A 72,089-nucleotide genomic window follows, 5' to 3' on the forward strand; every position below is an offset into this window, starting at 1 on the left:
GTTCAGCCAAGATCAGCAAACTGACCACAGCTAACTGACGATCCATATGAGAGACCAGCTGAAACCAGAAGAACCACATTGCTGATCATCAATTGCTAATGCACAGAATTGTGACCAAAAATTGTGGGTAGTTTGTTATGCAGCAATAGCTAACTGATACAGATGACTAGTGAGACAGCCTGTGGAATGGCTGAGAGACATTAGAAGGGTAATACCTAACACTCAGCTTTAGGTTGTTGTCTGGTCTGTGCTGTAAACCCTCTTGAACCACCCCCAACTAGACCCAGATCTTCAGTAAACACAACCACCATGGTAATGATGCTTTTCCTAGTAAATAAAAGGAACAGGGGTCAGGGAGTCACAGGAGGGCAGTTACAGCAGGAAAGATGCAGAAGGGGCCTGAAAATTCTTTGGAGGCAGGAAATCAGAGTGAGAAACCATCAGGAGGAAAACAAAATCACCCCAAGAATTCTGAGAGCCCTGAAGGAGGGGAGATGGGACAAGCCACAGTGTGTGGAGTAGGCCTCAGGTAAGACTTTCAGGGTATCAAGGAAAAGGTGAGTCTCTCAGGCTAGAGGGCTCAGGACACCCCAGCAGCTGACCCATGGGTATGCTGGTATTATTCCATTTGACCCTCACATCAACCCTAACAGGGAGATATTTATTACTCTCATGTTATAAAGGTAAGGATTAGAAAGTTAAATAACCTCCCGAAGATGACTCAACAGGGAGGAGGTGGAACTGAGTCTGACTCAAGCTTTCTGAGCAAATCTGATGAGGAGGTAGGAGTTCTGAACACTTCTTCCTGAAACTCAAAACTTCCGGGCTTCCCAGAATGTGGCATTCCACTGTACCCCAGCCTTATGTAAAGGTTGAAGAAAGTGACCCTAAATCCCAAGATCCAAATCCTCCCATCCCATTCAAGTGCCATCCCAACCAGCCGCCTCGGACTTTTCTCTCTGGTGAACAATTCCATTGGCTTCCCCCATCCCATCCACCTGGCTTTCAACCAGAGTCAGTGCTTCCGGGTTCCTGTGACCACCCAGTCCTCCCCCCTGTGGTAGGACTGGGTCCTCAGATCAGGAGACCAGCCCGGGGGTCACATTAGCATTCCCTGCTCAACCCAGTGGTCCAATTCTGCCCCAAGATGCGGCACTTCTCGCCAGAGCCTGTGCTGGCTGTGCAGCCCGGAGAAAGCCTCACCCACTCCAGCGTGTGCACCGACCCTCTGCGTGGCGCAGGGGAGGGGAAAATCAAGACATGGGCAAGTTAAAGCTGGGGCATCACAGAAAACATCAGGAACCCATGGCTTGTGTTCCTGCCCCTCTCCCTCTGCCAGTGCAGGGTCAACATCATCTCTGGATACTAGAAGTTTTCCCCTAAAAATATGCGTTCTTGTTTGTTTTGTTGTTGTTTGTTTGTTTTTCTCACACACACACTGTATTTTATTTTTACAAGAGATAAATAAACTGACACCAAGCATTGTAAATGGATGACCACAACAAAAGCAACAATGATTGCAATTACCAAACATGAAACGCACTCATACTATGTCATAATATTGACATTCAGTCCAGTAATCCTCCACTGTAACAGCTCCTTTACTTTGCAGTGAAAATTGATTTGTATATTTTTTGCCTCTGAGTCCTTGTGGAATTTTTTTTTTATTCAAACAGAAAGTCACAAAAATTATAATCATCCTCATCAGTTCACTCAGTCCCATGTAATTAATTTTTTTATCTTGATCTTTTGTTAGCACTTTTATGAATTCATCAGTTTTCCATTAGAGTTCTGAAAATGCTTATTCATTCAGTTCAGCAGTATAGTCAGTTACCAGAAACCTGTACTTGTCAGAGTCTTTTCCATGAATTCCTTGAAGATGAAACACTTTTATAGGAACATTTTTGCAAAAGCATCAGAGTACACCCAGAACTGTCTGTAAATGACAAAAGACTTAAAAATGACCATGGTTAAAGATTTGATGAAAGTTCATAATAATGCAATTGACAAGGAAATTTAGTTATTTCTGAGATATACATTTTAAAGTAATAACTAGAATTATGACTTATAACATTATACCAGAACATATAAGACTTTTAGAAATTTCATGTAATCTCCGAAACATTTATATTAACATATTTCCATACAAATAACCCAAAGAAAGTTTAGTATTAGTTGTTTTGTTTGTTTGTTTGTTTTTTTATACTGCAGGTTCTTATTAGTCATCAATTTTATACACATCAGTGTATACATGTCAATCCCAATCACCCAATTCATCACACCACCATACCCACCCTACCGCGGTTTCCACCGTTGGTGGGGTCCCTACATTTGTTCTCTACATCTGTGTCTCAACTTCTGCCCTGCAAACTGGTTCATCTGTACCATTATTCTAGGTTCCACATACATGTGTTAATATACGATATTTGTTTTTCTCTTTCTGACTTTCTTCACTCTGTATGACAGTCTCTAGGTCCATCCTCATCTCAACAAATGACTCAGTTTCGTTCCTTTTAGGGCTGAGTAATATTCTATTGTATACATGTACCACATCTTCTTTATCCATTCATTGTCAATGGGCGTTTAGGTTGCTTCCATGACCTTGCTATTGTAAATAGTGCTGCAATGAACATTGGGGTGCATGTGTCTTTTTGAACTATGGTTTTCTCAGGGTATATGCCCAGTAGTGGGATTGCTGGATCATATGGTAATTCTATTTTTAGTTTTTTAAGGAACCTCCATGATGCTCTCCATAGTGGCTGTATCAATTTACATTCCCACCAACAGTGCAAGAGGGTTTCCTTTTCTCCACACCCTCTCCAGCATTTGTTGTTTGTAGATTTTCTGATGATGCCCATTCTAACTGGTGTGAGATGATACCTCATTGTAATTTTGATTTGCATTTCTCTAATAATTAGTTATGTTGAGCAACTTTTCATGTGCTTCTTGGCCATCTATATGTCTTCTTTGAAGAAATGTCTATTTAGGTCTTCTGCCCATTTTTGGACTGGGGTGTTTGTTTCCTTACTATTGAACTGCACGAGCTGTTTATATAATTTAGAGATTAATCCTTTGTCTATTGATTCTTTTGCAAATATTTTCTCCCATCCTGAGGGCTGTCTTTTCATCTTGTTTATGGTTTCCGTTGCTGTGCAAAAGCTTTGAAGTTCATTAGGTTCCATTTGTTTATTTTTGTTTTTATTTCCATTACTCTAGGAGGTGGATCAAAAAGATCTTGCTGTGATTTATGTCAAACAGTGTTCTTCCTATGTTTTCCTCTAAGAGTTTTATAGTGTCTGGTCTTACATTTAGGTCTCTAATCTATTTTGAGTTTATTTTTGTGTATGGTGTTAGGGAGTTTTTCTAATTTCATTCTTTTACATGTAGCTGTCCAGTTTTCCCAGCACCACTTATTGAAGAGACTGTCTTTTCTCCATTGTATATCTTTGCCTCCTTTGTCATAGATTAGTTGACCATAGGTGTGTGGGTTTATCTCTGGGTTTTCTATCCTGTTGCATTGATCTATGTTTCTGTTTTTGTGCCAGTACCATATTGTCTTGATTACTGTAGCTTTGTAGTATAGTCTGGAGTCAGGGAGTCTGATTCCTCCAGCTCCGTTTTTTTCCCTCAAGACTGCTTTGGCTATACAGGGTCTTTTGTGTTTCCGTACAAATTTTAAGATGATTTGTTCTAGTTCCATAAAAAATGCCATTGATAACTTGATAGGGATTGCATTGAATCTGTAGATTGCTTTGGGTAGTATAGCCATTTTCACAGTATTGATTCTTCTACTCCAAGAACATGGTATATCTCTCCATCTGTTGGTATCATCTTTAATTTCTTTCATCAGTGTCTTATAGTTTTCTGCATACAGGTCTTTTGTCTCCCTAGGTAGGTTTATTCCTAGGTAGTTTATTCTTTGTGTTGCAATGGTAAATGGGAGTGTTTCCATAATTTCTCTTTCAGATTTTTCATCATTAGTGTATAGGAATGCAAGAGATTTCTGTGCATTAATTTTGTATCCTGCAACTTTACCAAATTCATTGATTAGCTCTAATAGTTTTCTGGTGGGATTTTTAGGATTCTCTATGTATAGTATTATGTCATCTGCAAACAGTGACAGTTTTACTTCTTCTTTTCCAATTTGTATTCCTTTTATTTCTTTTTCTTCTCTGATTGCTGTGGCTAGGAATTCCAAAACTATGTTGAATAATAGTTGTGAGAGTGGACATCCTTGTCTCGTTCCTGATCTTAGAGGAAATGCTTTCAGTTTTTCACCATTGAGAATGATGTTTGTTGTGGGTTTGTTGTATATGGCCTTTATTATGTTGAGGTAGGTTCCCTGTATGCCCACTTTCTGGAGAGTTTTTATCATAAATGGGTGTTGAATTTTGTCAAAAGCTTTTTCTGCATCTATTGAAAAAATATGCTTTCTTGAAAAAACTGTGCCACCTGATTTCTCTTTCAAATTCCAAAAGAACAGGCTCGATTTTACTTCCCCAGGTTTCCAGGGGGTGGGGGGATGGAGGGGAGAGGACAGTGAATCTCATTATTCTCCCATCTGATCGGTTTGCACACCTCACAAATACACTCTCCACTCTGGAAGGACCCCCACCTGCAGCTCCCCCTGGCCCTGGCAGAGAATATAATCCTTACAGCAGCAGCCAAGCTTTGCTGCAGGAGATCAGGCAGGTCAGATAAAAATTAATTGAACGTGAAGCACCGTCTCTTCATGCTAATTGCAAACCCAGCTTGGAGCCTTACATTTTTAAGAAGCTTTTATCATAATTAATCATGTATTTTATAGGAGGGCGGCTCTGGTGACAGCTTGGTTCGGGTCCCTGGGTTTCTGGGCAAGCCTGTGAGTGACTCACAGAGCATACCTCATGCCCATCTCTATGGAGGCCATGACCTTTGTCCAGTAGCATCTGTCATGCAATGATGACTTCACCGGCTGTCAGAGCCCCCTCTCCTAGGGCCCTGCAGCTTGCAGACTCATCTCTAGGCTGTTCTGCTTACTCCACTTGAGCTGTTGGTTACCTTAAAGGTCCCTCTGAAGCCTCTGCACATCCCACACACTTCCTTTTGCTGATGAATGAGTCTAAGCTTATCATGGCTGCTTACTTGATAATTAAAATCCAGGGCCTGGAGGGTCAGCTATCAATTGGCAATTAGTTCTCCAGTTACCAGCCACCCACCATAAGGATCCATCCAGTCTTCACTCACATCCAGTTTACTCCTCCTTACTTTGAATCCTTAAGTCAGGAAAATCACAGGGTGGCAGTAAGGGGAGAGGGGACAATGGGACACACTGGAAAATCAGGATTCAAATCCAGTTCTGCTGCTTCATAGCTGTGTCTTGACCCCCATGCAGTGGGAAGGATGACACATCTCACAGTAGAGTCATGATAATGCATGTGAAAACACAGTGTTCAAGGGCTGCCATGAGCAGGCATCATTTATAGACTCACAGAATGCAGGAGCGTCAGGAGACCTTGGAAAGCATCATCACAAGACCATGCATCAGGCTTTATTTAATGTCACATCCCTTTAGCACACAGCCTGGTGCATCATCAAAGCTCAGTAAACATTTACTTTTGAATTAATAGATTTAGCCCAACCCTCCTTACTTTCTAGAGGAAAATATCCTGAAGCATAGAGGTGATGAGACATTGGTGGAAGAGCTGAAGCTTGTCCCAGGCCTCCAGTGTCCTGCCTCCTGGTTCACATTCTAGAAAACACCATCCTCATTACCAGGAATATTCCCACTGCCCATTCTCATTGATCCCAGCTTACTGCACGTGGCATGCGGGTCATTCATCCTCAAACCTGACCCTCTGAGAAGCAAGGCTGATCCAAGCCTTGAGAGGCTCCCAGCAAAGCCCTGATTGCTGCCTTCTGAAACCCAGCTTCAGAGGGCCCTGAATCACCTACCACCTGGCTTTAAGTTTTGGAATTAACAAACATCATTCCTGGTCATGTAAAAGGAATGAAATTACATGTAAAAGAATGAAATTAGAACATTCCCTAACACCATACACAAAAATAAACTCAAAATGGATTAAAGATATAATGTAAGACCAGACACTATGTACCTCTTAGAGGAAAACATAGGAAGAACACTCTTTGACATAAATCACAGCAAGATCTTTTTTGATCCACCTCCTAGAGTAATGGAAATAAAAACGAAAATAAACAAATGGGACCTCATGAAACTTAAAACCTTTTGCACAGCAAAGGAAACTATAAACAAGACGAAAAGACAACCCTCAGAATGTGAGAAAAATTTGCAAAAGAATCAACAAAGGATTAATCTCCAAAATATATAAACAGCTCATGTAGCTCAATATTAAGAAAACAAACAACCCAATCCAAAAATGGGCAGAAGACCTAAATAGACATCTCTCCAAAGAAGACATACAGATGGCCAAGACGCACATGAAAAGATCGCTAATTATTAAAGAAATATAAATCAAAACTACAATGAGGTATCACCTCACACCAGTTAGAATGGGCATCATCAGAAAATCTACAAACAGCAAATGCTGGAGTGGGTGTGGAGAAAAGGGAACCCTTTTGCACTGTTGGTGGGAATGTAAATTGATACAGCCACTATGGAGAACAGTATAGAGGTTCCTTAAAAAACTAAAAATAGGGTTTCCCTGGTGGTGCAGCGGTTGAGAGTCCGCCTGCTGATGTAGAGGACACGGGTTCGTGCCCCAGTCCGGGAGGATCCCACATGCCGCAGAGCGGCTGGGCCTGTGAGCCATGGCCGCTAAGCCTGCACGTCTGGAGTTTGTGCTCCGCGATGGAAGAAGCCACAACAGAGAGGCCTGCGTACTTCAAAAAAAAAAAAAAAAAAAAAAACTAGAAATAGAATTACTATATGACCCAGCAATCCCACTACTGGGCATATACCCTGAGAAAACCATAGTTCAAAAAGACACATGCACCCCATTGTTCATTGCAGCACTATTTACAATAGCACGGTCATGGAAGCAACCTAAATGCCCATCGACAGTAGAATGGATAAAGAAGATGTGGTACATATATACAATGGAATATTACTCAGCCATAAAAAGGAATGAAGATGGGTCATTTGCAGAGACGTGGATGGACCTAGAGACTGTCATACAGAGTGAAGTAAGTCAGAAAGAGAAAAACAAATATCATATATTAACACATATATGTGGAATCTACAAAGATGGTACAGACGAACTGATTTGCAAGGCAGAAATAGAGACACAGATGTAGAGAACAAATGTATGGACTCCAAGGGAAGAAAGTGGGGGGTGGTGGTGGGATGAATTGGGATATTGGGATTGACATGTATACTCTAATATGTATAAAATAGATAACTAATTTTTATAAAAAGAAAACAAATACAAAACTACTAATGCAAAAAACAAACAACACCAAAAGAAAACATCATTCCCTCCTTCCCTGAGCTGAGGGGGTTACTGCAGTCCTGCTGGACAGCCATTCATTTCTCAAACACCAGGATTTGTGAAACAATAGAAATACGGATGTCTGCATGGAATTTGGAGAAGCAGGAAGAAGAGGCGCTGGCAACAAAATAAAAAGGCACCCATTCTGACCATTCTGAAAGTCACAAAGGATCCCCAGATTAATGGCGGATTCACAACTGTGCCCTGGGGAAGACAAGCCATGCCCGTGAACACAGGCCCCTGTCCAACCCCCATGTTGATCTGCTTCCTATCACTTCAAGCCCACAGCCTGTCAGACATCAAGACTTAGCAAACCAGGCACCTGGCCAAGGTCCTGCCAGGCCACAATAGCAAGACTCTCTTCTCTCTGTTCACAGGGATTTCAAATACAGCTCTACAGAGGTGAGTCATGGCAGATTCAATGAGGATATGGAAATTGAACCATATTGGTTGTACGTTGCTACTTTAGAAGCATGCTGTCCATTTTTGGAAACTAGGAGACCAATTATGGCATCTCAAAAGACTGAGCTTTTTCCACCGCCAGGAGTCTTGTCAGGCTTTTGTCTCCAGATCTAGGCCAGTGCCCATAAAGTATGGTCAGAAGACCTGCTGAATCAGACTCTCCTGGGAGTTTATTCTGGGTCCCACCGCTCTGGAACTGAATCAGAACCTCTGGGGACAGAGCCCTGGGATCTTCAAAAGTCCCAGGAGACTGAAATTTGATTACTGGGCTGCACTCCCCTTACCCCAAGTGCTGGATCACTAAATGCCAGAGGAGGAGGAGACGGAGGTGTTCATGCTCTGAAGTAAGAAAGAGAAATGACTCAGTGTCAAATGGGATTGGAATCCCAGATCCTGGGGAGGGGAGGGGGCTTCTGCAGGTCTACCCCAGCATTCCACTGTGCCACTCCACACACAAGAGGACTTGAGTTTGGGTTTGGCTTCATGGGTGCCTGCAAAAGCCAATGCTGAGAGATTTGGGAAGCCACACTGAGAGCCCCATGCCGAGTATGAGGTCGGGGTGAAGAGCACGGTGGTGGGGGCATCTCAGGAGCCCACCTAGAGCGTCAGTGCCCAATACATGGGGGATCAACACGTAGTGGAGGTACTGTGTATCAGAAAGCAGAACAGTGATGAAGATAACCATTCCCTAGAGACCAGGTGTTTGGGCCTTGAATAAGTCCCATAGTATCATGAATAAGCCACAGGAGTGGTGGTCTCCCAAAAAAGACCAGCCCTGCTGAGAAAGTACTGAACTAAGATTTAATTTTATTTTAAAAAATAAAGAAACGTATCATTTCTCACATCTCAGTGTCACAGAGAAACGTATTTCCATCCCATAGATGATACGTACACCAAAAAAAAATTGTGAACTGTTTTTCTGCTTGCCTTATGTGAAGTCATCATTAAATCTGTGAGTTTATGAAAGAGGATTACTTGAAGCTGACCCCTAGCTTCCCAGCACGAACTTGGGAAGTCCAGACCCACTTCAGCTCAGTGCTTGGATGTATGTGACATGAATGTGTCCTTGCTCTTTATGTAAGCTGTGTCTAATTTACCCACTGAAGAAAAGAGTCAACCTGGATTGAACTGGCTATTGTACAAGTACAGAGCTATTTTTACTAGCATATGAGAGCATTTCCCAAAACACGTTCTATGGAACATCAATCCTGTAAGATGCACTTAAGAGTATCTTAGACAAATAGATATGGGAAACATTCCATATTCTATTCCTGCCTACTTGAGATTCACAATGTATTCATTATCAGTCAACTTCTGAGAAAGTTTTCAGTGAGGTAAAGTAGCAAGTATTTATTGTTTGGCCTAGCCAGTACCCCTTCCCGCTTCCTTTTGTAACCGCATTCTGGTTTTCCTTTAGGGAATCACTCCCTCTCTCCCTTCCACCCACCCAAACCCTGCATTTCATCTGGGCTTGTTTGTTGAGATAATTCAGTAACAATGCTGCCTCATCCTCAACACACACACACACACACACACACACACACACACACACACACACACTTCCACTTACAGGCCTCCCAGCCAAATATGACACACACAAGATTTTTGGAGCTAAGTCTCTCATATCACAGCATCATTAGAAACAGTCCATGAGTTCCTGTTACTAAGATTCCTAAATCATTGCCATATTCTGTACTTCCAGAGATTTTACCATTCAGAGCTTCCCTTAATTCCTATGAACTATCTAGAATTATACCAATAATCAGCCTATCTCAGTTTCAGTTGCTTGCAACCAATGAATTCTAGATGATGCAAGAAGCCTATTTCCCACATGCAAAAATATATATATATATATATATGAAGTTGTACCCTTACCTTATACCACATACAAAACTTAACTCAAAATAGATCCAAGACCCAAACATAAGAGTTAAAACTATAAAACTCTTAGAAGAAAACATAGAAGAAAAGTTTCATAACATTGGATTCCGCAAGGATTTTGAAACCAAAGGCAGTCGTCAGAACTCTTAAACCATAACTTGCTTAATAAATAATATGCTGTAACCTGCCTTCACTGATCAAGCTCACCTTAACTGTTCTTGCAAATTGCATACCCTCCAAGCTTCATGGAGCTTAGACAATATATCACAAGACTCCTTTAACTGTCCCCTATAGATAAGGCCTCTGATGTATGGTTCTCAACAGTAACAGCTGTTGAAGTTGTTTTTCAGGAACATGGAGCTAGTCTTGCCCAGATCAAACCGATTTTGATGACCAGCCATCCAGCTGGGACTGCGTGAGTGTTTGATGGATAACTTTTGATGTTAGAGGGCCCCAAACTCCACCCTTAGATCATGCTAATGCTGCCATTTCCTGAACGTGCATCCCATGAAGAAGCATGTAACTCAGATACGCCACAGAACACCAGTTACTTTACCTTTTTCTTGCCTCCAATCATCTTTCCCCATTCCTCAGACCACCTCACTTCCTTACACCATAAATATCCCAAGGCCCTCACCTTTGGGGATGTGGATTTGAGACTTGTTCTCCCATCTCCTCACTTGGCTGCCTTGTGAATAAACCCTTTCTCTGCTGCAAACCTCTCTATTTGAGCATTTGGCTGGCTGCATGTCAGGCAAATGAAACTGGCTTGGTAACGATTTCTTGGATATGACACCAAAAGCACAGGCAACAAAAGAAAAAATAGGTAAATTGGACTTCATCAAAATTTAAAATGTTTGTGCATCAAAGGACACTATAAGCAAAGTAAAAAGACAACTCATGGAATGGGAGAAAATATTTGCAAATCATATGTCTAACGAGGGATTAATACCCAGAATATATAAAGAACTCCCACAGCTCAACAACAACAAAAAAACCCAATAAAAAATCAGCAAAGGGGCTTCCCTGGTGGCGCAGTGGTTGAGAGTCCGCCTGCCGATGCAGGGGACACAGGTTCGTGCCCCGGTCCGGGAAGATCCCACATGCCGCGGAGCGGCTGGGCCCGTGAGCCATGGCCGCTGAACCTGCGCGTCCGGAGCCTGTGCTCCGCAACGGGAGAGGCCACAGTGGTGAGAGGTCCGCGTACCGCAAAAAAAAAAAAAAAAAAAAAAAAAAAAATCAGCAAAGGACTTGAATATACATTCCTCCAAAGACAGTATATAAGTGGCCAATAAGCATATGAAAAGACACTCAACATCACTAATCATTAGGGAAATGCAAATCAAAACCACATTGATATATTGCTTCATATCCAGTAGGATGACTGTTATCAAAAAAAAAAAAAAAACAGAATAGAGGAAGTGTTGGGAAGAATGTGGAGAAATCAGAACACTTGTACATTCATTGCTGGTGGGAATGTAAAATGGTGCAGCCGCTGTGGAAAATGGTATAGAGATTTCTCAAAAAATTAAAAATAGAAATCCTGAAAGATTGAGCAATTCCATTTCTGGGTATATTCTCAAAAGAATTGAAAACAGAGACTCTAACAGATATTTGTACACCCATGTTCATGATGGTATTTTTCATTATAATCAAAAGGTACAAGCAATCCAAGTGTCTTGATAGATGAATGGATAAAAAAATGTGGAATACATTTGTGGATACATTCAATGGAATATTATTCAGCCTTAAAAAGGAATGTGAGTCTGACACATGCTACAGTGTGAATGAATCCTGAAAACCTTATGCTAAGTGAAACAAGCCAGTCACAAAAGGACGAATACTATGTGATTCCACTTATCCGAGGCACCTGGAATAATCAAATTCATAGAGACAGAAAGCAGAATGGTGGTTGCCAGGAGCTTGGGGGAAGGGGAATGGATGTTAGTGTTTAATGGATAATTGGGAAAGATAAAAAAGTTCTAGAGATGAATAGCAGTGATAGTTACACAACAATATGAATGTGCTTAATGCCACTGAAATCTACACTTAAAAATGGATAGAATGGTAAATGTATGGTCTGTATATTTTACTACAATTTTTTAAAAAGAAGCCTATTTTACTTTCTATAGCTTAATTTTCCCTGAATACATTTGACCGTGGAATTCTCCCTTTTCACCGTAACTCACTTGAATACCACAGAGTGCAAGGGACCAGAGATCACACTATGGGAAACGCTGGCATGTGGCGTGGAGGCTGGACCTTCAAGGATAAAACCCCGCATTGCAGTAGGGCAAGAATCTCACCTAACATGAGGAAGAGACACATCGGGCCAGGCATCTAGGGAGGGAAGATGCCTGTATCTCACTCAGTAAACTAGGATTAAGACAGAAAACACTAAACAGCAGGGAGCAGAGGAGGTATCTGCTTCTCCGGAGCTTGATGTCAAGATATCTAGGCGGTAGTTCCTGAGTCTGGGAACTTAGGGAATCCTCTTTTGGAGGATCGGAAGCTTGGAAACAAGAAATCCAGGCAAGAGGGCTGAGACAATATGCCCCCCACATACATCCTCAGGGACTGCGAGCTAATTCCCTCCGCCTCTGTTTACATGCAGAACACAGGCTACTTAGCAACGTCAGAACTTACTAAAGGCTTTTTGAAATTTTTAGCCTGTTCTCAGCTGCTAAGGGGAACTCTTTTGGCATCTTTTGGGCAGGGCATTCAGGCTAGATTACCCATCAGAATTGTATTGAATGCCCAATGGGAAAATGAGAATTTACAATAACAGAGTAGGACAGTCTCTTGTTAGACAGCCCCTCCCTACTTCCAGGCTTCCCTCCTAAGACTAGTCTCTGAAGGCTCTTGGTTTTTGTTTGAATAAAGAAAATAATTAAACATCACTAAAAGCTTTCATCATGTGTCAGGAGCTGCACTTTTTATGCACTTTCCCACTATTCCCTGCAAAAACCTGAGAAGTAGATAATCTTAATTCATTTACTCAATTTCTTGCTTCAGATGACAAAACTGAACCTGAGAAAGATTGTTACTTGCCCAAGTTACCGAGCTGGGAACGGGTGGAGCCAGGATTCAAACCCAGGCAGATGGACTCAGAACCCAGCTTCCTCTCGGTTCATCTCATCTTTTCAGCCACCCTCTCACACGGTTGCACAGTCTGCATCTTCCTTCTCATAAAGGGGGTGGATTCCATGTGTCCACTTCTGTCTTCTTCCCTATACTCACAGTTAGAACCCGAAGCACCTATGAAACCCTAGGGTTTCGATTATCTGTTGGGTGGAACACTGTTCCACCTAAAAGTGGGTAAATGGACAAGGTCACTATCAATCTGATTGTTTTTACGAGTCAATCGTCCTCATCTTCCACACCTAAAATAGCATTTCTCATTTCCCAGTCTGTACAGAGACTCTCAAAGACACAATAAAGAAAATCAAATTACAAGTTCTCTCCTTTTGCTGCCAGAAGAGATAGCATTGGCATTTCCCCAACTGCTAATGTTTTTTAACTGGCTTTAGACATTCCAAGGGACAGTGATCAAGGCCAGTCCAATATGTCAGCAAAGTAGGTGAGTGTCTACACCGGGGGTGGGCAATCCGCTGTGGGTGGGCACCGAGAGACCCACCTATTCTGGAAGATCTTCTCCACGTGCCAGTCAGACTGACACCAGTGATTTTCCCTCAAACACTGTTGAAGCCATAGATGGGCAAACAAGCCCTAAGGCCACCTCATACGTGCAAAGCACTTTAATAACCCTGTAGAGATTTGAAGACCTTTTAGAGATTGCAAAGCACTTTTACTTATCTCATTCCGTCATCTTAAAAACACTGAGGTTGGTATCATTTTTCTTATTTTATGTAAGGATTTTGAGGCTCCCTAATAATTAGCAAAGCCAGGACCTGTATCTATGTCTTTCAACTAAGGTGGCAGGGCAGTTACTCTTGCGGAAAGAGCATTGAACTGGGATCAGGAACCCTGAGTGCTGGCCCAACTGGGTCACTGAGAAAATCGCACTTATCGGGGTCTCATTTTCTCTCTGTGCAAAAAGGAGGCCCTCTGCCATCCTAGGCCGTCTCAAGCTCTAACCTGGAGACATCCTTTGGAGGCAAAAGGTCTGCGTGTACTGCCGTGGGACCAAGAGAGCTCAGTAAACATTCGTGTCCAGAGTTTGGCTAAGCTACTCTACTCCAGGGTATTGCTGCCTCTGCACCCATTTTATTTGGCCAAGTGACCTGTGGGAGGCCTTAAACTGGCACGGCCCCCCTCATGCAAGTGCATGCCCTAGATAGCCCACAGAGTCATAAGCAAATGTAAGTCCCTGATGTGGCTTTCCCAGTAGCCCCGTGAGCACAGTCTCCCCGCAGCCATTAGATAAGACCGCCGTGGAGCTTACCAAAACTCCCGCTCTTTTGTTTGAATTGACCCATCCAGCCTTGCCCCAAGAACCCCAGAGCCCTCCATCCTGGAATCTTAATAAAGGCCTGTGTGCAGGTCCAGCCACTCTGTCTGCACCCTGCCTGGACCTCCCTGTGTGGCCCCTCAAGGCACGCTGTGCTTCCTCCAGGACCTGTGAGTAATAAACTTCTCTACTTCACTTCGTCTTGTGGTCCGTTGTTGACTGGGGTTCACCATCCAGCACTCTGTGCTGCATTAACAAATGTTAAGTTAGCAAAGTCATAACAATTTGCTACCACCATCCTTATGGACAGCATCGTCTTGGCCACGTCTCCGGTAATGCATGCAGGACAGTTAAAATGTGCCCTCCTGCAATGCTGGGTGAAGGTGCACGTGGGATGACCACCCAGCTGCCGGCCTGCTTCCCCAGGTGGCACATTCACAGTGTGGCAGGTCTTGTCTGAAAGACCTCTGGAGGTCCTGTTTTCACTTATTTTTTCCACCTCAGCTCAGAATTCCTTTTGCCCAGTCATTCCCCAAATAATCCAAGTTCCTCACAGTGCTGTTCCAAATACTGTAACACATTATGGCCAGCCACCAGCTCCATCTTACAATCAAACAGATGAATCACAGGCAATTTCCTTTGGATTTTTTTTTAATAGGATTTTCACTTCTACCTCATTGCCTTGTCCAACCTGATGCTTACAAAAAAAAGAAAGTACTGCTTTCAAGTATATCTGTGTTTTTGTTTGGTTTTTGTTTTTTAATTAATTATTTATTTATTTTTGGCTGTGTTGGGTCTTCATTTCTGTGCGAGGGCTTTCTCTATTTGTGGCAAGAGGGGGCCACTCTTCATCGCGGTGTGCGGAGCTCTCACTGTCGCGGCCTCTCTTGTGGCGGAGCACAGAGCTCCGGACGCGCAGGCTCAGTAGTTGTGGCTCACGGGCCCAGTTGCTCCGCGGCATGTGGGATCCTCCCAGACCAGGGCCCGAACCCGTGTTCCCTGCATTGGCAGGCAGATTCTCAACCACTGCGCCACCAGGGAAGACCCTGACTGTGTTTTTTAATCAAATAAAAGCTAAACGACTATCGAATTGCAGGCCTCACAGCTCTTTGCCTTGCCCGTTTTCTGATATTCACAACATGCTTTGTGTCTTTGTGTCTGTGGTAGTCCTGATAAGGTACCTTTTGCCAATATTCACGTGAGGGGTATAGTTCCCTCATCAGATATTTATTTTAAAACAACTGCCATCGGTATTACAATTATGGTTTCTCTTCAAACGAGGCTGCTGTAAATGTGTGCGTGTGTGTACATACACACGCATATATAGGTAGGAAGGTATGTGTATGTGTATGTGTGTGTGTAGCTAAAATTACAAATACCCTACAAGAAAGTGCCCTTCAAAACTGTTTCAAATTACCCACAAGGCAGCCAGATTTCTGCAAGTCAAACAACGACCGTGAAGCCTCTGGGTGATGCTAGATCGAGTACATCTCAGGCCGCCTGAATTTCCATGTTTCCGAAAGCCTGACAGGAAGAGGTCGCTTCTCTACTTCGGAGCAAGTGGTTAAAAACACCAGCCCCACAAAAGATGCAGGTTCACTTTTGTCTCCACTTATTTGACCACGATCTCAGCAAACTTAAGTTACAAATCATCTTGAGTTTCTGAAAGGGCACACACCTCATAAATACTCAGTTTCCTTGATAGATGCTGAAGTAAGTAAGACCACTGACAGCAGCAGCATTTTGGGGAATATACTGGAAAGTGGAGCAAGATGAGAGTCTAGTTGACTTTTTTTGTTTGTTTTTTTCGGTACGCGGGCCTCTCACTGTTGTGGCCTCTCCCGTTGCGGAGCACGGGCTCCGGACGCTCAGGCTCAGCGGCCATGGCTCACAGGCCCAGCCGCTCCGCGGCATGTGGGATCTTCCCGGACCAGGGCACGCACCCGCGTCCCCTGCATCGGCAGGCGGACTCTCAACCACTGCGCCACCAGGGAAGCCCTCTAGTTGACTTTTGAAATTATTCTACTTGCATACTCTACTCTCTTAGCTGTGAGCCCTCTCCTTCCCACCTCTGCCCCTCAACACACACACATACACTTACGCACCGGCACACATACACGCACACACACGCACACTCATGCAGAGTCACGTGCGTGTGCAACGGCACTCCTCAAGCCCTTGGTTTCCATCCTTCTCCCTAGTCACATGACAGGGCAAGCAGGTGTATAATATTTACTTCCTCAGAGCTTCAGGAGTTAAACTGGACCATTACTGATGGTCTCGGGTCTCTTGTACTGTGGCTGTTTCCTAGGCAGTCACAAAGTCAGAATCCTCCCCCTTACTCCCGTATAATCTTGTAACCCAGGGCCTCAGCTGACACCAGGGCCCACCCCGTTCTTCTATCTTTCTCTCTCTCTCATTTGCATTGCTGTCTGGCTATTTAGGTATCAGGCCTGATCACGTTGGGAGCACTCCTTGTACAAAACTTTGAACCCTGCCAGATATGTGTACTCATAAATCCAAGGGACACATCGATGCTTCTCCTGCTGGACGGCTTCCTTCCCTCTGCCCAGGGCACAGTACTCGGTACGCTAGGCCAGGTGTTCCTGAGGCTTCCTCACGGTCTCCTTGCGGGGAGGGGATGGTCTTGTGCCTCTTGGTTCCTGCCAGGTCAGCTTTCCTGGGGCATGTACTGAAGCGGCGCCACTCATCTGTCACACCCTATTTGTCAATATTCAAAAACTGCATTGCCTTCTGAACCAAGTCCAAACTTCTCAGCCTGAAAAATTGACGTAGTCTATGACTGCTCCCCTCTTATCTTCCTGGTTAGTCACTCTCGCGCTTTACATTTAATCCTCGTGATAATCCTTTGAGATGGGTATTATCCTTGTTTTTCAGGTGAAGAAATTGAGGCTTATAGAGGCTAAGTTGCCCTAAATAACCCAGTGTATTTCATTTCCTAGGGTTACTGATGTTACCATAAACTTGAAATGTATTCTCTTGCAGTTCTGGAGGCTAAAAATCTAAAATCATGATGTCAGCAGAGCCATAATTCCTCAGAATGCTTTAGGGGACAATCCTTCCTTCCCTCTGCAGCTTCTGGTTGTGCCAGACATTGCTTGGTGTTGCTTGCAATTGCGTCACTCCAATCCCTGCTTTCATCTTCATGTGGCCTTCATCCCTACGTGTCTCTTCTGTGTCCAAATCTGTCTCCCTCTCTTTTCTCTTATAAAGGCATCACTCATTGGATGTAGGGCCCACCACAAATCCAGAATGATTTCATCTCAAGATCCTTAACTAAGTACACCTACGAAGACTCTTCCAAATAAGGTCACATTTTGAGGTAGACATGCATTTTGGGGGAGCACAATTCAACCCACTACACCTAACAAGTAAGAATGTGAAAATTCCAAGCCTCACATATTTAACCATTTACATAACCACCTTCCAGGAAGCTCCTGGTCAAATTGGACTTCTTTTATTTTTCTCAACAGATTTTTCTCTTTCCTGCCTCTCTGCCCTTGCTTATGTTATTTTCTCTACATAGGCCAACTTCTCCGTTTTTCTTTCTTTTAACCAATCTTACCTGTGGAAATCTTGTGTAGTCTTCAAGATGAAGCTCAATGCCACTTCCTCCAAGAAGCATTCCAGGATTGCACCAGCCAAGAAAGGAGTTCTTTTTCCCATCTAAGCTCCAACCACCTTACTTCACATGCCTCCATGGCCCCTTCTTATCTTCTATGTCATATTCTAGTTATTTGTGCAGTTGTCCTCATTCACACCATGCCCCCCTCCCACCAATATGTCATAACTATATCATAAGCTTCTTAAAGGCGAGACTGCCTTCTCCCACCATGTATTCTCCACAGCACCTTTGCACAAGCAGGCACTGCATGGATTTTGCCAAGTGATTTTATTTGCCTTGTTCCCTGTATTGAGTAGTTCATGTACTGAGCGAAAATGTAGGATGCTTAAAATCCAACTTTTCTCCAGTGCTCCTAATTCATTTCCCAAAATGGAATTTTTAAAAATAGCCCAATTTGGGCTTTCCTGGTGGCGCAGTGGTTGAGGGTCCGCCTGCCGATGCAGGGGACGCGGGTTCGTGCCCCAGTCTGAGAAGATCCCACATGCCGCGGAGCGGCTGGGCCCGTGAGCCATGGCCACTGAGCCTGCGCGTCCGGAGCCTGTGCTCCGCAACGGAAGAGGCCACAGCAGTGAGAGGCCTGCATAGGGCAAAAAAAAAAAAAAAAAATAGCCCAATTTACTTTTCCACACTGAATCCAATCATTTTAATAATATTTTTCTTTCATTTGAATTTTATCTAATGGCAGCAAATCTAGCGCCTTCGAGGTATAATCCTCCCACAGTTCATTTTCTTCCTATCTCTAATGCCACCTTCTTTGGCTTTATGGGACAGTCAACTTTACTCTGAGGACCAGGACAATGTCTTAGTCATCACTATATTCCCGGCACCTGATGGTGCCTGGGTGCCCAGTAAAATCTAAAGGAGGTGTGAAGGCGAGGATGCTGCGCTGGAGAAGTCGTGGGAGTTCTCTTGGGGCGAGAACTTTTGTCGGTCTCACGTTATTCTCACCACAACACTGTGAAGTAGGTGATATTGTCATCCCCACATCACAGATGGGAAAACTGAGGCTGAGAGGATAAGCAAGTTCCTCCTGGTCACACATCCACAGTGATGAAACCAGATTGAAAAGCTGTGGGATATATGTGTACTGTGTTTGTTGTATGTGTATGTTATATGTGTGTGCTGTGTAGAGGGGTGTGTGTGTGGTGTGTGTGGGGATGGTCCATGAGGATGAAAAGAGCTGTGTGTATAGGAAATGGTTTTGGATACTAGAAGATGCAAATGAGTTCCATCTGGACCCCAGTCCTAGCCCAGACATTTCACATCTGAACTAGTATCCCCCTGGACTTGTTTGCTATAAAATGTCCTGTCAACCTCGTGGGGCCACTGAGAGGAACCATTCAAGAAGAAACACTATAAGAAGCTTCAATATATGCAAAGCACTGTATTGCAGAGAGTAAAGAAATGAAAAGGAAAAGACATAGTGGCCCCTGATTTTGAGTTTCCAGACATATAAAACTAACTAACTGATGCAGAATGGAAGATATGTGACAATGAAAACTGCCGTCTCTCGAGCTCTTTACGGTATGGCAGACTGAAAGACATCCATCTCACAACCTTCCAAGGTAGGTATTATTAGCAACCCCATTTGCAGATGAGAAACTAATAGTCAAGAAGCTTTAAACTTTAACTACTCCAAAGACACACATGTCAAATGGCCCAGCCAGGATTCATCCCAGGCCCGTATAACCTGAAGCTTTACTCTTATCACCTCCCTGTACTGGTTCCTCGACCAATTCAAAGATGCAAAGTGCAGAGCTGGGAACCTTTGCTCCCAACTTGGAAAAAGGAGGAGAAAGGGCCAACAAAATAGAGCAGAGACACCTTGTAAAACTGCGTCGCTTTGGGCAATATGCAAGATCCCTTGATTGTCACTACTAGTGTATGTCTGATTACAAACTCAGAAAGATAGGGAGTTGAGAGCGCGTGCTGGTGGGGGGGGGGGGCACAGGTGTGAATGGGGAACAGCAGGAAGTCCTACCCTTGAAGCAGAAGGGCTACACAGCACCACTGGAAAGCAGCCACGTGTTAATGTCCAGTTGTAAAAATGTCAGGGAGGAGAATTTGGTTAAAAGCCTTGCCTGGCTAGAGCTCAGGCTGAAAATCACCAGTTTCCTTTTGCTCCTCCCTAATCCTTTATAATTTCCTCTAATGCTTTACTCAAGCTTAGGACCATGAGCCTTTGGGGAGCAAAGCAAAGCCCATCTGTTGAGTCAGGAATTTGCCAGACCAAAGTAAAGGTCAATCTTGCTTTTACTATAACTTGGCATTTACATGACCTCAAATACTTGCTAACTGTATCAGCCGAAAATCACTTTGCATTATTGTGAATCACACGTCAAAGGAGAGATGTCAGGGATACTCTTTAAAACAGATGATGACTGGGCTCTTGCCAATGAAGAGAAGAAATAAAATAATAGGTAAGTTTCTTTATAATGTGCTTGCTCTAGAAGCTACATCAAAATGATCGTAATCATCTTGAGTCGGGAGGAAAAACATTTCGGAATGTCTTTTTTTTCAAAGATTTTATTTATTTTATTATAAGACATATAGGTAAAAACTTGAATATTCTGAAAAAGATAGAAAATGGTAATAAAATGGGCATTTTTCTTATTAAGAAACATGTTCATAAATATGCTTTATCAAATGTTAAAATGGTTGTTATTTTGCAAAATAATAATAAATAGAGCAGAGCTGTGGCATAAAAGGGTCAACCCAAAATGCTGGAAGTATTTATGTTTTGTGTTTTATAAAACTGCAGACCTTCGATTATATTTAAAAATTTGGTATTTTGCACTCCAGGTTCTCAATAATTTAGATTTTAAAAATATCTTTTTATGATGGCCCTATGATTTTAAAAATAATGCAACATAAAATGTGGTTTGACTAAATAGAATTTGATTAAAATAATTTTCCTTTAAATAAAAAATTATAAGACAACAGTAGTAAAGATATAATTTTTGAACCCATTAGTGGTACACGTAGCAGTTCCCAATCCTATACACTTCTGGATCCCTGACTGTGGGCACTGAACAAAAATTGTTTACTAAGCTTTAGTTTCCAGCAAGTCCATCGTTTCTTTTCACAGCTTCATGGAGCAATAACAGTGAAGATCGTGATGAACCCAGTTCCGCAACCCTAGCTCCACAAATATAAGGTACAGAGAAAGAAGTTCTCCCTCCTTTGAAAAATTCCTTCGATGGCTTTCCTATATTTGTCTATGACCCACTGATCGGCCTCAAATTCACATAACAGAACACCAGGCAAAATTTTAATAATGAAAAATTCTTGTCTAGGCATTATTTTGTAGGCTTCAATTCTCTACTAGCCAAAGGAGAGAGGAAACACATGTGAACACCAACCATGTCCCCTAATGAGTCTTGGGTGTTCAAGCAGCAAAGGTCAGGCTTTTCCTGTAAATAAATACTGAGTCTTCACAAAGCTCTTTCATTTCTCATGCATTTTGCTGCCCATCAGCCTAGCACGTTAGTTCCCAGCTAATAACGGGGGAAGCCACATCTAACAATACTTAAGAATCCAATCTAATATAGATTACGGGTCCCAATGGCCTTCAGTGATGTCCGCTGGGGGACATTGGATGACTCCGGGTGCCTAGAGCACAGAGAGGTCATGGCAGGATTTGGACTTGAGCTTGAAGGCCATGTTCTTGTTGTTTTTGGCCACGATCTTGCCCCAGAAGCGCCTGGCTTTCCTGGGGATGCTCTCCCTCCTCTTCTGGTAGGCCAGCCGCCGCTCATTTTTCTCCTTGCTGTCCCGCCGGAGGCGGACCTGCCTCACAATGCCTTCAAACAGCTCCTTGACGTTGTGCTGGACAGCTGCAGAGGTCTCGATGAACTTGCAGTCGAACACCACAGCACACGCTCTCCCTTCTGGTGGGGAAAGGAGGGGAGAAGAAAGTCAGGGGGGCTGCAGAATATGACCCTACACACAGAAAGCCAAGCTGGATGAGTCCTAATTTTAAATGGTCCTCTAGGGAACTCTAAGTCAGTCATATATGCGATGGATACAAGAGGCCACTGGGACACATGTCCTCCCAGGGCTTAAACAGAAGGAAAGACTCTCACACGAAGGTTCCTGGAAACAGGAGAGATGGGCTTTAGATCTGGCCCACCAAATTCACTGTGTGAAACTCCAATTTCGTCAAATATCGGAATATTAATTAGTCAAAGCCATAGCCTAAATTGATTCCCATAAGGAACTGGGTTGAATACTTTATAAACATTTTTTTAATGTTTACAACAATCTTTAAGAATACATTATCCCTTTCAGATAGGTGATGAGACTGGAGGGGAGAGAGGTGGTCCTTTAAAAACTTGAGACAGTTCACATAGCCTGTAAGTGACAGGTGTGAATCCAGGCCTGCTTCACTCTCAAGTTCATGTTCTTTACTCTTTCTCCTGAGTCAGTTTCCTGAATTGAAAATAAGAATCTGACTATTTGACTTTCCTCTCTGAAAAAAAATTTTTTAAGCTTTGATGAGATATTTTGAAAAAAAAATTGGAGAATTTCACACAGTACAATACAATTACGGCAATCTATCCAAACAAGCTTTTCTGAAAGTCTCATTTTCGAATGTTCTATTGTGTTCAATGACCAGGTGTCCAAGTTTTGGTTTGGAAAAAAATGACTACTGTAGACGGTCATTTCCTAAGAGTAAGACATTCCCAAGCTGGTTGGGTCTATTAAGTATTCAACAGGGTTCTTTTCTCCTGGGTGGAGCCTGGCAATGCAGTATTTTATTTTTTTACCATCGTACCAAATCTATATTAGGCCAATAAAATTTTAAGGGCCCCCAAAGGCACTTGGGTGCCAACTCAACAAACAGGAATTATCCCTGAACCAAGTACGACGAAGGATACGTGACACCATCGACTGATGCCTTAACTGAAACTTAGGAACCAAAGGTAAGGGCTGGGAGGGTGTTTCTCGGGTCTACAGGAACCAGAGGCAACCAGAGTGGAATTCTTAATCTCAGTGAGACTCTCACAGTGCCCCTAAATCAAAGTTCCCGTCCTTCTTGCTTGAAGATGCTACTTTCACTTCCCAGGACTCTTGAGATCTCCCTGGAGAGTAGAAAGGACAAGGAGCAAAGGCTGGGGACTGCCAGTAAACCCCTGAGCATGACCTCTTCCCTAAAGGAATTCCAGGGAAAGCCTTGGGGATAGGGAGATTGGAATCCTGCTGGTAGAACAGATGATCTGCTGGGAACAGGGGCACCTTAGAGAGTATACATAAACTCCATGTGGCATTTTAATAAGTCCCTGGTTCCAGCTTCATGAAAGAGGAAGGAAAGAACAACTGTTGGAAGGAAAATGCAGGTGACCCAGAGACAGTTTCTATGGTATTGGCACCACTCCTCTCACCTGATACAGACACTTCCCGGCACCGCACCAGGTCACTTTTATTGCCAACCAGAATAATAGGAATGTCCTCTGTCTGCCGGGCCCTGCGGAGCTGGATTCGAAGCTCAGATGCCTTCTCAAAGCTGGCTCGGTCCGTGATGGAGTAGACAATCAGGTAGGCATCCCCGACCTGCATGCAGTGGTCTTGGAGCCACTCATTCTCCCCCTGATAAAATGAGATCTCCCATGAGCTCAGACTTGCCGGGTAAATGAGGTGTTAGTTTGAAAGAGACAATGTGTTTATCCTAAAGTACCCTTGCTGATATGAGAAAGGAAGAAAACTTATTCCAACTCTCCAAAAGGCATCAGTCTTCCATGCCTACAAGATGTCTGTGGCTGTAAAGACTCCTAGCTCAGACAGCACTGATGCCAAAAAGTTTTACTTTATGATTCCTCCTACAGCTTGAGTTGATAAATTATACAAAGAGTCTGCCAAACAATATTTCCAATTTTATTTAAACTACCAAAAATGAGTCCTTCCTGGCTTCCATAAAACTCTTTTGCCCGTAAGTGACAAAATGAAGAATCCTTTTGTTAGCATAGGAGGGTTCTTAATAAACAGAAGGTCTAGCAAATGGGTTCAGAAACCCCAAACCTTTAAAAAACAAATGTTGAAAACTAGTAGTGGGAGTGTCAGCTTCATATAATATGTTTTTATGTAGTTTAAAATTATCATCCATACTTACTGGCGCTTTCCCTAAAACAAACACACTTTTTTGTATCTTGAATAGAACTAAAGGCAAATCACTGCGACTTGCTTGTTATTCAGAGCTCATTTATGAACGACTTGTTCCTTAGAACAGTTTCATTCTTCAGAAGTAAATGCTTTTAATCAAGAAAATGAGTCCACCTCATCTGCAACATCAAAAAGGGCAATGTCACCCTTGCCCCAAACAGCCTGTTGGAAGGCAGGCCCTGAAATGAATTTACAGAGAGCTACAGGCTCTGCATACCTTATTTTCCCACATGTCCAGGAGTATAATTGTTGCACTTTCCCCATCAACAATCAGTGTTCGCTCATATGTATCTTCTGGAAAAGAAAGAACAGTGATCCTGGAGGCAGGCAAATAGGCAACACTTTTCTGTAAAAGGGTGTAGAAAATTATGCCAGAAAATAAACTTACTAAATATGCAATTAATTATGTAAATATACAGAGTAAACTGTGTAAATATTCACACAGGCAAATTATTTTTTTAATCACCTTCAACAACATTCTACGTATATTCCTCCAGTATTCTGCTTAGTAATAAGGAGAACACCTACATCTTCTGAACGTGTATACCTAAATGCTTGAAATGAAAGGCATTTGTTTTCATCACTTCTATACCTTTTATGTAGTAAAGGCATTCAGGAGAATAAACTCACTTTACTGCTTTTGACTCACAGTCCACGGACGGTGCCGTGAGAAACCCTAACTGCCCAGCAGAACTGTAAACCCAGCTCATAAGCCTTCCATGGAAACCCACCGCACCTTTCAGTGGGGTGATTACTGAACATGCACTGGCCATTTCAGGAGCTTTCAGCTCAGAGACATTTCTCCTCTTTTGAGATGTGCAAGAAAAAAATCTTGAAACTAGCCCTGCTTTGGCGAAGTTTTCTTCGTTAAAAAAAAAAATACAGTTCCCTAGGAATAAACAGCCTTGTTTTTCCATCTTAAGTAGAACAGAAGTGCAGTCTCCAGCTCTGCTTAGTAATGGAAACCTTCCCCCTGCACTTGAGCCCAGATGGAATGCAAGCGAAGGGTGAATGCAGTACAAAGGGCCAGAGCAGCTCCATCCCAGAAAAATCAGGGGGAGTGGGGAGAGGGGGGATTAACTGAGTTAACCGGGATTTTTGCAAGAGAGATTCCCACCAATCCCACACAATTGAACCCATACCCACTCTATTTTCACAATGAGGTTTCCTGTTTTGAATTTTATCCTTTGAGAATTATGATCTTCATAATGATTTTTTGCAATTTTTCTTGCTGTTCCTTTTGCCTGGAATCTGTTCTCTCAAATATCGAAACACTTGTTCCCTCATCTCCTTCTGAGGGATGTGTTCCCTGACCATCTATTTAGAATTTCATCGCCTCTCTGCTACCAATAATCCTTACTCCCTTCCTTGTTTCATTTTTCTTCATTGTGCTGACTGCCACCTAACATGAATCCATTTAACTTATTTTATTATTTTCTGTCCCTCTCGCCTTCCAGAATGTTAAGGCAGAGACTTGCATCTATGCCACTTACTGCTATTTCCCCCAGCACCCAGGACAGCACCTGGTAGGTTGCAGGTGCTCAGTAAATACTTATCAAATGAATGAATAAATGATAAATATAGCATTGTGGCTTGTGAGCACAAGCAAACCTGAATTCAAATCTGGGTGCCATCTCTTATTAACTGTTTGGCTCAGGACTGCTTACTTAAGTTCTCTGAGCCTCAGTTTCTTCATATGTGAAATGGGATTGATAACAGTATCCACACCTCAGGGCTGTGACAGTTACATATATTAAGCCTGGGCACAAAGTAGGAATGCAATAAGTGTTAGCTGTTATCATCACTTCTTCAGATGGAGGAAGTTGGCTCCTGCCATACTTGCCATTCCCTACCATAGGTAAATCCTAGCTTAAGAGCCCTGCATTGTAGGAACCAGGGCACTTCCTGTTTCATAATAGTGAGGGGTTTATAAAAAGCAATGCTCCTGGTTCAATGTTTCTTCCTCTAAGAATTAGAATCAGGAGAGGGAAAGAAAAGAAAATATGGACAAATGAGAATAAAATTAGCCAGGAATGGCTCTTTCTGTCAGTTTTCCCATCTCTTTAGGTGTCATTCTTCTAAATGATGTTAACAGTTTCCCACTGGGGGGTTTTAAATCTATTATTCCCATCATGTCTGCCATCCACAATATGAATCATGAATGGGATCGCAGTGGAATGCCTAATTTGGCTTACTAGAGGTCCTCATGACCTCAGCAGGCAACTTTATACAATCATCAAAGTTTGAGCAGCACAGATGGGGGTAGGGGGCGGGGGAGCTGACTGCCCCTTACCACCTCAAAGTTTTTCTCTTTTCTCTGAAAGACCTCCCTGCACTCAGAAAACTCAAAAAAGCACTTTCTCTGCCCTCAGCTCATCACTCACCACGCAACAGTAGGCACAAGAGATTCATTTCAATCCTTAGTAGTTCAGAAAGAAACATACTGTATTCCAATAGCTAAGGGGAAAAGCAAACTCAAACTTTCTCTTGGTTTACGAGGTACCAGAAGAAATCTAGAGAAAAAGTGGACTAAAGATTCCAGCTGCAAAAATAAGGCCAAACTGCTTTTCTGTTCTGGAAAGTTCCTGACAGGATCATTCTGACTGGACTTACCTCTGCCTGAAAGTCATTGTGCCGGAAACCCAAAAGCCTAAAGCAATACACCTCCGCCCTGCTTTGTGCATATGCCCTGCACCTGGGCTTATGTATCACCTCTGGCCACATGCCCCAAGGATTTCTCACTCAAAGCATCCTGCTTGAGAGCCTTCTGCGACCAGGAGAGGACCTGCTTGCAACCAAAGCTCTATTTTCTCTTCCTCTCTTAGTCCCCACCTTTCAGCCTTTTCAAGGGTTAACTGGGTGAGAAGAGGGGAAATAAAAGAATATAAAATTCTGGAAGAGTCCTTTGAAATTTGCTCTGGGTGAAGGTGTATGGAGAAAGGGTTAAGGCCTATTGGCTTATAAGGCTTTTCAGTAACCTGGTCTGGGGAGTCCTCATTCTTCCAGTCCTCTCCATGAAAGCCAGGGGTGTGTACTCACACCCTGCGTAGCAAGAGAGATCATCCTGAGGTGTGGGATGGAGTTTGTTGTCTGCAGCCATCTTCCCTGGACTAGCGCACCCCGATTTGTCTCTCTGCATCTGACCCCCACTGTGCCTGGAGGACCATCCTGCTCGAGACTGGCTCAAGCGCTGTGTGTGAACCTGCCCAAGAGTTCTCTTACCCGCTAGAACCGGCTAAGGCAGCCCCTCGAAAGTTCTGAGGCTCCGGCATCCCTCTCCCCTCAAAACTCTCAACTGGGGCTTCCCTGGTGGCGCAGTGGTTGAGAGTCCGCCTGCCGATGCAGGGGACGCGGGTTCGTGCCCCGGTCCGGGAGGGTCCCGCATGCCGCTGAGCGGCTGGGCCCGTGAGCCGTCGCCGCTGCGCCTGCGCGTCCGGAGCCTGTGCTCCGCGGCAGGAGGGGCCACAGCGGTGAGAGGCCCGCGTACCGCAAAAAACAAACAAACAAAAAAAAAAACTCTCAACTGCTTTCAGCTTTCAGAGCGCAGAGGATCCCAACGAACCCTAAAGGAACTCCTGCTTAGGAATACTGCCCTATCCTCTAGTGGCTCACGTCTCCTCTGCACATATCACGGGGCCCCAGCCAAGAGGGACCAAAGTGGATGAGGACTTCAAGCAATGAAAGGTCCAGTTGTGGAAGATAAGCCCAAGGAAAGGAACCAACAGATTCAGAATCAGCTCTCACTAATGTTCGTTCACTCGGTACTTACTATGTGCCAGGCACCTGTTATCCTCTTAATACACTTTGAATAGTTATTGTCTCTATTTTACTAATAAGGACGCTTAAGGAGGGTAAGTTTCTTGTCTCCAGGGCACCTAGCTAAGTCAGTGTCAAAACTGGGGTCCAAACTCACATCATCAGGCTACGAGTCCGGTGCTCTCTCCTGTACTCCCTGTGCACACGTGCAATGCCTTCCACTTACCTCAGGGCTTCCAAAACCTAGTGGTCCTTAGGGTCCAGCTCAGAGACCACCACTTCCATGAACCCTTTTCTGATTTTCACAGCCAGAAGTAATATTTATTTTCTCCTCTGAATTCCCACAGCACTGCCCTTGTACCTCTTTGAAGACACTTATCACATCCTATCGATTTATAGCTGATCTCTACTGCATATACTGTAAGCATCTTTAAGGAAGAAGCCCCGTGACTCTTTGTATGTCCTCGGAGTGTCCCATCAAGCTCCACGGTATAGGTTCAGTAACTGTTTAGGGATGAATGGATGGATGGATGAATGAATGAACGGCATTAAGCGTGCACAGAGAGTCATAAGATTATTGCAATATAATCTTAACAACATCCATCTTTATTTGGAGAAATGATGATGAGAGTATTGTGTAGTTTTTTTCTTATGGTTAATGCTGAAAAAAGAACAATGCAGTGAAATGCCGTGGAAAACCCTCTCCTTGGGAAACATAAAAGCCAACTAGTGATTCCAATAGCCACCTATACGTAAGGGCTGTAACCCTAGACAGTATAAATTTAGTTACGCAAATAGGACACATTAGGTAGGATGAGTCAGCTGAGAAGCTTCTTGTTGCCCAAGTTTCCCTCTTTGAGGAGATAAGGAAAGGATTCTACCAACTGCCCCCGCTCCCTATTAAACAAAGAAGCTTCCCAGATACCGAAGCCTGCCTTCTCAAGTTTCAGGGATGGGTCAATCTTCTTAATACTCTATGCCTATGGGGATACTGCCCTCTGGATAGATACCACTGCACTCTAATAGACAAACATTTTTGAAAGTCTGTTATCCACTAACTGTTTCAATTCCTCCCTCCTAAAGAAACAAACAAAAACTCTTGGTTGGTCTCTCCTTTATATCAGTCTCCAAAGCACTTTATTGTTACTTCTTAAGGTATTCATATAATTTTATCCTGCTCTGAATTATAGCCACTGACACTTAGCTCCTTCCTAAGAGGGTATGTATGGTGCACCTCGTTCATCACTGGGTACCCCAGAGCCTAGCATGCAGCCAGGCATGTGGTCGGTACCCAGCCCAACGTGCTACAGTATGTAACAACATTTGGATGCTAAATCCAGGGGCTGCCGAGTACAGCAAAAGAACACAGGATTTAGGTTCAACCACAACTAGTTTTGAATCCTGTCCAGACCATGGACTAGCATTTTCAACCTGGAAAAGTCACTTGACTTCATAAGCTTCCATTTCTTCACCTGTAAAATAGGGGTATTAATACCAAATTGGTTCAATTTTCGTTTAAGTATTATCAAAATACTTGTGGGAAGTACTTAGCACAGTGCCTGGCACATAGCAAGTTCCCTATCAATGACAGAAGGAGAACACCACCAAACTAACATTATAAAATCCTGAGTTCTAATTCCAGCTGTCCCCGTGGGTGATTCTAGGAAAGTCCCTAAGACTCAGTTTACCCATATGAGTACAGGAATAATGTCAGGACCAAAATAAACAGTAGCAAATATAAGGCTCCCAAAACAGTGCATGTCCCACTGCAAATGCGCATTCTAGACGGTAGTTCCTCCTCCCTTTCTCCTATAGTGACGCTCACCCACAGGCTTTTACATCCAAAGAGATACTGACCCTCTTTCTCCCTTGAAATATGGTTTAGCTATCGTCCCTGAGATTTCAGGAGCGAGGAGAGAAATCAATGTTCCATCAGTGAGTCATCATTTAAAGCCAGTTCGGAGCTGCCTCATGAAGCAGTGAACTCCCGGACAATGGAAGAATAAACATTTAGTAGAAATGGGCTGACAGTAGTGAGGAAGGAGTAGGATTTCTATGCATGAAGTAGAGGGCAGAACCGAGTCATCGCTAAGACATCTTCCTGCTCCGGAAGTCTGTGATTCAGCTGTGAGTTGCAACTGAGCGTAGAGACAGACATGGTCTGTCTCTACGCTCAGCCGAGAACTGGAAGGCTCTTCCTTCATTTCTGCAGCTGCAAACAGGGACACACAGCGACCCTGGCATTGTCTAAGACAGGAGCCGTGGCTGAAAGACGCTGTATGAAAACCATCGACTATTAGGATCCTCATCTTACTTCCCAGAATGTAGTGCTATGCTTTACACGTATTTGAGGAATATGTGAATTTTTGAGACTGTGTCACCTCAAATTAGTTTTGGAAGTCAAGACTTAAATAATAAATATTTTAAATGAGATGGTACAGGGAAAGTTGTCTCGAAAAACTGTAAGACTCTATACAAATATAAGTATCATCGTTGTATTTCACTATTTTTTTTAAATGTGCTATTTAAAATACAGATTTTAAATGATTTTATACCCTCAAAAGCCTCTAATATTGCGATAAAAAAACTAGTGAATTCATCCTAACAGTTTTTCAAATCGGTTTGGTTTTAGGTGTCACCATGGAAAAAGGCTGTGTCTACACTCAGTTCTCGAAAGGTCCAGGTCAGAAATGGCAAAAGCCAGAGGTGGGATCCTGACCCTCTGGCTCTGCCCTCTATAATCTGTCTCCCCAGTCCCTTTAGAGCTGGAATCTAAGAAATTCCCTTTCTGGCCCAGGTTCTATCTACGAGCATTTTCATTTTCTTGTCCCAGGGGCTTATGCCAGTGCTTCTGTGGGGACTCAGCTCCCGAGCCAGAGCCAAGAATGCATAACCGCAGTTCCCAGCTCTGCAGATAAATGACCCACCTACTCGCTCTTTCTCCTGGACCACTGCTGACCACAGAAGCCCGCTGGGGCTGGTCCACCTACCTCCCAGCATTTCGCAGTCACTGTCCATGCTGTCATGCACGCCTGCAAAGATGCTGGCCAGAGTGGACTTGCCCACCCCCTGCTCCCCTATGAGAACCACCCGGTAGTAGGTGTTCCCCGACTCGGAGGAGATGACTGAGTCCGTGGAGTCGGAGGACCAGCTCCGGCGGCAGTGGTCCTCGGGGGTAGCAGAGTGACGGTTGCGCTGGCTGTACTGGTGGGGCTCTTTCTGGACCATCAGATGCCTGCCATCGGCTGGGATGCTCCAGCGCTGCTGCTGCGGCTGCATGCCCACAGTGCCCTGGCGCATGGTGACATTATTCAGAGTCATCGTTGGGTCCTAGAGAGCAAAGCAGCCAAGGTGTTAGCATTAGAAAGCATGAGTGAGAGCTCAGGGGGCTTAAACACAGTCATCAGTGATGTTCTATTACATGAGGTGAGACCCAAGTAACCCTAACACAAGGAACACCAATGAAGCCGTCAACAGGCTTTCAACCGAACACACACACACACACACACACACACACACACACACACTCTGTTACCAGCTCCTCAGGCAGATTGTCACTTGCAAAGAGGAAAAAATGCCATTAATATCCCCCACTGCCCTGGGGCTTCCTCCATCGTCAAGGAAGCCTGGGGATTCCCCACTCAGAGCTGGCACAGAGGCAGCCAGAAGGAACCAACAGCCTCCAGACATGGCTTGAAAAGCAACAAGTTAATGCAGCTGGGGACCAGCTGGCCAGATTAGCTGCTCTTGTCTAAACATGGCTCTTAATTGCACCAGCACCCAGTGGGCCTCAGTGGGAAACACGTGACAATGACATCACTCCCCCTGGCTGGACTGGACAAGAGATTATTGGAACTTCCATGTTTAGTAAAGTTGCCCGGATGCTCCCCAGCTGCCTGAATTAGCTATTATTTGGGGGGGCGGGGGGGAAGAATTTGTTTGAGGTTTATGCCTCAGCTCTGCCCTCCTGTCCACGGATATCACATTTAAAACATCCCAGCCCCATGCCTTGTCTTTCTGGCAGGGAAACGACCCGCTCAGGTTCAGACCTGTCAAATTCACAGAGAAAATGCTTCACTCTTATTAAACCATGTCCGCTTCAAGAGTTCTTTAATTCAACTCAGATTTCCACCTTTCTGAAGCACATCAGGTCAAAGACTCTCCCCAAAGACATTCAACAACTTCGCTACAACTTTCCCTTTCCCCAGGGAAAGTTGCACGGAGGTCCCCCTTGCACGGAGGTCTGTACTCCCAGGCTCCTTGAGATAAAGTAGAAGCCTTCTTATTTGAATCAGCAAGATCCACTCGGGAGAGCGAGAAATGCGCAGACACTCCCCTTCCCACGCTCACCCCCACTCTCCACACCCCAACCCGTCGATGACCCTAAGCACGACCCTGACCGCGATGATCAGCCGGGTTTTTTAATCTCACGAGCAGCGCCCCCGTTGGCCGACTTGAATTCAAACAACCAGAGCCTGACGGCTGCCCTCTGACCACAGCCTGTAGGAGGAGGTGGCCCTCTTCCTGAACTGAAGCAAGGAACCTGCTGATGACAGATGGCATCCTTTGCACCTTAAACTTTGCCCCCGACCTGGAAAACCACAGTGCGGACAGCACGTTCCGAAGGCTCTTTTCTCAACTTAGAAAGTTCTGCGGGCTGGGAACGCCCATCCCTTCCCCAACCAGCCCCCCACCCCTCTCCAGAGTCGGGAGGGCCCCCGCGGGCCGCCTGGCTTACTTGGGCGTCCGAGGGTCGGTGAGCGCTGTGATGCTGGGGCCGCCGAGCGCAAGGGTGCTCGCGCGTTGCCGCCGTCTGTGCCTCCGCCGGAGCCCGCCGCCCGCAGCCGCCGCGGCCCCGCGGTTTATACCGGCCCGGCCGACCCGCGCCGGGGCTTTTCCGTGACGTCAGCGCCCCCGCCGGGAGGGGCCGGCTGTGCAGCAAACCCGGACTTGCAGCCACTTCACCGAATCAGTTACTCGCCATCATGTGACCCCACTCTCCCCTTTTAAAAAATAACGACAGTTCAATCCCGGGCTCCTTTATTTTGTTTTGTTTTGTTTTATTTTGACCAGGTGGACACAGGAAGGTGAGAAAATACACTAAGTGCCACATAATCGCGCTTCCCAGGAAAACACTTGCTAGCTGTCCGGATAAAGGATGGAGGAAGGGGCAGGTTTGAATTGGAAACCCAGTTTCGCCAGAAAACAAAACAGGGATCCGCCGGGCGCGCTTGGAGACTTAGCCCTTCGGATGGGGCTGCAGCCACCTTGAGCGGTCACGGCTTGTGTTAGCCGCATCTTCTGCAAGGAAAACAGCCTCTTCTGCTCCTTCTCCTTTCTCCCTGGAAGAGGGATGGAGGGGAACCCCACACTGCTCTGTTTCCCTTCTCTGACAGGGACCCAGAGAGAAGGGGCCAGAGGAAGTTGAGGAAAGGGGACAAGACCTTGAAAAGGTCTTGAAAAACAACCTAATTAAGGATCCAAGCAGATTGTGCTAAATGTTGCCGGCGCTCCCGCTCTGGACCGGGATGCAGAGGCTCCTCAATCAGGGAATTCAATCAGCGTCGCGTTCGGCAGCATCTCTGTACCAGGCTCCCTGGCATGGCTGGGCCTGGTCTTGGAGCCAGTTCTCCACCCATGGGAGGAGCCCTGAGCCAGAAATGGGGCCCAAGTCCCCCGAATGAGTCCTGTGAGTAAAGGGCACAGGGTAGTAATACAATAGCAACTTCTACTACCATTTACTGAGTACCTCTGAGTCCCTATACTCAGTAGGAACTCTGCAGTACCTCGAACTTTACTACAATTTGGCAAGGTGGGTATAGTGCCACTCCCATTCCATGGAGGAGAAAAATGACAACATAGCCAGAGAGCTTGCCCAAGGTCACACAGCTCGGATAAGTGGCAGCGTCAGGATTCAAAGCCTGGCTTGCCCAGCTGAAGGGATTCAGTGACTTCTTTCTGAGCACATGGGCATTTCCCAGACACTGTGTTTGCAGATGACACTGGCCTTTCTAATGCATCCATCCATCCACTTTTCCAGCCAGCTTCTTCTCTGGGTTGGCTGGTGGCTCTGGAAAACAAGCCAGAGGCACCAGCATCTATTCGAGTGGCCGGACTCTGCTGTGAATAGGGCCCATGTTCCATTATCCTGCAGCACTTATCTGCTCTGGGGATTATCCAAGTGACCAGCTGCTGAGACATGCCAGGCCCCAAGCTGGCAAAGGTGAAATCCACAGAGGAATGAAAACTTAGAGATCTCTCAGTCCTACGTGCCCTGGCCTCCCTCAACCTCCTACTTATTTTATATGTGAGGAAGCTGATACCCGGAGGAGTGACTACCACTCAGTTAGTAATTAGCAGAGCTGGAACCAGAACCTGGGTGTCATAATTTCCTGGATGGTTTCCATCATTTCCATCGAGTTTTCCTTCTGGGCTTAACCAGGAGGGGATGGCTACAGATGTGGGGAAAGGAGAAGAGCGGGGGGTCAGAGAGGGACAGAGAGAGAGAGAAGGCGGGAAGGACACGATCCAAAAGTCTTCCGCTGGCTCCATGCTAAAATACATGTAACACGTGAATCATTGGTACTTCAGAATTATCCATGCTTTTTCCATGCTGAGCCTCCGACTCTGTCAACTGGTCTCAACAGAAACATTATATGCGGTAAAAACTAAGAATAAATCAGAGTATATAAGCATATCATCTACCTCTCAATTCTACTTTTGCCCATTGATAAGAACTTAATTCTTCCCGTTAATAAGAACCTAATTCTACGTCTAGGCAATATCCACTCTGAACTATTTTTCATTGGTATATGTGAGGCATGTGGAAAGAAAACCAACTCTAAAGATGGGGGAGGGGGACTTTCAGTCCACTATTGATTCGGTAAGTACAGCAATGTTGTGTTCGAATAATAGAATCTGCCTTCTTAAATTTTCTGTCCCACAAGAAGCCAGATGAGAAAACAACTACTTAGGAAAAGTTTCAACTGAATGGCAGTTAAATTGGAGTGAATATTAGACAAAAGTCAGTTATACCTCGCAAAGCACATTTGACAGCCAAGCGTTATCCGGCAGAGTCCCAGCTACCTCGTCCAAGATTCCAGCTCACTGAGACCATCTGAGGTTATAGAGATGGAGAAAAAAAGGTGGAATCAGGGAATTTGGGCCGATAGCAAGTTCCGAAGGAGAAAAATTGGCAGAATATTGTAGTTTCTTATTCTATGAATTATTCCATCTGTATTCCTTCTGCAGGCATTTGAAGGCTTCCTCAGATTTTATCTAACAGAGAAAAGAGTGGGGCTAGGAGACAGAACTCCAAACAAAAAGAACTAATATTTACTGACCAATGCACACACCTTATCTCAGTTCATCCTCATCACCACTGCATCTACCCATGTTTCATGGATGAAGATGCTGAGGAATGAGGTCAAATAACTTGTTCAAGGTCACAGAGCCAATAGGTAGCAGAGCTGCACACTCTGGGTCCACAGTATTAACCACTATTGTTTAGAGTAAGGGATACACTTCAGCCCTATTCTCATGCTAGCCCCACCTCAGCCCAGCTCCTTCCTAACCCCCCTCAAAAGAGAAGGAGTTTTTATTTGATTGGCCAAAGCCCATGACCTTCATTGCGCCCCATATTAATGGGGAAGGTCTCTCTCTCCTTAAAGGCATGAACCACGCTGTTCTCTGTCTTTTCTCTGGGTCCTATGCCTGGGTGAGAAGGTAAACTTGGGGTTCTTTTGGGAGCCTGACTATCTCTCTTGTCTTTGTCACTGTCACTCTTTGTCTCAGCATAGAGACCTGTGCAACTACCCCATGACTTCAAAAAGGGGATGAGAGAGAGAGGAAGAGGTGGGGAAGGAGGGGAAGAACTTTTGACCAGGGCTGGGACTGAGGCATAAGGGATTTGCACAACCAAAAATGTCATATTACTTTGAACCTCATCCCTTGAAAATTCTAGGGAAGACAAGATGATGGGTAGGCCCAGGATACATACATCCTTGGGTCTGTAATATTATCCTAAAAGCCATAAAATCACTCAATCTTTAACATATACTTCCTCATCTATACCGGAGACTTACTGCAACCAAGGTCATGCTTACTCATGCCACCAAGTCAGTGCTACTCAGCGATAAAGTGACACCATCCATCTTCACCACCAACAAAGAGAAGTTGTAGACTGGACACTGAAGAGGTGGTAAAAGAAATGGGTTTGGTTTTTATTGCTTTTTAAACGCTTTGCATTTTGATGCCTTTAGGCAAAGCATGTTCTCTAATTCCCCCACAGTCCTCACTACTCCCTGATGTCTTCTACTCTAGCCAGCTTCTCTCATTTAGATTATCTACCTGGCCCCCAAAGCCACTTGCCTTTGTGACCCCTGCAAGGACTGAAAGAAAAAATAGGGGATTCAGCATTAGAAAAGCAAGTTCAAACCTCGGCCTTTCCTCTTTGGTGATCCTGGGGATGTCACCAAACCCCAGAGGTCTTGGCTTCTGCTGCTGTGAGGACTAAAGAGCGGCTGAGCATGCAGCGCTCTGTTAACCACAGAGCACCGTGTCAGTGCGAGTGATTATAATGATGACGCAGGAGCCAAGTCTTGGAGCTTGGCCACCTGCCATCGGCTTGGCTGCCCCTTAAGGCTCACGTTAAATGAATCCAGCAGAAATCAGGACACATGAGGCAGAGGGAGGCAGGGCGGGAAATGTACTCCTATTGATGTTACTAGGAAAAAATAATTAGTAAGGAGAGTGGCATGGTTAAGTCCTTTGTAACCAAACAAGGATCTGGGGTCAAATCCAGCACACAGAATAGGTCTACACCAGCAGCAAAAGCGCTGGGAGGAGCTGGGTGGGAGGCAACGTGCAAAGTGTCTGAGCACAAAAAGAACCTCCTACCCCCTCTGGGAAGTCTAAAGAAGGAAAGAATTACTATATGGAAAATCATTGCTTTACAGAAGGGGAAAAAAAGATTCCAGTTGCAAAATCAAGAGAGCCCTGATCAAGAGAAAATAAGGACTGAAGAAAAGATGGCTAAGAATAACCTCTCAACGTCCAGAGGCCTATGGGATCCAGATGGACACTCCCTCCAGCTGCATCCTCCTTCAGGCTGGCCCCAGCTTCTCATCAGACCCCTGCTGGGCAGATTTAATTTTCCGCTGAAAAAATTTTTAGCTGTCACACTTCCTCCGCTCCATTAGCCCAGGCTGCTGCAGGCGTTTCTTGCTCCTTCAAAACTCCTGCAGGGTAAGTGCAGAATGTATCTCGGAAGGCCGAGAGGAGGTTCCTGAAGTAAATGGACATTCACTGCCCAGGTTCCTCCATTCATTACAATAACTACTGAGCATTTACCTGTTACCAGAACCTGTTCTCAGGGCTAGGGGTAAGGTACTTATGTTCATGGAACTTATATTCTGGTTAAAGAAATAATAAATAACAAATAAATAAAGTATCACCATATTCATTCATTCATTCACTCATTCACTCATTCTTTCTCTGAGCTTGCCACTCTTTAGCCTCAGTTTTCTCATCTGTAAAAAGAGAATGATAACATGGAGACAATGTATAAAGTAGGGGTCAAGTACACACCCATTCAGAAGTCTGACAACAGCAAGGTTGATGAAAATGTGAAGGAGAGTACTTGTGCCCTGCTGGTGGGAGTGTGAATTGGGAGGCCACCTTGGCGATCAACCATCAACATCTAAGATATGCACATCCTTGGTGACCCAGCGATTCTGCTTCTCAGTGTGCATCTTCTATATCACACAGGAGACAGACACAAGGACGCTCATTAAAGCACTGTTTGTAATAGCAACAATCAGAAACCACCTAATGATCACCCATGAATAAATGCACGGTGCTATATTTTTGCAGTGAAATACACAGCAGTGAAAATGAATGAACTAGACCTACTTGTATCAACCCGGATAAATATTGAGACCATAATGGTGACTTTAAAAAGCAAATTGCAGGATATCTACAAGAGTAATAATTTATATAATTTTCTAAAACCCCACACTAATAGCTTATAGTTAAATATATCTAGTAAAAGCATAAGAACATGGATGAGAAAAATACATACCAACTTCAAAATAGAGATTACCCCAGGGAATAGGGGAATGACAAGTAAGTAGAGGGACACCAGGTTTCTCAAAAATAACCAAGAAGCAAGTAGACAGTCACATAATAAGATCAAAGTGTTTAGAGAAAATAATCATCAAACTGGAATTTTATGTTCAACTAAACTGTTGTTCAACGATGTGAGTTAAACAAATATTTTTTGAGCACTTATTATTACTAAGCAATATCGTAAGCCCCAGAGACACGGAGTTATATAAGCCCAGGAGCATATGCTCGTCTGCTGGTCCTTTCCCCAGAAATTACCAAACCCATGAGAAGATCATCCAAGAGCTGCATTAAAAGCTTTGGTCAAATGTATATTTGGTTGCCAAACCAACATGATGTTTTTCCCTGAGGTTCCTTCCTTCAGCAACAGAAAAATCAATGACACTATTTAACACAAGGAGTCAAAACCAGCCTAAGGCTAAAGCCTTGATTTAGCCAATTGTAGTGACCCAAGAATTCTTCAATGATAAATCTAGAAAGGCCAAAAGAATGAACTGTAGTTGGGTTGAGGACCTGGGCAGTTAACACCTTTCCTACATGGTGGTAAGCTCACATTTTGATCTCTGTCTGTGTCTCGTTAATCTATATCTCACTGGGTTGAGAACTCTGAAAACACATTGAGATTTAGCGCTCTCTCAAACCCCAACTTATATGAAGGTGGAGATCATATATGATTTATTTACCACTGCACAGCAGGTGTCTAGCACGGTGCCAGGATTATAGCTGGCATTTAAGAATTATATTGGATGATTGGCTAAAGAATGAGATCCCTTCCAGAGAGAGTGATTGAGAAAGACTTTATAATAATGATATTTAAGATGAGTATTAGATGTAATAATACTCATAACATTAGTGAGAATAACATTAACTAACTTTTATTGAGATCTTTCCATATTCTAGGCACTCTGTAGATTATCTCTACCCTGTGAGCTAGGTACTATCATAATTAAAATTTTACAGATGATTAAACTAAAACATAGAAAGTTTAATTAACTTGCCCAACGTCCCATTGCTATAAACTGGTAAAGTTAAGATTTGAACCCCAACTGCTGATTCCAGAGAACATGAACCTGATTGAGTAGGCCACTGGGATCCATCAGTTCAACAATGTCACTCAACAAACAAACGTGAAAGAGTTATTATACACCTGTCTCTAGGAATACAGGGTGCATAACAGTCTCCGTACAAGATGGTTGGGTAGAAAAAGTGAGGAGTTGATAGTAATAGCTGCCCTTTATTGAGCCGGGTATTTTGCTAAGTGATTTACCTGTATCATCTCATTTAATTTTCTCAACAAACGTTTATGGTTATTATTAACAGCATCCCCATTCTACAAATTAGGAAACTGAGGCATGGAGATATTAAGTAACCTGCCCAGGATCGTGCAGCCCAATGATGGAGCTGTAATTTGTAGCCAAGCAACCTGACTTCAGGGACAGAGCCCTCATATCCAAAGTCATCACTGCAAAGTGACATGACAGACAGCATCACAGAGTATGTGTGCAGAAGAGTGGGACAGCAAGAGGGGGTGATGAACTCTGCTCGAGTGGGTCAGAGAGAATCTCACAGAGAAAACTTTAGTTTGAGCTTTGAAGTACAGAGAGCAACTGGCAGGGTGGTGTGTGCATGTGTTCTGTGCACGTTCTTGCACCACCATGTGGACAGGGGCTGGGAAAGAGAAAGCATTCCAAGGTTAAAAAAAACAGAAAAGGCTCAGAAGTATGGGCATTTGGGTGATTCCAAGTAATTTCAGGTGGCTGGAGAACATGTCGGGGGGAATGAGAAGTAGGGCCAAAAAAGTGGTCAGGAGTCCTCTGCAAATTCCAAGCTATGGGAGGACAGTCCCAATGCTCTGTTTAGTCCTACCCACGAACTCAAAGTTCCAGCAGGAGCTCAGGTGATGGGAGGCGGGGAAGAACCTCTAGAGGTACAGGAGCAAACAAGGAGAAGCCAGCTCTGCCAGGCTTGAAGGCCAAGGGGTTGCGGGACAGTGACATGCCAGTGCATACTTGCCCTTTCCCATACAAGGAGCAAGAGGTGTCCACAATTGTTATGAGGGAGCAGCTCCATTAAATGGAGCTAAGTGGCTCACCAGACCCACGGGCTCTGCTCCAGAGGAAGGGGGTAGGCCTCGGATCCACCAGGGCCAGCCTGACCACCAAGGAGGGACAGGCCACACATAGCGCCACCAGCTGGCGCAGGGAGAGTTTTCCTGCACACCCACCCATTCACCACTTCCCCTTTCTCCTCCTCACTCCCTCTTGACACCTCTCTTCTTTGTCCTTGGTCTACATTATTTTCCTAAGCATCCAATACACACAAATCCCTGGTTTGTGCTCAGCCAGGGATTCTCATGTATACACAGGACATCACGGTTGGATGGGGAACAGACGTTTCTGCCCATTAAAATTTACATGAAAACTATAAACATTCCTCTGATGGGTGAAATAAGGGAAGCCTCCAAGAAACTGTGAAGTCATCTCTCCAGAAGAATCCAGCAGGAGTGATGCAGGACCCAATGGCAAGTGGGATTATCATTTTTCTCTCAACATTAAAGCACAATCTGAAGTAGAAAAAAGCAAGATCCCTGGAAATGACACGTAGACCCAATATTCTTATCTGTCTCCCACACTAGGGCATTCACAACTTGAGGGTTAAGAACTTGCATAGCATAGACACCATCATCATAATTAACACCCTAATGAAATATACTGGGCATCTATCCATTTGCACGCTCAGATTATATAATTTACGACATGGTTTGGTTTCAGGTTTTGGATCCTGTTTTTGGTACCTTCAAACTGCCACTGAGAAAAACAATTTATTCTGTCTTTCACTCAATAAGTTTTGATGGAGGGCCTATTAGGTATTGGGCCGGGTAGTTCAAGGTACGCGAATGAAAGCAACACAAACTTCGCCCTCAATAGAGTCACAATCATTGAACGCACATTTAGTACTAAAGTGTCTGTTCACCAAGAAGGCCAAGCTCTGTCAGCACACAGGGGCAGGACCACAGTGAGACTTCAAATAGGGAAAGGGGGACACTGTACCTGAGAATATGGGCATGGGGTCCCCCATTCCTACTGCACTGAGACAGCCTCTGCCCTCCAAGAACACAGACATACAAAGGGCAATGAGAAGAGAAAACAGCAGAAGTATCCTCATATAGAAATTGGTATTTGATATTTGAAGGTCTAACTCCATTAGTTCCATTACATCAGATTCTCCAGCTAGGGTTGTTAGTTCCTTCTGGGTTTCAAGAAAATGAGACATACCCAGCTGGGAACTTCTTGTAAGAGAGGCAAGAAGCCATCTTGACAGCTGCCCTACTAAGTTTCAAGGAGAACACAAATTTTGTGCAGGTTACCACACTAGCTCTATGTTTTCGTTGAGACTCCTCCTTGCAAAATCTGAACACTACCTTGAGCCATGTTAATTTTTTAAATGGTAGTGGATATTACAAAAGTACAGGCACCTTGAGGCTCTAAGGGATGTTTTGGGGGGATCAGAGCCAGGAAATGGAAAGCTAGCAGAAGCCAAAACTCTCACACTGTCTCCCTCCTTCTCTCCACATGGCTTCTCCAAGTCTGCTTCTCACTGCACATCTGTTTCTTTCTTTTCTCTCCACACACCAGCTTTGTCATCTTCTCACCCCATAGCTCCACATCCTGTTGCTCCAGCCACACAGAGAGACAGACTATCTTTCAGTCCCAGTTCCAAAGCCCCAAGAGGGAGCACCTGATTGGCTCAGGAAGGATGACATTGCCACTCTTGATCCAATCAACTGAAGCCTGAAAGGTGGGGCTATGTAGCACAAACCTGGTTGCCACAGAGGAGGCTTAAGAGGATGAAGGAAGGGCATTATCAGATGAAAGGTGTTGTGAACGGAGCACCACCACAAGAGGTGTCACTAATCTTCAGTATTTTGTCATCTTTAAGTTTCTCCCCTCTCTTATTTTATAGCTTGTGGCTTCTTTTTACGTGTAACTACTATTGTTTCACGCTTTCTATTTACTTCCTTTCTCCATGTCTCTCGGCTTCTGTGCCACTTTACTGCCAGCATCTCTCGGAGCGAATGGAATTCACTCTCCCCCAAAGTAGATTGGATTGGATTGGCTTTCCAACCTCAACTGACCTGTAGCTGTCTCTGGGCCAGTCATCAACTCGGCAGTCCATCAATCCCTGGTCCTATCAGCTGTGGTCAGGGTATCGGGGTTACAAGGCTACAGAATAGAAACCAAGAACAAAGAGCCGCCTAATCTTGCTTTTCCCAGAAAAGAATTATGGGCCTGTTAGCTTTCCGCAAAAGTACTATGAGCTTTTAGCACACAGATCCTGAAAGACCTGTCCTACCTCCAGAGCCTCTCTAGACATAAAGTGAGCTCCTCAGGAATCTCTATGAGCATTTAAATTTTTCAAACAATAACCAGTTTAGCATTTCATATACATTTAATAAAATTTCTACTGTGCTATGCAGTGTACCCCCAATTGGTATTTTAATAAGACATTCTTTTCAGATACAGTTGACCTTTTTTTTTTTTTTTTCCCGGTACGCGGGCCTCTCACTGTTGTGGCCTCTCCCGTCGCGGAGCACAGGCTCCGGACACGAAGGCTCAGCGGCCATAGCTCACGGGCCCAGCCACTCCGCGGCATGCGGGATCCTCCTGGAGTGGGGCACGAACCCGTGTCCTCTGCATCGGCAGGCGGACTCTCAACCACTGCACCACCAGGGAAGCCCGTGAGTTTTTCTTTTAATCTATCAATTACCTGCCCTATTTGACTTTAAGATTCTCAGAAGTAGGTACGGTTGACCCTTGAACAACATGGTGGTTAGGGGCGCCCACCAGAGCCAAAAATACGCATATAACTTATAGCTGGCCTTCTGTATCCTTGGTTCCTCTGTACCCACAGTTCTGCATTCACACCAACTGTGGGTTTTGGATCTTGTAGTATCATAGTATTTACTATTGATAAAAATCTGTGTGTAAGTAGACCTGCACAATTCAAACCTGTGTTGTTAAAGGTCAACTGTATCTGGGGCTTTGATTGAGGGGATCTGTGAGCCACACCCTTGAAAAAGCCTTTTGTGGGACTGGATACTCTTAACGTTTGATCTTTCTGAGGTGGTACAGCCACACCCTCAGCTTTTTCTTTAGAGCGTATGCTTTCCTAACAATAAATCTCTCAATTTTAGAATCTTTTGCAATCTGGATAGGCTGAGAGTTTCCTAAAACATCAAGTCTTGGGTCTTTTTGGTTTAACCATGATCTCTGTCCTCTTGCATTTTACTCTAAGCAACAAGCAGAAACCAGGCTGCATCTTCAACACTTTGCATGGAAATCTCCTCAGCTAAATACCCAAGTTCATCATTTACAGGCTCTGCTTTCCACATAAATGCAAGTCACAATCCTGCTAACCTTTCCATTATATAACAAGGATCCAGCTTCCTCCAGTTTCTAATAACATGTTCCTCATCTCCTTCTGCTTCTTCATCAGAAGTGTCCTCAAGGGCCAGATTTCTATTAATAGTCTGTTTACAACCATTTAGATATCCTCTACGATGATTCTTCTGAGCCTTCATCAGCAGAGACTTTAACATCTATATTTCCACCATCAGTCTAAGGAATTTAGCTTCCTTAAAATTTTTCCAGCCTCTGCCCACTGCTCAATTCCAAACCTATTTTAACATTTTTAAGTATTGGTTACAGCAGCACCCAACTTTCAGGTACCAAAATCTTTATTAGTTTTCTACTGCTGCTATAATATATTAACACAAATTAAGTGGTTTAAGATAACACACATTTATTATTTTACAATTCTATAGGTCAGAAGTGGGACAAGGTCTCACAGGGCAAACTAATACAGATGTGTTGGCAAGGCTAACTTCCTTCCTGAATGTTTGTGGGGAGAATTTGTTTTCTTGCCTTTTCCAGTTTCTGGGGGCCACCACATTCCTTGGCTTGTGGTTCCTTCCCTTCCTCCATCTTTAAAGCCAGAAATGGCAGATTGAGTCCTTTTCATGTCAACCTCTCTGACCCTCCTTCATCATCACATCCCTCTCTGACCATAGCCAGGAACAGTTCTCTGCTTTTAAGAGCTCATCCAGATAATACAGGAAAATATCCCAGTCTCAAGGTCTGTAACCTTAATCACATCTACAAAGTCCCTGTTTTCGTGTAAGGTAACATTCACAGTTTCTAGAGATTAGGACATAGACATTTTGAGGAGGCCATTATTCTGCCTACCACAGAAAGAAACTTCTATCTTGTCTAAGTCACTATTATTTTGTCCTTTGCAGTAAAAACCAAACTGGCAGCCCAAATGATATAATCCTCCTGTCCAGTTTCAAGGTTTTGAGTGGTTAAATTTCCTGCCCTTTTCAAGTGCTGTTTATAAGGCAGGACGAAGTAACAGTCCACTGAGAAGTAGAGATAACAAACAACGTCCTATGTAATCTAAATGTACCTCACTTTATGTAAGACTTACCCGAGATTATATATATAATTATGATTGTTGTAAATTGAATCATATTTTAAATATACCAGGAGAACTTACTATGGAGAATCATTTATAAAGTGAAACAACACTTTATATAGTGAATAAGCATTACCTAATATATATTTTCAATCCAGATTTTTACATATTTTGTTTGACTAAAGTAGGACATACCTACATATAAGATATGAACATGTTACATAGCTACTCTTTATTTTTGGATGCCTATAAGGTATTAGACTCTGTGCTAGGTGTTTTAAAGAACTCAAAAGACTTTTAATAGAGTATTAATGTGTGTTTTATTACTGAGAATATTTATCTCTGCTAGAAAAGACAATAGAAATAAGTGGAGATTGAAACTCACAAAATGTAAGTAAGTTATATGAGTTTAAGTTAAATTTAGGGGAGATGTTAAACATAGACAATGAGCGAACAAGTAGTTTGTGAGAATTAGGCAGAATTCTTCAGTTATGGGCATCCAAGGGCTCATGCTTTCAGAAGGTAATTTTTACCCTTAGTAAACACCTCGCTGAGTTCCCTCTTTCGGTGGGTGTACCCCAATCTATTCAGCTACAAACAGGAATTCAGGAGTCAAGCTTGACTATTTCATCTCTCTCTTTCCTCACATCCAATCCATCCCAAAGTCCTGTTGACATACCTTCAGAATAGTTCTTGATTTCATCCACTTCTCTCCATTTCTCCCATAATGGCTCTAGTCCAAACTACTGTCCTCTCTTGTCCAAATTTCAGCAGCTGCCACCTAATGGGTTTCTCTGAATTCACAGACTGCTGAGCTGTTGCTTTAAAACACAAATCTCAACTTGACCTTCCTCTGCTCAGAGCCCTTCACTGGCTCCACAATCTTTATAAAATTTCGTCTCTGAGAAACAGTCCCTGCCTCCCACTCCACTCCTGGCTCCCTCCACATTCCTGCCTCCTCCCTTTCTAGACTATTTCAATATTCTTACCTCCTTTCATTTGCCAGAACATGCCAAGTTCTTTCCTCCTTCAACCCCTGGGCTTGAAACACTCCTTTCCTACCCAGGGATTGAGGGAGGAAAGAACTTATTTATCCTTAAGATCTTGGCTCAAACATCATTTGCTCAGAGAAGCCCTTAACCCCCAAGTCTACACTAGATCTCCTGAGGTTTACTCAGACTTTTCTCGACTTTTCCTTCCCAGGGATGACCACAAGTCCAAAAAATATTTATTAAGGACTTATTAAGCATTCTAGGCACTGTGGACACAGCAGTAACAAAGCAAAGTTTCTGCTCTCATACAGTATACATTCTACTATATTAAGTTTGGTGGTTATTTGGATAATGTCCATCTCCCCCTCTAGTCTACAACCTCAGGGCAGGCAGGCACCACACTGACTTATTCACCATTGTATCCCCAGTGCCTTACACTGTGCCAGACACAAAGAAGGTGCTTAGTGAACATTTGTTGAAGAAATAAATACACCCTCACAGTCAACACGCCCTATAGTACAGTTCATATCTTATCATTAAAATCTAGTTTCTGTACGAGAATCACACTTTCTCTAGCACCCATGGGCTTAAGGTAATTTTAAGTGTTGCTTCAGCAGTGCTGACCCTTCTGAACAGTAGCTTTCATTTATATAGTAGTGAACAAAGTGGATAGCCACATGTAAATCAATGAAGTTAGAACACTCCCTCACACCATACACAAAAATAAACTCAAAATGGTTTAAAGACCTAAGTATAAGACGTAACATCATAAAACTCCTAGAAGAGAACATAGGCAAAATATTCTCTGACACAATTCATAGCGATATTTTCTTAGATCAGTCTCCCAAGGCAAAAGAAATAGAAACAAAAATGGGACGTAATCAAACTTAAAAGCTTTTGCACAGAAAAGGAAACCATAAACAAAATGAAAAGACAAGCTACAGAATGGGAGAAAATATTTGCAAATGATGTGACTGACAAGAGGTTAATATCCAAAACATACAAACAGCTCATACAACTCTATATTGAAAAAGCAAACAACCCAATCAAAAAATGGGCAGAAGAACTAAACAGACATTTCTCCAAAGAAGACAAACAGATGGCCAACAGACACATGAAAAGATGCTAATTATTAGAGAAATGCAAAGCAAAACCACGATGAGGTATCATTTCACACTGGCCAGTATGGCTATCATCAAGAAGTCTACAAAAGGGCTTCCCTGGTGGCGCAGTGGTTGAGAGTCCGCCTGCCGATGCAGGGCACACGGGTTTGTGCCCCGGTCCGGGAAGATCCCACATGCCGCGGAGCGGCTGGGCCCATGAGCCATGGCCGCTGAGGCTGCGCGTCCAGAGCCTTTGCACTGCAACGGCGGAGGCCACAACAGTGAGAGGCCTGCGTACTGAAAAAAAAAAAAAAAAAGAAGTCTACAATAAACAAATGCTGGAGAGGGAATGGAGAAAAAGGAACACTCATTCACTGTTGGTGGAAATGTAAACTGGTGCAGCCACTGTGGAAAATAATACGGAGGTTTCTTTAAAAACTAAAAACAGAACTACCATATGATTCAGCAATCCCACTCCTGGGTATATATCCAGAAAAAACAAAAACTCTAATTCTAAGAGACACATTCACTTCAATGCTCATAGCAGCACTATTTACAATAGCCAAGACATGGAAACAACCCAAGTGCCCATCAAGACAATTATCTTAAGAAGACACACACACACACACACACACACACACACACACACACACACAGAATGGAATATCACTTGGTCGTAAAAAAGGATAAAATATTGCCATTTGCAGCAACATGGCTGCACCCAGAGAGTATTATACTTAGTAAAATAAGTCAGACAGAGAAAGATGAGTATTATATGATATCACTTATATGTGGAATCTAAAAAATAATACAAATAAATTTATATACAAAACAGAAACAGACTCACAGACAAAGAAAACAAACTTACAGTTACCAAAGGGGAAAGTGAGGTGGGGAGATAAATTAGCAGTATGGGATTAATAAATACAAACTTCTATACATAGAACAGATAAGCAACAAGGATTTACTGTATAGCACAGGGAACTATATTCAATATCTTGTGATAATCTATAATGGGAAATAATCTGAATATATATATATATATATATATATCTGAATCACTTTGCTATATACCTGAAACTAACACAATACTGTAAATCAACTCTACTTCAGTTTTTAAAAGCAGAGAGGAAGGAGTAAAATCTCTGTTTAGTACAGTAGAGAAAGCTGTAACTAAGGGTGGAGCCATTTTGGGGGCTCTGAGATCAAGGTCAGCAGAAATAGAGAGTGGGAGTGGGAAGGAGAGCAGAAATCCACACGATAAATGGAAGGCCTGTGCCTGGAAGGGTTGGCTAGACATTTACATTTTGAGAACAACTGTCAGCTGAAGGAATTCTCCTTGGAAAAAACCAAGAAACTACTAAAGAGAGTGAATGAACTTTTCAGGGAGGACCAGGATTGCTGGTTCATGTGCTAAAAACTGCAGTGGGCACCTCTCCTTTTGCCTGACCTGCATGCATCTCCCTTTCTTTTAGAACCCCAATTTTGCTTTGGGGACCCACTCATCTTGCATTGCCTACAGTCTGGTCAGTCAAGAAACTTGCAGACCGAAGTTTCACCTCTTGACCAAGGGGTGAATACCTGACCCAAACGAGGCCAATCAGATCATCTAACAGACCAACACAAAGACCAAATAGAGCTCAAGTTCTTTCTTCCACCCTGAAGAAACTGTTGGTTCCTAAACCTTGGTTATTGCCTAGAGGTAAATCCCCAGTGATATTCTGGTTACTGTTGGTCCCCGCTCCTATCTTACCCTGACCCTGGTTCTTCTGTTTTACCCTAAGCTTTATACACTACCCCGTATCTTTTCTGTAAGTTTCCTTCACATCCAAAGAACCATGACTATTATATAAACCCAGAGTCAAGCCCTTCTCAGTTAGCATTTGTCTCCTCTCCCATCTACCCTATAGCAAATGCTACCAGTCCACACACGCTAGTTCCAGGCTCACAATGACAACTTCCTTGCAAAGGATCTGCAGACCTATACAACATGAAAAAGCAATGGTACAAATTAGAAGGACCTAGATGACCAAACATCTGACCTCAAAACTAAAAACTAATTTTAGTCAGTATACCTAGAGAGATTTAAGACAACAGTGCTTAGAAAATGGGCTTCTGTAAAAAAGGAACAATAAAAAATAAAATAAATAAATATTTTTAGGTTATTAGAGAGGCTACAAGACAAAGTCACAGAGATCTCCTGGAATATAGAGCAAAAGTCCAAGAAATAGAAAGTATAAGCAAAATGTTGAGTCATATAGAGGACTTATCCAGGAATTATCCCCCATATGAGTTTCAGAAAGAGAAAATAGTGAAAATACAGGAGATGAAAATAGGAAATAAATAACAGAAGAAAATTTCTCAGAGCTAAAGAAAGATAGCTTGAGATTATAAGTGTTCAGCAGGTACAGAGCAGAGAAATAAAAAGACCCACACTAGCATACATCGTTGTGAAGTTTCTGAACATCAAGGACAAAGGAAAGATCCTTTTGTCCTGAGACCAAAAAAAAAAAAGAAAAAAGTTAACTATAAAGGACAAGAATTCGATCAGTGTCACATGTGTCAGCAACAATAATATGTTAGAGAATAGTTCTCAAAGTTCTAAGGGAAAAATTATTTCAAACCTAATATTCTGTACATAGTCAAGCTCTCAATGAAGTGTGAGGTAAAAATAATGACATTGTTTCCCATACAAGAACTTAAAAAATGACCTCTCACACAATCTTTTTGGAAAATAAATTCTTTTAAAAGTAACCAGCAAATCAAAAAGAAAATGAAGGAATCCAAGAAAAAGGAAAACATGAGACTTAGTAAACAGGTGACCTAAACCAGTAGCCCAATTTTTGAAAAAAGCCTAGGATAATTGTCATGCAACAGCCTAGGAAGTAATCAGTCCAGTTAAAACAAAAAATTGGAGAGCTCTGAGAACAACTCTTCAAGAAGGAATGGATTCACATTGATAGTCTGATTAAGCAGCTGGGTGCACTTGGTGATAACTTGAAGTTATATGCTTCTTTTGTCTGCAAGAAAAGAGGCAAACAGAAATTCAGGGGTAGAGGGAGGTGAAAATAAGAAAATCAGAACCCAAATATGAAGCTAACTAAAATGCAGAATGATTTTGAGTCATTGTGAATGTGAGATGGCAATCCATTTGATCTTGATGTTTGGAACAGTCTGCTTCATGAAGCTCAGTTTTTGTGACATAGGACTACATTTCTTTCCAACTGCACATCAATGTTCCACATGAAATAATATTTATGTGAATCAGAAAATTGTAAACACCTTTGCTAGTGCCTCATTCTTACTGAAAAATAAAGATTCAGGAAAACCACAAAACAAAAGCATAGCTTAGTGAATTACTATGTGGAGAATATCCATTTAATCTTCACTCAGCTCAAGAAATAGAACTTTGCCGCCCACCCAGAAACTCCTCCATTTTCAACATCCCAATTTCAACCCTCCTGGTGATTATAAGTAATCATTCCCTTAGCTAACCATTTTATCACCCAAATCTGCATCCTTAAACATTCTAGTTTAATCTTGCTAATTCTTCAAAATTTTAAGACTTTTCAAAATTTCCCCTCCATCCCTTTCTTTTTCTTTATCTACTGAAGAACAGGTAGTCTAGACTTTGCTGAATGTGTACTCATGCTGCAGTTCTGCCTGCAAATGGGCATCTGGATCCAGAGACTGGATCAGTATTAGTATTTAGTATTATGTTTGGATTCCTTTCTTTTGTGTGTGTGTGTATATATTATAGGTTTTTGGTTTGTAGATATGTATGTGTGTGTGTGCGTACATAGATACATAGATAGATAGATGATAGATAGATAGATGTAAAATTATGTTAAATTGATGATCTCTTAAGTTTAAATATGTTCTAGTATTCACCCTGCACCCACATTTATTTTTTGACCTCACATTTTACATCTTTTTGTTTTGTCCATCCCTTAACTATTTATTGTGATATAGATGATTTTACTACTTTTGTCTTTTAACTTTCCTACTAGCTTTGTAAGTGGTTTATCTACCACCTTTACTGTAAGTTTGCCTTTACCAATGAGACTTTTCCCTTTGTGATTTTCATATTTCTAGTTGTGGTCTTTTCTTTCCTGTTTACAGAAGTCCCATTAACATTTCTTGTAAAGCTGTTTTGGTGATGCTGAATTCTTTTAGCTTTTGCTTATCTGTGAAACTGTTTATATCTCCTTCAAACCTGAATGAGAGCCTTGCTAGGTTGAGTATTCTTGGCTTTAGGTTTTTTCCTTCCATTACTTTGAATGTATTGTGCCAGTCCCTTCTGGCCTGCAAAATTTCTGCTGAAAAGTCAGTTGATTGTCTTATGGGAGTTCCCTTGTACATAACTAGTTGCTTTTCCCTTGCTGCTTTTAATAGTCTCTCTTATCTTTAATTTTTGCCATTTTAATTATAGTACGTCTTGGTATGGACTTCTTTAGGTTCATCTTTTTTTTTTTTTTTTTTTTTTTTTTTTTGTGGTACTCGGGCCTCTCACTGTTGTGGCCTCTCCCGTTGCAGAGCACGGACGCGCAGGCCCAACGGCCATGGCTCACGGGCCCAGCCGCTCCGCGGCATGTGGGATCTTCCCGGACCAGGGCACGAACCCGTGTCGCCTGCCTCGGCAGGCGGAGTCTCAACCACTGCGCCACTAGTTTCATTTTATTTGGGACTTTTTGTGCTTCCTGGATCTGGATGTCTGTTTCATTCCCTAGGTTAGGAAAGTTGTCAGCCATTATTTCTTCCAATAAGTTGTCTGCCCTTTCCTCTCTCTCTTTTCCTTCTAAAACCCTATAATGTGATTGTTAGTACGCTTGATGTTGTCTCAGAGGTCTCTTAAACTATCCTCATTTTTAAAAATTCTTTTTTTCTTTTTTGTGTTCAGAGAGGGTGATTTCACTACTCTGTCTTCCAGTTCACTTATCCATTCCTCTGTATCATTTAATATACTGTTGATTCCTTCTAGTGTGCTTTTTATTCCAGTTATTGTATTCTTCCACTCTGATTGGTTCTTCTTTATATTTTCTAACTCTTTGTTAAACTTATCACGATGTTTATCCATTCTCCTGAGTTTTTTGAGCATCTTTATGATCATTACCTTGAAATCTTTATTGAGTAGACTATCTCCACTTTGCTAGTCCTTCTAGGGTTTTGTCTTGTTCCATCTTTGGAACATATTCTTCTGACTCCTCATTTTGCCTAATTCTCTGTGTCACCTCACTTCTGAATTTTCTATTTCTGATTTATGTGTTCTTTCATGTCTGGTATTATTTTACTAATATGCTTTAGCTCATTTTGAAATAGAAGGGTACCATTTTAATCTGTAGGCAGGTCTTCCTGGCATGCATTCATTGTTTATAGGGATATCATTCTGCTCCTCATTCTTTTTTTCTTATAATAACTTTGTATGCAATTTGACCTCAATAATTTTCTGTTCTTTATTTTTATGTGAAGTTTATTTTCCTGAAAGAAAAATTAACATAGCTTTGCTAACCTCATAGAGTTTCCATTCAGTGTAGACATCAGTAACGGTTGTTTTGTTATTGGTGCTGGTGATGGTGGGTTTTCTCTTTTTTTTTGAAAGGTGGAGATTGTTCAAAAATATAATGCCTTGATTTCTAAGACTGTCTGTCTATTCTCTTCTCTCATTTTTTCCTGGACCTTCTCTTTCCTTCCTCTCTATTTTCCCTATCACAGTCATTTTTTATTCTACTCCCAACAGTTTCCCCTCAAACTGCTGGATGGGAGCTCTGGCTGATCCAGCCCCTTCAGATCTTACCATGAGCTCCTTGTATTCATTCAATAGTGGAGGGTAAAAGTCTTCTCACATTTGGTTCTTTTCCCAAATTGGCTTTCCATGCTTGTCAGTGAATATCTATTGGGTTTCTCCTGGTCTCGGGCCTGTAAGATAGTCTGTTACTTCCCTGTGGTTTATTCTTTGCAGATACTGATACAATACAGTTTCTGAGGTTAGTAGTGGTTTGTCTTCTCCTGCTTGTGTTTTGGGGCTCCTGGAGATTCCTTACAACCTAGTTCTGTGGTAAATGTTGTCCATAAGTTATTTACTTTATTATCTAGTTGTTCTGTCTGCTTTTATGTGAGAATTCAGAGAAAATGAAATACTATTTCATGGCCACTCCCCTTGCCACTGCCATCTTCTCCAAGGCCCCAGGTTAAGAATCATTTATATGTATGTACCAAAGAATGTACCAAAGCATTTTCATTCCATTTATAGAACATAGTATAATGATGAAAAGTAATAGTACGCTGGGTGAAGCTGAGAAGGGGAGAGGAAGGAGGTATGGAGGGAGGGAAGTGAATCGAGCACTAATTTCCTCATTTTACGCAGTGAGGGAACTAAGAGATACCTTCTAAAGTTGGTGGATAAAATGGCAATACACCTTGATTACCCAGAGGATTCTCTGAAGAACTGTTAGAAAAAAATAAGAAAATTCAGTGAAGTGGTTAATTGTGAAATTAGTTGATAGAAATCAATAGCTCTGCAACATCATTAACATCTCAAGAGCCTCCTATGTGGCAGGCACTTTTCAAAGAACTCTTCAAAAATAATTTGCTTAATCTTCTAAACAATTCCCTGAGGTAAGCACTATGATTATCCTCATTCTACGGAAAAGGAAACTGTGGCACTTAGAGAGATTCAATAACTTGCCCTAATTCACAAAGCTAAAGATCATATTTAAATTAGGCAATAAGGCACCAAAAGCCTATGCTACGCTATTATACCACTGCTTCAGAGAGAAACCACCACCGATTCAAAACTATAACAAAGAATATCTTGTTAATCAAAGCACAAAATAGACAAAATGTTTGAGAATCGTATAAGAAATGTACAGACCTACCTGAAAAAAACCTTTAAATTTCTAAGACACACAAAATAAGATTCAAGTAAATAGAATTATATACTTTAATATTAAACAAGGCAAGGCAATAGTAATAAAATATCAACTCAATTATCTCTAAACTTTAAATTATCTCAAAATTGTTCAATTATCTCTAAATTTAATCTGATCTCAATTTTTTTAAAACTAACATGATTATTAGTGGGACTAGACAAATAGGTTCTAAAGGAAAAAAGTATGGGTTTCATATGGACTATAAACATGCAGGATACTCCATGAAAAAATATTTTAAAAGAATAACTGCTGTAGAGTGGGAAGGATTGTCCTACCATGTATTTTTAAATAACATAAACCTACAGTAATTGAAAGTTTGGGACCAGCACAAGAACAGAGAGACACATCAATGCAAAAGAGATTCAAATACATATGGAATTGTTATATACGATAAAGTTAGCATTTCAAAACAGTAGAGCAAGTTAGATTATTCAACAAAGGGAACACTGGCTAAATATTTGGGAGAAAATAAAGCTGGAACCTTTTTTTCCCCCTACACTAAAATAAATTCCAGGTAGATCAAGGATTGAAAACTGGGAGAGATAGAGATATTGGTTAAAGGGGATAAATTTCCAGTTGTAAGAGGAATAAGTTCTGGGATCTCACAAGCTACTTGTTTACTCACTATCTATACTTAACCTCCCCTCTACGTTTCATCCATTCTATTTGTTTTCTTTTCTCCTATAGCAGAATTGAATATTCTCAAATAACAGAGCAAATACACAATATACATGGAAGACTTTCCTTTTTCATCTTGTACCCTTCTAGGCTATTTGAAAAGAAAAAGTTATAATGGGCCTGAACTACTCCAAAAATACTAATAATTGATAATAAAAATGAAAATCTTCTATACCTATATCTATGCATGATTATAAAGATTTATCCATTATTAATCGTTTTACATTGAAGTATTAATTTATTTTAACAATTTTTATATGGTTTCTCTCTGTCCTAAGATTTCATACTAAGAGTTCCATTGTATAAATCACCAAGTAGATCATGAGAGGAAATACAATGCAACAGCTAAGACCTCAGGCTTTGAGGTCAGGCGAATGTGGGTTTGAATCCTGGCTGTTTGACCAAGGCGAGATATTAGAACTCTGTTCCCGGTTTCCCCATCTGTAAAGCGGAAACAATAAATAATAAGACTACTACTTCCTAGGGTCATTGTGAGAAGGAAATTAAATGAATGTAAAATGCTTAACACGTTGCCTGGAACATTTTAAGTTATCTGCTATTAGCCTCATTACATTGAGGGTGAGGCCACAACTTACATTTCAAGTTCCCACAAAGGCCTATTATTCGTTCTTGGTAAAACCTTAGTGAGTTGAATCAACTGTAGCTTCCATAGAGAAGAAAAAGGTGGGAGGCAGGGGAGACCAAAGCAAAAACAGTCAATATGTTTAAAGGGAAGCAATTAAGGAGAATAGCGTCAGCTAATATGAACCAGCCTCTAAGACTTGCAAAGTACCTACAGATTTCCTAACAATTACTCCTTATGAAAAGTTTTGTTTGTTCCTTAGGAAGAGTCTGAGATTTTATTTAATTACCTTGATTTTGGTCCCAGGTCTTGGCAATATTCTTCTGGCATCCTCTACTCCATGAGGTTTCAGGACAGGCAAGTCAAAGCACAGCCCGCAGGGATTTTTGTTCTTCCCCAGCAGTAGCCTCTCCATTGTTAATAATTCAGCGGATTTTAAGGAAGCGATTGTTTAAGGGATAATTCTGCTTGGCTTTGTAAAGAGCCCTGAGACAATAGATGCAGAGTCTGGCTGGTACCAGAAGCCAGTTCAGCAAGGAATCAGCCCTAGGGCTGGAGAGTCTTCTGGAAGAACTGACCTTTATGATTGCCTCTGGAAACCCAAATGTTGATGAATCGGGAAGAGAACACATAGGACTTGAATTCCAGAGGACGTGAATTCTGATCCTAATTCTGGCACTCACAGTGTCTGAGCATTTCAGTTAGTGTTCATTCATTTGTTCATTCATTCATTTAATATCTGTTGCTCACCAACCATGCTAAGTACTGGAAATATAGACATGAATAAAAGCAGTTATCTCTATACCAGATAGATATAGTTATTAGAGATATAGATGGCAGCATTCCCCAGATATTTAGTCAAATACTATTCCGGGGACTTCCCTGGTGGTCCAGTGGTTAAGAATCCGCCTTACAATGCAGGGGACGCAGGTTTGATCCCTGTCAGGCAACTAAGATCCCACATGCCGCAGGGCTACTAAGCCCACACGCCACAACTACGGAGTTCACACACCACAACTACACAGCCCACGTGCCACCACTACAGAGCCCGTGTGCTGCAACTACTGAGCCTGCATGCTCTGGAGCCCATGCACCACAACTAGAGAGAAGCCCACGCACCTCAACAAAGAGCCCGTGCACTGCGACAAAGAGGCTGTGCGCTGCAACAAAAAGATCCCACGTGCCGCAACTAAGACCCAACAGACCATAAATAAATAAATAAATAAACAGATATTTTTTAAAAAGCATTATTTTGGGTGTTTCTGTGAGAGCGTTTTATGGATGAGATTAACATTTAGATGGGTAGACTTCAACAGTAGATTAGACTACAATTTTAATCACTAGGGTAAAGCAGATTGCCCTCCATAATGTGAATGGGCCTCATTCAATCAGTTGAAGGCAGTTGAATAAACAAAAGACCAAACCTCCCCGAAGAGAGAATTTTCTAGCAGACTACCTTCAGACTTTCTCTGCAGCTCTTCCTGCTGGCCTTCAAACTGGAACATCAGCTCTCCCTGGGTCTCCACCCTGATAGCCCTTGTCAGCCTCCATGATCACACAAACCAACTCCTTATAGAAAAAAAAGAAAAGAAAAGAAAGAAACTATAAATACACACACACACACACACACACACACACACACACACACACATATAATCATCCCTCAGTATTGGCAGGGGATTGGTTGCAAGACCCCTGGGGATACTACAGTTGCTCGAGTCCTTTATATACGCTTATATAAAATGGTGTAGTACAGTTGACCCTTCATGTGCACAGATTCAGAACCAGCAGATACAGAGGACCCTAATATATATATCTCCTATATGTGTATGCTTGGATAGGTATATGCATGCTTGAATATATATATATATATATTCTCTGGAGAACACTGACTAATATGTCTTTCTGAGAATTACAAGGTGTTCCAAGGTTGATACTGACCCCCACTGAGGGAGGGAGAGGGGACTCCTGGCATCCTTGGGCAAGCACACCTTGCACAACTATACACAGCAGCCATGTATGCATGCTTCTTGCCCAAGTCATTACTGAATAAAGGTCTTTTATCCTCATTACCCTTAACACTAGCAATAGCATATGACAACAGATAGGTGAACTGTGGGCTGGAAAACATCAATATATTTTGGTACTATTAGTCAAAAAGATGACTAGCAATGAAATATGATGGGAACTGATCCAAAATGCCAAAGACAAATATGAAAATTTGAAAGATGACAGGTGAAAGTTAATCTATAAAGAAAAATTCATATATCAGTGAGAAAATGATGGATAACACAATGTTTAAGAGGGAAATGGACATGAGCAGATAGCTCTGTAAATGGAAAATAAAAGCACTGTTCAACTTCAGTAATAACCAAAGAAATGCAACCTCGCAACAATAAAAACACCACTCTGCCTATCAAACGGGCACAGTTCAGCTAATGTGTGTGTGGGTATAGGGTAACAGGCACCTTCCAGTCTGCGTGTGGGAGGGTAAACAGGTCAATGTTTCTGAAGAACCATTTGAAAAAAGTCTCAAGAGTCTTTAAAATGTTTATATCCTTTGGACCAACATACACACTCGTAGGCATTTATCCCAAGGAAACTGAAAGACACATGAAGATTTATGAACAAGAGTGTTCTTTAGAATGTTATTTCTAATGGTATAAAATTGGAAATAACCTAAATGCCAACAATAAGGAATGATTAAATAAAGTATAAATACAATGAAATAGGATGCAACAATTTCTTCAAATATTTTTGTGCCCTGTCTTCTTTCAGGGACTCCAATTACACATATATTATAGACCATTTGAGTTTTACGGTAACTCACTGAGACTCAGTTCATTTTTTCATTCTTTTCTCTCTGTTTCCTGAAGACGTTCACGCCCTGGCGTTTCTAGCCTGCCTGGCACATGGAAAAAGAGGGTCTTGGCAGCAAAGCAAGTCCTCGTGTAAAGAGATTCAGTATTGGCATTTGGAAGTAGGACAGGCATGAACTTGGAAATGGTGAGGTCCAAGAAGATGCAGGCAGAGCACCAACAGCTGCTCTGGTCTCAACCTGGCCCTTCCATAGGTTCAGGTCCCAGCATGGCTTGTGAACCAACTTCACCATCAATTGAGATTTTAAGTTTATCTCCACACCCAGGGAAAGAATTATGCTGTGGGCAGGGGCAGAGGCAGGAAGGAATGCCTCCACAAAACCAGGAAAAAGGGGAAAGAGAAGACATGGTCCTAGGTGTAAGCTCTGCCCTGGGGAAGATGGTACAAACAGCCCTAGCTGTCTTCCACTCCTACTGGATTGCCATCCGCCATCCTTGTCACCATCCATCCCAGTATTGGTCAGTGGAACTTGGCAGGTTACAGCCCAAACTGGGCAGGAAAAGAGAACAGCTGGGGCCTGATTGGGCCTGTGAACGAGGGTGGAGAAGGCTAAAAGCTGGAGTCAGATGGGCAGGATGCAGTCTGGCTGACAGAGGAAAGGGTGCCAGGCTGGCCACCATCCTCAACCACAGTTCAGGCAAACCAACCAGTCCAGACAGAGCAAAGTACTGCATTTCAAACACCAGCTCTGCGCCAGACACCGGAGGGCTGAGGCTGCTTCAAGTGCTTTCCACTGAAGCCCAGATCTGCCTTGGAACAGAGAAATGGGAAAGGAGGTGGAAAATCAGGGTCACAGCTGGTCCATAAACCATGAGGCAGGGGAACATGGCAGGACTGGGTGTGGACCATGGCATCCCTGGAACCAAGTGCTCTGAGTATGTTGTCAGCGACTGCCATTAGGCCACATTAAAATGTATTCCTAGGTGATACTGAAGAAACATTCCCAGGCGCCAACCATATTTCTGGCAGTCTTTCCTCATAATCCTTGTGTTTGCAGTTTGTAGAAAGTTCAGAAGCTATCTATAATTTATTCCTTCAGCTTTGTCTCCCTCTCCTCCTTCACACAAACCCTCTACACTGGGCAAACCCATGTACACACTGATCCTCAACCAAAGGCTCCCATTTCCTGCGTCCACAGCTTGACCTTCAAAGTTCCACCCCTCACCCAGGGCCTTCCCTCTCCCCACATGTCAGGGAGAACACACACACACACACACACACACCTGTCAAGAACTATGAAGGGTCTGAGATTTTGCCCCACTCACAAGCTAACAACTGAGTCACTCACAATTTCATGGATGTCACTCACAGAAGCTACGAGACTCCTGGGTCAAACACAAAGGATTTCCCACTCATGGTGCAGCAAGCAGCCTAGCATCAGCGCATTCAGTGCTGGTTTCCCAAGCTACGGCCCCCACAGAGCAGCAAGAATAGGGCCAGTGAACACTTGCTCACACAGTAGATTTCACTACAGGAAAGGAATCAGGGCTTAGGGAACCTGAATTTTTTATAATGAGCAGTGAGCGTGCCTACCCCTTGTTCTGAAAGGAGACATCATTGCTATCCTCCAAGATAGTTCGCTATAAAAACATCTTGGAAAAGATAACACCAAACAAAAAGCCGCCGGTTCGCTCACAAGACAAAGAGAAACACAAGAGGCACATGGAGAGCTGTCTCCCAGCAGCCACCAGAATACAGACTTTGGAACTAGACTCACTTCTGTTCAAATTCTAGATCCCCTTCTTACTAGCTGTGTGACTTTGGACGTGTTTCTTAATTTCTCTGAACTAGTTTTCTCATCTGTCAGATAGATATAGTAGCATCCACCATAAAGCTGTTTAGAGTGAATTAATAATATCTGCATTAATGCTTAGTAGTAGAGTGCTTATACCTGATCAGAGCTCACTAAGTGGCTGGAATCATTTTTATGACTAGCTGTCCAAAATCCATAAGTCTTTAAAGCCCAGCATGGTTGATCCCTTTGTGGAAGCTCTCCTGCCCCTCCCCCCATCCCACCTTCCTACTTCTCACCCACCACAGAAAGCTCAACCTCCTTCTAAAGTCGCTGGCCTCTCCTCAGTTAGCTGTGTCCCAACCAGGGATGACTCTTGCTCTGTTGTTTAAGTCTTATCATTTCACGGAAGATGTCTAAGTCTTGTCTTCCCAGCTGGAGTATTCCATTCTAGACGGCAGGGTTTCTGTATTCTACCCCTTGGTATCCGCACAGCAGGCAGCATGATACTTGGTACACACTCCAGAAAGCATTGACAGGAAGATTATCCAGCTCGAGGCAACTGAAAAATGTCACATTCTTGGGCAATTAGACCCCTCTCGGCTACACAGAAGTGTAGCTGAGGAAAACAAGACAGAGGCCCTTCTTGGCAGAACGGAGGATGAAGCCTGGCCTGTTGCCTAAGAGCTGCCAGCCCAGCTCCAGCACCACAGCCCCCAACTCTCAGCCCTGGAGCCAGACTCTCCCTCCGCATGACTCCTCTCCAGCACTTACAGGAGGGACCTGTCAGGACCCCTGGGAGGAGTTGTTCCCTTGGCATTGGGAGAGAAATCCTGGCCACAAGGAGGAACTTGTTTGAAAAGAGCCCGTTGATTCGAAGTCCAAAACATGTTATCCCCTGGAAAGCCAACTTCCAGCCAATCTCTGGAAAAGAAAACAAACCCCCTCTGATTAAATACCATGCCCCAGGGTGGCAAAAGACATGCACCTCTAACCTGGCTCTGAACTGGCAAACCAACAGCATTTTCTGTGGGCATTTTAGTATTTAGTAACCTCCGGACAGCTGATTAAATCCAGATGTGCACTGCAGCCTTCTCTGGTCAGCAAAGAACAAACAGGCTTTCCCAGCCATGCCCATTCCCTCCCCCAGGGCCAGCCTCTGAGCAGTCACCCTGAAGCTCTGGCAGGATCTGGGGGCTGCATCCCAGCTCTCATCCTGCCCACACCTAACCATGGCCACTCGGGAGAAGAGCTGGCTCACTGCAAAACTCTGACAAATCTTCACCTCTCACCTACCTAGAAAGCACCTTTTCTTTTAAAAGTCAAGGTGCTGAAAACCAGTAGTATTATTTTATTTATTTATTTATTTATTTATTTTTGGCTGCATCGGGTCTTAGTTGTGGCATGCTGGATCTTTCCTTGTGGTGCGCGGGTTCTTTGTTGCTGTCTGTGGGCTTCTCTCTAGCTGTGGCGTGGGGTTTTTCTCTCTCTAGTTGTGGCACGCGGGCTCCAGGGTGCAAGGGCTGCAGAGCACGTGGGCTCTGTAGTTTGCGGCAACGTGGGCTCTCTCGCTGAGGCACACGACCTCAGTAGTTGTGGCGCGCGGGCTTAGTTGGCCTGTGGCATGTGGGATCTTAGTTCCCCCACCAGGGATCAAACCAGTGTCCCTTGCATTGCAAGGTGGATTTTTCACCACTGGACCACCAGGGAAGTCTCAAAACCAGTAGTATTACATACTACAAAATGTATTGACAGGGAGCAGACCTAGCCTGTGGTTTTGTGCATGAAGAGTTGCAAATTGGGAGCATTCACTCTCCTCCTTCTCTACTGAGGTTCAGTGAGAGGGAAAGCCGGGTGCAGACACAGCACTGGCGGCCACCACAGCAGGAGTTGGGGCGGGGAAGGAGGGGCATGCCACCTGCCTTCCACACCCCCAAATGGGAAAGACCTTGTACAAGACCTCTTGCCTGCTTTGTGAAACCAGAGTAGTACCACAGGCTGTCCTAGTGTGTATGTGTTGGGTGTGGTGGGAACAGAAGCAAAAGACAACCAAATCGGGAGAGAGCACGTGGTGGCCATTCCAACATGGAGGCTGCGACCCCACAGTGGGAAGCTGAGGAAGAGGTGGGAGGCTGTGAGTGTGGGAGTGTGGGCCCCACTTCACACAGCTAATGAGGAGACATCTCACTCTGTCTCAAGGGCCCTCAAGTCAGACCTGGGGTCCAGATCTAGCTCTCCACTCATGAGCTGAATGGCCTGGGTCAGGTTGCTTACCTCAGTGAGCTTTGAATTTCCTCCTTATGTGAAATGAGGAAAGTACATTAATATTATCTTACAAGGCTGTTGTGAGGCTCGAGTACATGATGAGTGGTCGGTAGAGAGCTTGGGGAACAGTGTGGGCTCAGTGAGAGACAGTGATTTTTAAATCTGCCTCAGCTGACTATCACCGGATGGCTACCAAGTTGACTGCAGAGTACAGAGCCTTCTTCCCCAGAGATTATGTGAGCGGAATCATCTCTGTTCATCACCTGGGCCATCCCAATCCGGGACTGACCAAGCGCCTCACTCTCTCCATCCTGATAAAGTCCTGCCTGCCACCATTTCACGTTTTCCACCACCATCTCCATCCAAGGAGCTTGGAACCCGAAAATCTGGGGGTTCAGTTTTTTGTTGGAGTCCCTCTGTTTCTCAGAAAGATTTTCAGTGAATGCTGCAATGTAGTTATTACCTCTGGGTCTCTCAAACTGGGGCAGCTGGACCTACTGACATGGAAGCTACAGGCTACACCAGGCATGTGTTCCCAAAGCATCAATTTCACTGCAGTATTAATTTAATACATTTTACTCTATAAAGAAAGACTTGTGGAAGAGTCATGGAGGGATGGGGCTGGGATGCTGATGTGAGAGAAGTCTGGGCCGAGGCCACCTGATGTCTGTAAGGCAGACGGTGCAGATGGCCCCCAGACAACCCTGCTCCGACCCCAGGGCTGCAGCTGAAGTTTCCAGATACCATCGCCACCTTCCTTGGAGATCAAGCACTGGCCCGTGACCCAATTCTGGCCAGAGGATCCTACGGGGAAGTCTGCTGGGGGAAGCAGCAATCGAGGGGCTCCAGGGGAGGGTGTTTTCTTCCAAATAAAATGAGATCCATGGGAGGAAATGTCCTCTTCTTTAGCCAGGTGACCCTACACACTAGGAGCCTAAGGCAGCAGCAGCCATTTTCTGACCCCAAAAAGACAGGCTCACAAACGAGCCAATGTCCAAGGACCCCTGAGAAGGTGGATGGAGGAGACCAGGTCATGGTTAACCCCATCCAGCTCCAATAACCAGCCCAGAGAGGCTTCTATTCCCCTCTCTGCTTTAAAGGTTGGTGTCAACGTTCCACAAATACAGTCAAATTTACTGACTTCCACTGCCCTTGCGTCAAAGTCCCTGGAAGTTTGCCAGGGATTGCCCAAAGCTGAGAGAGTTTCCTAAAATCATATGCAAAATGTTGTGTGGCTTAAGGATGCTTTCATTGGAGAAGCTCAACAGTTTTCAAAGAGCTCTGTGACGCAAAAAAGGTTAAGGATCTTCCTCCGCACATCCGTGTTTATTGCAGCATTATTCACAATAGCCAAGATTTGGAAACAACCTAAATGTCCTTGGACAAATGAATGGACAAAGAAAATGTGATATACGTGTGTAATAGAATATTATTCAGCCATAAAAAAGAAGGAACTCCTGCCATTTTCTACACTATGGATGAGCCTGGAGGGTATTATTCTAAGTGAAATAAGTCAGACAGGAAAGGAAATACTGTATGGTATCACTTACATGTGGAATGTAAAGGAAACAAAATCCAACTAATTTCATACATACAGAGAATATGTGGTATAGCCAGGGGCTGGGGTATGGGGGAAATTGGGTGATGTAGGTCAAAGGGTACAAATTTTCAGTTATAAAAAGAATAAGTTCTGAGGATCTAATATACAGCACAGTGACTATAGGTAATATAATACAGTATTATATACTTGAAAGTTGCTGAGAGTAGAGCTTAAGCATTCTCGCCACAAAAAAATGTTAACCATATGAGGTGATGGATGTGTTCATTTTCTTGACGTTAGTAATCATTCCACAGTGAACGCATATATCAAATCATCACATTGCACACTTTAAATACATGCAATGAGATTTGTCCATTATTCCTCATTAAAGTTAAAATTTTTTTAAAAAAAATCAGCCTCCTAAAGAAATATCAGCCAGGCCCCACCAAATTTTTTACCATTCAAAAGGACCTTAGAGGCAGTCAAGACCAATGCCCTTGCACTATGAAGGAAAACAAAGTTAAGAAGTACACTGACTTGTTAATGCCACTCAGCTAGTGGGGAACGAGGCTGGGACTGGAGCCCAGAGCTCAGAGCACTAACCTTTCCCCCGGTGGTCTGTTGTACCACCTGAGATTCCACCATCAGAATTTCCTCTTCTGAATTAATAAGCCCCGAATCCACATACGAGTGATTAGACATTCCTTCCATATGCTCTAAGGCACGCCGTCCCTCCCCTTTCATGCTGTACTGTTATTGTTTATTTAATTGCCTGTCTGCCCTCTAGATAGACCCTCTTGCAAGCTCCATCAGGGTAAAAAGCTTGCCATTGTCTCCCAGGATCTAGCACACGAGGGCTCTTAATAAATATTCATCATTTGAGAAAATGAATGAATGAATGAATGGACGGAAACCACCTCCTAAGAGAACGGCCTTTGCAAGTTTACACGAGACTCGGCGTAAGCAGCTACTTTCCTCCTCAGTGCTGCTGAGTCAAGGCTCATGGAGGAAAGAGGACTGTTAACGATATGATGAGGAAGAAAGGAAACAAATCCACAGTAGCGTTTTGAGGAGGGCTGGCTGAGGCGAGAAGTTCAGTGGATGTAGAAAAGTCCAGAGCACCTGTCTCCAATGGAGAGATGCAAGCACATGTGGTGGAGGAGCATCTGAGAGGCCCACGCGGACTCTGCCTGGTCCACGGCACGGTATAGGACTCACTAGTTCTGCCAAACCAGCGCCCAACATCTCCAGGCACCAGCAGGTGTTTTCCAGCCACGAACTCTACTGTCATTGCCCGTGCCCTTCTGCTTCCCCAAGCACAACTTCTGAGCCATTAATTTTCTTTCAGCATGCAGGGAGCATGCCAAGAACTTCCTGTCACTTGTGAGTCATGGCCTCTGGGCACAGAACATCTCCCTAGGAAAGCGAGGGCTGTGGGGCCCCCACGCCCTAAGGGAAGCGCTGTCCAAGGGTGCGCTGACCCAGAAGAAGCACCCGGGAAAGGCCCTGTCAGAGATGCTGCGATAAATCATGCAGGGTGTCATGGAAACCTCACTGGGTGGCCAGGGCTGAAAGAACTCAAGAGCCAGCAGAAAACCAGGCATGGACCTGGGCGTGGGCAGTCTGGCGTTTGTTCTGAGGAGCCCAGGTTTGACAGGGTTATTGAGGTAATTGAATGAGAAAATGTATGTGAGATTGTTCCTCAAGCTGTAAAGTACTGTTACTACTAGTTGCTGTGGCTAAACAAAAACTAGACCTCAGATCTACAGGACGTAGTGTTCCCTGCCCCTCCTTTCTATTCCCTTTGACTTCCATTTTCCAGGAAAGGATAAGAAGGGAGCTCTCAGAATGTCATGATTGTGGAATTGAGTTCAACTGGATCTGTTGCAGGTAGACGTCTATAGTCTCTTTGCTAGTGGGAAGCTTCAAACACTAGTACGAGGGACAGGAGAAGGAGAGTGACATTCATGCCCGGAGCTGTACCCACTGAGACCTGCAAACCAAAGGCAGAAATGGCAGCCTGGTAATTTTGCACACACCTTTCAAGGTTGCCTTTATACTCTGGAGTGTGACTACTTGTTACAATCCCACTTGGATCTATCAACAAATATTTATTCAGCACCTGCTCTGGGCCAAGACTGTGTTGGACAAGTGGCTTCCAGAAACTATCAACAGTCTTTCCCTTCCTTAAAATTCTAACGCATTCCTCATCTAACAACAGCACTGCATGCTAGTATTCTCATCACTGCTTTGGTCCAGGTGGTGAGGGCAACAGAGACAGTTGGAAATTTACCTTCGTGTCAAATGCTATCGTTTTCCTAGTTTCCAATTATATCTTTTTCTGCTCTCAGCTTTCTATAGAATCTATTCTCTTTTACTTCTTCCTCTCTGTTTCTCACACAAACTAAACACACACATACATGGAACTAAAATGCTGACAATTTCAAGACACCTCGCCCCTGAGGGTCTGTTTCCTCACCTGAAAAATGAGGATGTTAAAGAAGGTGAGTTCTAAGGACCCTTCCAATTCTGTCTTCCTGGGACACTGAGGTTCTAAATAGGAAGGTCTTCATTTGTAAATAAGGGAAGGAACTCAAGGCAGGGAGAAGCACGCAGGTCATGGGCAAAGTAGAGATCAGAGACTCTAAAATTGTTGAGTTGCTCTGCTCCATGCCTAGCATGTAATAGCCTGAATTGCAAGAGACACTCTGCACATGTCCAAAACAGAAGGAAGGGCTTCCCTGGTGGCGCAGTGGTTGAGAGTCCGCCTGCCAATGCAGGGGACATGGGTTTGTGCCCCGGTCCGGGAAGATCCCACATGCCGTGGAGCGGCTGGGCCCGTGAGCCATGGCCGCTGAGCCTGCACGTCCGGAGCCTGTGCTCCACAATGGGAGAGGCCACAGCAGTGAGAGGCCCACTTACAAAAAAAAAAAAAAAAAAAAAAAAAAGATATTGGTTTCAATTATTAATTGCCTAAAGGGGTTTGGCCTCTCTCCTTCCTCATTTTGAAAAATAGATGATAATTTCTGAAAGAATATAGTATACATATGATGGTCCTCAACCATGAGACCACCGAATCACCCTGAGCTTTTTGTAAGCACACATGTCCATAAAAAGGAACAAAGTACTGACACAGGCCACAACATGGACAAATCTCAAAAACATGAAGCCAGACACGAAAGACCACATAGTGGATGATGCCATTTATATGAAAGGATGAGAGACGGCAAATCTTTAGAGACAAGGAGTAGATTAGTAGTTGCCTAGAGCTGGGAGGTGGGAATGGGGAATGATGGAAAATGGGGTTGAGGTTTCTTTGGGGCGGGACGGAAATTATTTAAAATAAGGTTGTGGTGATGGTTGCACAACTGATACTAATAACCTTTGAGTTGTACACTTAAAATGTATGAATCTTATGGCATGTAAATTATGTCTCAATAATGCTTTTTAAAAATATACATGTCCCTTGTTACCCCCAATTTGAAAGTCCTTGTGGGGGAAAGAGGGGAATGTGTATTCTGAAAGAATTTCTTCCGACTGGTTCTTACATACACCTTCCCTGCCTCCCCATGAGAATCACTGACACAAGCCTTTGGTCCTCAAAGAGCAGTCCATGGGGCCAGCATCATCGGTTGTCCCCAGAAAGCTGACTGAAAAATCAGAATCTGAGGCCCCATCACGGAACTGTGATTGTGGTTTGAAATTGGTGAGAATATTGAAGCTTGAGAAGCACGAATCTAGAACAATCTGCAAACCATGATTCTCCTGCCCTCACAAGGTCTTACCTCTTCCCCTGCCTTAATCCTTTATGTAGCCAACATTTGCTAGGAAAAGGCCTTTCTCTGAGAACATTCTTGCCTTTCTGAAACCACGTAATAGAAAAAAAAAGTAGCTTTTCTGCAAATTAAGGTTTATTGGTTATAAACACTAATCAGTGTTGCCGGCCTGCCTCAAAGCCTTGACCAGAAGATGTTTATGTGAGGTTGCAACCGGGAGTGAAATACCAGGCATCCAAGGGGTGCAGCCCATTTACTGTAGCTGGGAGGCTGCCCCACAGTCTGTCATGTTGGTAAGCTGCCCCTACCGATGCTTCTCTCAGGAATCCCACTTAACACAAATATCATCTGGTTAGACTTGTGCGCTAGAAAACAACCTAAATGTGAGCAACTCTTCCATATTCTGTTGCTGCAAAGTGAGTGACACAGCAGGGGTCTGGTTCCTAATTGCTCCGCTTCTGGCCTGGAGGACAAACAGAAACTGAATTTGGAAACTGCTTTGGGGACCGTTAGTTGCAGGAGCTAAAGGCTGCCCCATCCCCGGAGAAGGTACGGGCATTGAAGTTAACCTCAGATATCTACATAATAGAGGCTTTTCCTTGCAACTTTTACTGTAAAATTCTTACTTTACTCTTAAGAGACATTATCTCAATTGCCTTAGAGATTTTGACTATCTCTAAACCACAAAACTGTTTAGAAAACATTATGTTGTTTTAGCACGATCCCACAGTGTTAGGCAAGGCATTTAAAGAGTCCTGTCCTGCTCTGTTACTCAAGGTGGCAATCCAGCCCAGGGTTCACACCTGCCTTTCTTTGGTCCCATAGGTATCTTCACTTTGATCATTTTTTCCTTCATCACCACTACCTCCAAACGAGGCGCAAGAGAAAGGAAAGGTTGCCAAAGCTGGGTTAACCAAGTCTCTATTCCTCTGGAGGGCTGAGGACAATAGTGGACAATATTTTTATTTTTTATGTGATGCTCCTCCCTGAGTCAGAGAAGTCAAACTCACAAGGGGATTCAACATAAGATGGCGGACGAATTCTGAGCCAAGTTAAAAAAAAACTTCAGAAATTGATACAAAAGTACATTCATTCACTCCTTCCAACAGTGAGAAGTGTAAAGAATTTTCTAAACTCTGCAAAAACGTAAAAAGCTTTTTTCATGTATTGCCTTACTTATGCTTGTTGTGGGTGGATAAAGAATGAATTCATGACTGCTGGGGCTCTCGAGCCAAAGATGTGGAGACAAAAGCTGGAAAAGGGAAAGAAGGGAGAAGACAGTCTGCAGCTGGGACAGGTTAGCTGTGTCTGACCACCTGTGGACATCAGATGCGGCTGCTCCAAATACAGCAGCCAGAGAGCAGCTTGATGATATGAGGCCCTTGTGATGTCTTCCACACACCATAAAAATGACATGACGTGCCTCTCAGGGCCCTAGTTTTACTTCCCAAGATTTGAAGAAATATATACTCAAACTATGACATTGGATGAGGGACAATTCTTGCAGCCTAGATTCCCATCACCAGCTGCAAGAGCCATTTCCAGCAGAGTCTGACGCTACCTCCATCTATGTGTCATTATGAATAGCCATATTAACCTATCAAATTGAACCCAGAGATCCCAACAATTACCAAAAAGAAAAGAATAATTAGGAACTATATTCAATATTTTGTAATAACCTATAAGGGAAAAGAATCTGAAAAAGAATACATACATATATATATATATATAAAACTGAATCACTGGGACTTCCCTGGTGGCTTAGTGGTTAAGAATCCATCTGCCAATGCAGGGGACACAGGTTCGATCCCTGGCCCAGGAAGATCCTACATGCCGTGGAGCAACTAAGCCCATGTGCCACAACTACTGAGCCTGCACTCTAGAGCACACAAGACACAACTACTGATCCCACATGCCATAGCTACTGAAGCCCGTGCACCTAGAACCCATGCTCTGCAACAAGAGAAGCCACCACAGTGAGAAGCCCGCATGCAGCAACAAAGACCCAACTCAGCCAAAAATAAATAAATTTATATTAAAAAAAAAAAACTGAATCAATATACTGTACACCTGAAACTAACATATTATAAATCAACTATACTATAATTAAAAAGAAAAGAATAACTACATCCAAACCAGAGCAGCCTTGGGTGATTAAAAAATGTTTAACGATGTGCCTTCAAAACATGTTTGTTGGAGGAGCTTCAAGATGGCGGAAGAGTAAGACGCGGAGATCACCTTCCTCCCCACAAATACATCAGAAATACATCTACATGTGGAACAACTCCTACAGAACACCTACTGAATGCTGGCAGAAGACCTCAGACCTCCCCAAAGGCAAGAAACTCCCCCATGTACCTGGGTAGGGCAAAAGAAAAAAGGAAAAACAGAGACGAAAGAATAGGGATGGGACCTGCACCAGTGGGAGGGAGCTGTGAAGGAGGAAAGGTTTCCACACACTAGGAAGCCCCTTCGTGGGCAGAGACTGCGGGTGGCGGAGGGGGAGAGCTTCGGGGCCGCGGAGGAGAGCACAGCAACAGGGGTGTGGAGGGTAAAGCGGAGAGATTCCCGCACAGAGAAGCGGTGCCGACCAGCACTCACCAGGCCGAGCGGCTTGTCTGCTCAACCGCCGGGGCGGGCAGGGCTGGGAGCTGAGGCTCAGGCTTCGGTCGGTCGGATGCAGGGAGAGGACTGGGGTCGGCTGTGTGAACATAGCCGGAAGGGGTTAGTGCACCACGGCTGGCCGGGAGGGAGTCCGGGAAAAGGTCTGAAGCTGCTGAAGAGACAAGAGACTTCTTGCCTCTTTGTTTCCTGGCGCGCAAGGAGAGGGGATTAAGAGCGCTGCTTAAAGGAGCTCCAGAGATGGGCGCGAGCCGTGGCTATGAGCGCAGACCACAGAGACGGGCATGAGACACTAAGGCCGCTGCTGCCGCCACCAAGAAGCCTGTGTGCGAGCACAGGTCACTCTCCACACCCCCCTTCCGGGGAGCCTGTGCAGCCTGCCACTGCCACGGTCCCGTGATCCAGGGACAACTTCCCCAGGAGAACACACGGCGCGCCTCTGGCTGGTGCAATGTCACTCCGGCCTCTGCCTCCGCAGGCTCGCCCTGCATCCATACCCCTCCCTCCCCCCGGCCAGAGTGAGCCAGAGCCCCCGAAGTAGCTGCTCCTTTAACCCCGTCCTGTCTGAGCGAAGAACAGACGCCTTCAGGCGACCTACACGCAGAGGCGGGTCCAAATCCAAAGCTGAACCCCGGGAGCTGTGCGAACAAAGAAGAGAAAAGGAAATCTCTCCCAGGAGCCTCAGGAGCAGCGGATTAAACATCCACAATCAACTTGATGATCTGAGGAATACCTGAATAGACAACGAATCATCCCAAATTGAGGAGGTGGACTTTGGGAACAACGATATATATATTTTTTCCCTTTTTCTCTTTTTGTGAGTGTGTATGTGTATGCTTCCATGTGTGATTTTGTCAGTATACCTTTGCTTTTACCATTTGTCCTAGATTCTGTCTGTCCATTTTTGTTTTTCTTATTATTACTTAAAAAATTTTTTTTCTTAATTATTTTTTTATTTTTCATTTTAATAACTTTTTTATTTTATTTTATTTTATTTTATTTTATCTTCCTCTTTCTTTCTTTCTTTTCGCTCTTTTAATCTGAGCCATGTGGAGGACAGGCTCTTGGTGCTCCAGCCAGGCGTCAGGGCTGTGCCACTTAGATGGGAGAGCCAAGTTCAGGACACTGGTCCACAAGAGACCTCCCAGCTCCACATAATATCACACAGCAAAAGTCTCCCAGAGATCTCCATCTCAACACCAGCACCCAGTTCCACTCAACGACCAGAAAGCTACAGTGCTGAACACCCTATGCCAAACAACTAGCAAGACAGGAACACAACCTCACCCATTAGCAGAGAGGCTGCCTAAAATCATAATAAGGCCACAGACAACGCAAAACACACCACCAGATGTGGATATGCCCTCCAGAAAGACAAGATCAAGCCTCATCCACCAGAGCACAGGCACTAGTTCCCTCTACCAGGAAGCCTACACAACCCACTGAACCAACCTTAGCCACTGGGGACAGACAACAAAAACAATGGAAACTATGAACCTGCAGCCTGCAAAAAGGAGACCCCAAACACAGTATGTTAAGCAAAATGAGAAGACAGAAAAACACACAGAAGATGAAGGAGCAAGGCAAAAACTCACCAGACCTAACAAATGAAGAGGAAATAGGCAGTCTACCTGAAAAAGAATTCAGAATAATGATAGTAAAGATAATCCAAAATCTTGGACCTAGAATGGAGAAAATACAAGAAACGTTTAACAAGGACCTAGAAGAACTAAAGAGCAAACAAACAGTGATGAGGAACACAATAAATGAAATTACAAATTCTCTAGATGGGATCAATAGCAAAATAACTGAGGCAGAAGAACGGATAAGTGACCTGGAAGATAAAATAGTGGAAATAACTACTGCAGAGCAGAATAACGAAAAAAGAATGAAAAGAATTGAGGACAATCTCAGAGACCTCTGGGACAACATTAAATGCACCAACATTCAAATTAAAGGGGTCCCAGAAGAAGAAGGGAAAAAGAAAGGGACTGAGAAAATATTTCAAGAGATTATAGTTGAAAAGTTCCCTAATATGGGAAAGGAAATAGTTAATCAAGTCTAGGAAGCACAGAGAGTCCCATACAGGATAAATCAAAGGAGAAACACACCAAGACACATATTAATCAAACTATCAAAAATTAAATGCAAAGAACAAATATTAAAAGCAGCAAGGGAAAAACAACAAATAACACATAAGGGAATCCCCATAAGATTAACAGCTTATCTTTCAGCAGAAACTCTGTAACCCAGAAGGGAGTGGCAGGATATATTTACAGTGATGAAGGAGAAAAACCTACAACCAAGATTACTCTACCCAGCAAGGATCTCATTTAGATTTGACAGAAATTAAAACCTTAACAGACAAACAGAAACTAAGATAATTCAGCACCACCAAACCAGTGTTACAACAAATGCTAAAGGAACTTCTCTAGGCAGGAAACACAAGAGAAGGAAAAGACCTACAATAATAAACCCAAAACAATTAAGAAAATGGTAATAGGAACATACATATTGATAATTACCTTAAATGTAAATGGATTAAATGCTCCAACCAAAAGACATAGATTGGCTGAATAGATACAAAAACAAGACCCATATATATGCTGTCTACAAGAGACCCACTT

General features: G+C 43.4%; 1 protein-coding gene across 2 annotated transcripts; it reads right to left on the reverse strand.

Annotated features, from left to right (window-relative positions):
- Window positions 1-20,354: 20,354 nt before the first annotated feature.
- On the reverse strand, window positions 20,355-32,666 carry GEM (GTP binding protein overexpressed in skeletal muscle). 2 transcript variants are annotated; one of them, XM_019925135.3, is made up of 5 exons: window positions 32,502-32,665; window positions 30,691-31,093; window positions 24,225-24,301; window positions 23,233-23,437; window positions 20,355-21,738 (listed from the first exon to the last, which is right to left on the reverse strand). In XM_019925135.3, the coding sequence occupies exons 2-5, from the start codon at window positions 31,082-31,084 to the stop codon at window positions 21,461-21,463; spliced, it is 954 nt and encodes a 317-aa protein (XP_019780694.1). In that variant the 5' UTR covers window positions 31,085-31,093; window positions 32,502-32,665; the 3' UTR covers window positions 20,355-21,460. The 2 variants fall into 2 exon arrangements, with proteins under 2 accessions (XP_019780694.1, XP_019780695.1); XM_019925136.3 differs by having other exon boundaries at window positions 20,356-21,738; window positions 30,754-31,093; window positions 32,502-32,666.
- Window positions 32,667-72,089: the final 39,423 nt, after the last annotated feature.

This window comes from Tursiops truncatus, chromosome 17, assembly GCF_011762595.2.
Source record: "Tursiops truncatus isolate mTurTru1 chromosome 17, mTurTru1.mat.Y, whole genome shotgun sequence".
Taxonomy (NCBI): Eukaryota; Metazoa; Chordata; class Mammalia; order Artiodactyla; family Delphinidae; genus Tursiops; species Tursiops truncatus.

Bases quoted from the DNA above. Each gene is read 5' to 3' on its own strand.
- GEM (XM_019925135.3), bottom strand. From the start codon at position 31,084: ATGACTCTGAATAATGTCACCATGCGCCAGGGCACTGTGGGCATGCAG. The intron at 23,438-24,224 runs GTATGCAGAGCC...TCATTTTATCAG, and splicing joins TGGACATGTGGGAAAATAAG to GGGGAGAATGAGTGGCTCCA. The intron at 21,739-23,232 runs GTGAGAGGAGTG...TTTCCCCACCAG, and splicing joins CCGGGAAGTGTCTGTATCAG to AAGGGAGAGCGTGTGCTGTG.